General features: G+C 37.6%; 3 protein-coding genes across 6 annotated transcripts; 1 reads left to right on the top strand and 2 right to left on the bottom strand.

Annotated features, from left to right (window-relative positions):
- The first annotated feature begins 31,067 nt into the window (after positions 1 to 31,067).
- On the top strand, positions 31,068 to 36,984 carry LOC127132034 (protein STRUBBELIG-RECEPTOR FAMILY 7). 4 transcript variants are annotated; one of them, XM_051060903.1, is made up of 16 exons: positions 31,068 to 31,382; positions 31,482 to 31,611; positions 31,681 to 31,752; positions 31,836 to 31,892; positions 31,973 to 32,044; positions 32,124 to 32,195; positions 32,468 to 32,539; positions 32,627 to 32,692; positions 32,781 to 32,843; positions 32,938 to 33,254; positions 33,568 to 33,851; positions 34,235 to 34,506; positions 34,937 to 35,069; positions 36,038 to 36,174; positions 36,264 to 36,420; positions 36,516 to 36,984. In XM_051060903.1, exons 1-16 carry the CDS (start codon positions 31,166 to 31,168, stop codon positions 36,678 to 36,680), a joined length of 2,286 nt encoding a protein of 761 aa, XP_050916860.1. In that variant the 5' UTR covers positions 31,068 to 31,165; the 3' UTR covers positions 36,681 to 36,984. The 4 variants fall into 4 exon arrangements, with proteins under 4 accessions (XP_050916860.1, XP_050916859.1, XP_050916861.1 ...); XM_051060902.1 differs by having other exon boundaries at positions 31,827 to 31,892; XM_051060904.1 differs by lacking the exon at positions 31,681 to 31,752 and having other exon boundaries at positions 31,827 to 31,892.
- Positions 36,985 to 37,456: 472 nt separating this feature from the next.
- LOC127132035 (O-fucosyltransferase 5) lies at positions 37,457 to 39,463 on the bottom strand. The gene is made up of 3 exons (XM_051060906.1): positions 38,224 to 39,463; positions 37,883 to 38,135; positions 37,457 to 37,800 (listed from the first exon to the last, which is right to left on the bottom strand). The coding sequence occupies exons 1-3, from the start codon at positions 39,285 to 39,287 to the stop codon at positions 37,615 to 37,617; spliced, it is 1,503 nt and encodes a 500-aa protein (XP_050916863.1). The 5' UTR covers positions 39,288 to 39,463; the 3' UTR covers positions 37,457 to 37,614.
- Positions 39,464 to 45,819: 6,356 nt separating this feature from the next.
- On the bottom strand, positions 45,820 to 48,663 carry LOC127132033 (uncharacterized). Its single transcript, XM_051060900.1, has 7 exons — positions 48,489 to 48,663; positions 48,101 to 48,415; positions 47,973 to 48,025; positions 47,789 to 47,826; positions 47,377 to 47,695; positions 46,761 to 47,068; positions 45,820 to 46,560 (listed from the first exon to the last, which is right to left on the bottom strand). Exons 1-7 carry the CDS (start codon positions 48,499 to 48,501, stop codon positions 46,056 to 46,058), a joined length of 1,551 nt encoding a protein of 516 aa, XP_050916857.1. The 5' UTR covers positions 48,502 to 48,663; the 3' UTR covers positions 45,820 to 46,055.
- Between the last annotated feature and the right edge of the window lie 23,426 nt (positions 48,664 to 72,089).

Genomic DNA, 72,089 nt, shown 5'->3' with positions numbered 1-72,089 from the left:
CCAGCATCCAACTGCTTCTGCACTTCCTCTTTAATTTTCATGGCCATCTCGGGTCGAGTTCTGCGCAACTTCTGCTTCACTGGAGGACAATCTGCTCTCAACGGTAGCTTGTGCACAACAATATCGGTATCCAATCCTGGCATATCTTGATAAGACCAGGCAAAGATATCAACATATTCTTTCAACAATGCTACCATTCTGCCCTTGACACTCGCCTCCAAAGCGGCCCCAATTTTCACTTCTTTTCTAACCTCCTCGGTACCCAGATTCACAACCTCTACCTGTTCCTCGTGCGACTGAATCACCTTCTCCTCTTGTTTTAACAACCTGGCTAATTCCTCTGGCAGTTCACAATCTTCTCCGCCTTCTTCTTCGGCATGATAGATCGGATTTTCGAAGTCATATGAGGGTGTAACAGGATTGTTATCAATGAGATCCGGCGAGAAATCGCATCTGCATGAATGTTGATTCATGCATTGCTTTAGAACCGGAGCGAGACAAATTGAAAAGGAAAATGAAAACATTGCCATTTTTATTTTTGTTTTTAAACTGCAAAAATCAAGGAAAAACAGGGAACACCGCTTTTAATTGAAAAACATCCATTTATTTATGATGCAAATATTGCAAAATGAAACATGAGGTGGCCCTTACAATGAACCATTACGTTTCGGGCAAAACGTAAGGCTTCCATGCAAATAAAATTGAAAAACAGGAAATATTACTCTTCAAGTAGAGTGACAGTGATGATCTTTTCGGCCTTCCAATTCTGGACTTCCATCCCTGGTACGCACGGGTTTATCCATTGATCCATCTCACAGTCACTGTCGACCTCTTCACCCACCATACAGATGTGATCTGGATCCAGCATTCTAGCACTGGTGAACGTGACTGATGGACGACGTCCTCTACCTTGTCCAGACGAGCCTCGGCCCGGCTGATAACCCACTCCAAATCTATCCTTCTTAGCGGCGATGTCCATCATCTTTCCCCATCCTGGAGCTTCTCCACTCTTCACCACCTCAGCAACCTGCTTATACGAAGAAATGGACGGCTTCTCCTCCTCTTTGGCAAAAAGAGCATTCTCCACCTTGACAGTTTCGAATGCTTGACTCGGTGTTTCCCATATCTCACCATCCATTTCAACATACTTGAACGATGATAGGTGGCTGACGAAGATATCCTCCTCTCCACAGACTGTGACGACCTGCCCGTCCCAGATATACTTCAATTTCTGGTGCAACGTCGAAGTCACTGCCCCAGCAGCATGAATCCATGGTCTACCCAACAGGCAACTGTATGCCGGCTGAATATCCAAGACATAAAATACCGACTTGAACACCTCGGGCCCAATCTTCACCGGGAGCTCCACTTCCCCAAACACTGCCCTCTTCGAACCGTCGAAAGCTCTCACTATCAGGTCAGTGGGCGTCAAGATCAACCCTTCACAATTCAGTTTCGCCAAGGCTTTCTTTGGCAACACATTTAAAGAGGAGCCGGTATCAACCAACACGTGCGAGAGCACAGCTCCTTTACACTCCATAGCAATGCGTAAAGCCCGATTATGATTCCTCCCATCCACAGTTAGATCCAGATCAGTGAAACCCAACCCATGGCTGGCATTGACATTTGACACCACCGTCTCTAACTGATTAATTGTTATCTCCTGGGGAACATAGGCTCTCTTCAGAATCTTTAGCAAAGCCTCTCTATGCCCCTCGGAGCTTAGCAACAAGGACAAGATTGAGATCTTGGATGGAGTCTGCTGCAAATGGTCAACAAGCTTATATTCTGACTTCTTGATGATTCTCAGAAATTCTTCAGCTTCATCATCAAGTTCTCTCTCTGACCCACCAGGCGCCGGTGTCACCACAGGAGTACCTTCATTTACCACTTGTTTCCCTCTTGCCCTGGCTAAAGCCTCGGCCTTATCTTTCTTTTCTCTCTCTCCATCCCCATTCCTCAAGGCGTCCGGCGCAAACAACCTTCCACTACGAGTGAAACCACTAGGTCCGGCATTATCCACCTTTAAAATGGTGGTTTTATCTGCAGTCTGATCCTCCAACTTCTCCCCATTACAGTAGACTTCTCCACCATAATGCCACGGCACGACGTCATCTTTGTCATAAGGAATTGGCCCAGGTATCGTGATAGTAACTGGAGCCGCATCGGCCAGCGTTGACAAATCGACCGGGTCGAAGTAAATGGTTATGGTGGAGACATCTTCCTTCCCCGAATCCACTCTCTCAAATCGGAGGCTTCCCTCATCCATCAGTCTCTGGACAGCCTCCCTCAACGATACACACCCATCAGGAACAACAGTGCACACAGCACAACAGTTATCACAGCCCGGAAAGACCCCATTCTTCAACAGTTGTCTTTTGACCTCAGCCAACGGAGTCTTCAACTGATTCACACTCAACAGCCCGATTCTTCTACCATCTTCAGAAATTGCATTCACCCTCATTTGACCATGCGCGGGCATGGGATTAGCGTTCACATTTGGAGATGGAGCAAAGTTGATAGCTTTAGAATCCACCAAGTCGTGGACCACATGCTTAAAAGCTTTACAGTTTTCCACGTTATGTCCAGGGGCACCAGAGTGGAATTCACATTTAGCGTTCTCATCAAAACTGGGAGGTCTCTGATCAGGTCTCAACGGTGCCAACGTCCTCAGCTGGACCAACCCCAAGTCTTTTAACTTATTCAACAGGAATGAATAGGTTACAGGAGGTCTATCAAATTGACGATCATTCATTCGTCCTCTTACTTGATACCCAGCCCTCTGCGGTCTCTGTTGAAATGGTTGTCGTTGTTGTTGCGGTTGTTGCTGTTGCTGTTGTGTCGGCTGATTATCAGCAGGAATGGTTACCGCAGCAGTGTGCTGGTAGTAACGATCCCTACTCTGCCCTCTTTGGGTATACACAGCGCTGGTATCACCCTCCTTCTTACGTTGGCCATTCCCAAAGGGCTTCTTCGATCCAGACGACGAAGCACTACCCTGTATCTTCCCCAGCTTCAACCAACTTTCAATTCTTTCTCCAGCCACCACAATATTAGCAAAGTTGGTAACCGGGAAACCAACCATCCTTTCTGCAAAGGTCCCCTGCAGGGTACCCATAAACAGATCTGACATCTCTCGATCTACCAACGGAGGTTGGACTCTGGCAGCCAGCTCCCTCCACCTCTGGGCATATTCTTTAAACCCCTCATTAGGCTTCTGAGACATACCCTGCAGTTGGGTACGGCTAGGAGCCATATCAGCATTGAACTGGTATTGTTTAAAGAATGCATCACCAAGATCCTGCCAGCTTTTAATGTCAGAAGACTTCAGCTTGGTGTACCATTCCAGAGACCCTCCAGACAAACTGTCCTGGAAGAAGTACATCCACAGCTTTTGGTCCATTGTATAAGGAGAAATCTTACGGACAAAAGCCTGGAGGTGAGTTTCCGGGCAAGAACTCCCATTGTATTTGTCAAATACAGGCGCTTTAAACTTTTGTGGGATCATAATCCCCTCAACCAGCCCCATATTCGACATGTTGACAACCCCTGGAGTAGCATAGCTTTCAAGAGCCCTGATTTTCTCTGCCAGCACCTGAATCTCTTTATTTGGCGGTTGGACACCGTACTGCCCAAACTGTTCGTTTAACATGGAGAATTGATCTGCTTCTCTGTCTTCCTCCCTATCCTCTTCAGCCCCGAAGAAAGGAGGAAACAGGTTGTCCTTCATATTGTTACCCATCGGACCTGGTCTACCACTTGTGGCAGCACCAAAACCCCCAGCATTATTAGTCACTACACCAACAGTTGTTTTTTTTCCGAGATCTCCTCCATCCCTGGAACCACCAAGGCCATGGTTGGAGACCCCCTCTAAATTGACACCACTATTGGCAGCCGAAGCCCGCTCGAGCTTCTCCACTTTATCAGCAAGCGCTTTTTGCCCCACGGCAAACCCTTGCATGACATTGATCAATTCGTTCATTTTCTCCTTCAGCTCGAGAAAATCTGTATTGGGTAGATCCATCAGCCTTGGTGTGTTGCGTCTGGTAAAGTATCTGTGCGGTCGGGTTGTGTGCAAGGGAATGACTCTACGCGCACGAGCAATGATTCCTGAAACAACCAAGCACGTTAGAAACTGACACCTGTAAAATAGAAAACAAGTTATTATGATTCATGCATGAATGCAATGTCTATCCATATGAGGAACATTCTGTCTTTCGATCCTGGTTTCATCGAGACAGATAATAATCCGGCAGCAATATTCTGACATTCATCGAATGATTTCATCATACAGATCAGAGAATTATGAGTTAGCAAAGATATCACCCAACCATATGTGTGTGATGTGAGTGCATACAGGAAAGCAAATAAAGCTTGAAGATCGATCCCTGAATGAAAACAACCATGGCATATCAAAAGTGCACCATATGTGTGAGAGTCATACATCAAGTCTGATACAAATCACATACAATTCTCCAGAAACAGAAAGAAAATACAAATAAGTGAATTCCGTCAACAGGCCTGACGGTAATCCAACACATAATACCAAAAGTCTACACTGAAGAAGGCCCCACAGAAGGCTCCGCATCATTTACCATCTTGGTAAATTTCACAGCAAACCTAAGCTCAGTGTTCTCCTGCTGCAATCTCCCCATCTCCTTCTGGTAAATCTTCATCTGTCGGAAATAATGATCCCTCTCAGCAAGGTAATGATCTCTCTCAGCAATAATCTTCGCTTTCTCAGTTTCCCATTCTGTAGCAAGGACTTTGGCTCTGGCATCTCTCTGATCCCTCACAAGGATTTGTCTCCTCTTCTCATCTTCGATGACCTTCGAAGCTCTAGCCAACCTCTCCTTGGTGACGTCATGCTCCTTCGTGGATGACTCCAAAGCTTGACTGACCTTGCGGTAATAAGCGATGTCTATCTCGAAGCGCTTCACCACAAGAGCATGCCTCTTATCCTGATCTTCTATTCTCCCTTTGATCTCCTGATTAGCCATCTGAATTCTAGCAACACTCATCTCCAACTCAGTCTTCTCTGCTCGCAGTTGATCTCTGGCTTTCTTCATCTCAAGGAACTCTTCCATGCTGACAGAAGAACGTGGCCCCTCAATCAATGGACACCAAGGATCACCTCCAGGAAATGGTAGATGTGTGAGCTCAATCCTCTTCCTAAGCCAATCATCAAATGGAGGAAAAGACCTGCTGTTAACCTTGCCAAAAGGAACCTTGGCCTTCCTCTGAATGTCACGCCACTCATCAGACACTTGCCTCAACTTTGGCTGATTGCCCTCAATTGGGAAGTAGAAAGACTCCTAAATCTCTCGCCCGAGTGGAGGACCCTCCACAGCAAACCCCGTCTGTCTCCTAAGAAGCACCGGGTTGTAATTAATGCAACCTTGAACTCCTATAAGAGGCACATTGGGAAGACTCCCACAACTGTAAATGAAATCTTGTCCAGCCATACCATTATGAGTCCAAGCTATGTCCTTGGCCCGCAAACCCATTAACCTGAATGACCACTTGACAGTAGGATCAAGAACGACAAAGGCACCCCTGGAAGGCAAATACCCCATGAACCATTTGTACAACAGCTGAGCACAACATCTGATCAATCCACCACGCCGCTTCTCGTTCCGATTATGGACCGAGTAATACACATCCCCAACCAGGGTAGGAATAGGATTCCTCTGCATAAACAACCGGATGGCATTAATATCCACAAAGTTCTTCTGATTAGGAAACAGGATGGTCCCATAAATGCTCACAGCGATCAAAGCACACACGGTCCTCCAATTACCCACAACAGCATGTTCCTTGGCTTTAGCCTCCAAGAAACTCAGATGAAAACCAGGCAACTTTCCTTTATCCTTCAAACCCCCCTTGGTCACCTCCGGGCTCAAATAAAGAGCGCGAGAAATCTCCGCAACATCAGGCTCCCCCTTAGTGGCATAGAATGGAATTTGATCTCTGATCTGGATACCCAGGATGCTAGCATAGTCCTCCATCAAAGGTCCCAACAGGTAATCCGGGAACACGAAGCATCTCAAACCCGAGTCATAAAACTGGAGAAGAGTATGGATGGCGCTCCTATCACTGTCTGTGAGCCTGAAAACCAATTTCAGAATACCACCGTATGCCTCACGGAACATCCCCATATGGTCAGGTGTAATCAATGCTATCATATCCTTCAACACACCAATCTCTGGGTCAAAGAAGCTGTAGACGACATCATCTTTCAAACCGGTCCTCATGTCTGGAACAAAGAAGTCTCTCAACCAGGATCTCGATCAAGAATGTCCCCTGCATATGGATAAACATGTGTTAGATGCAGATAAATGCAAAATGTGAATGATGTTGATGTATGAATGCAATGCACTGTTCCATCCTCCGAGTCATCTGAACATCTACTGCACTGAATCACGGTCTCTGAACTGATCACAACCATCTGAAGGAATATGTAACCACAAATCCGGCTCAGGGTTCCGAAATAAACGGAACCGAAGGATACATCACCATCATCACTGGGAAATCACTGAACTGATAACCACAAAAACCTCTGAACCAGCCCAGGGAATCCTGAAATAAACGGATCCCCACCGATAAATACCACGGACAGAACTCCGGCGTCTCAGAAATAAATCCATAAATCCGACTTATAAATAGGACTCTGATCAACAGCTGAACCATTAGTCACCATCAAAGTCACCATCAGAACATGCATATGTAAGAATCAACCCTCCCCTCACAGGTGAATTCTAATCAGGTCATCCTAAGGCGGATAATGGTCTCGACAATCGGGCAAAGATACTCAACGGGTTTGCCCTTTCGGGTGTGCCGCTGCAGCTCTCATAAGACCGTCTAAACCAAAGATCCGGGAAAGATCGGTCACCGAAGTCAACAACTCAGATGAGGTGACTCAACCAAAGTGGATACTCCACAAAGGAAGAGCTCTCTCAAAAGAACCTCGTCCGGCTTGTGGTATGTCACGTCGCCAAAAACATGTTGACCTAACATGAGAGGCAACATGAGACCACACTAATCCTAGGTGTATACTCGGGCCTGGGTTTTAGCCCCACTCAGAACACCCACCCCAAATCAGAGGAACCACCTGTACAGAAGACAGCACAATGATAGTATGATGCATGCAAACATTTATGCAAATATATATTCAACATAATAATCATAAATGCAATAGAGCAGCACAAGCAACCTAAACTATCCTAGAGAGCGCTACGAGTGACTCGCTTAGGGAAGATGGACCAGCGAGAGGTCAACTTCTTAGTCCCCAGCAGAGTCGCCAGTTGTCGCATTACGCAAAAAACCGGCTGGAAAACGAAACAACAGAGCCGCCACCGTGCGTTATTTATCCCAAAAGAGGGAAAGGAAACGCTCGAAGTAAACCTGGAAAAGACATGGTCTCGCGACCGGAGAAAGATGGGATCGGGAGTCGGTTATGCGAAGGGAAGGTATTAGCACCCCTACGCATCCGTCGTACTCGACGGGATCCACGCACAAAAGAAAGGATAAGGTTGCTAGAAACTGATCACAAACTGCCCCCAAGGCTGGAAGGAACACACAGAAAGACAAGAGAAACAGGACTCGGCAGGATATCGCATCCTGGGCCTACGTAGTCTGTCAGGCACAGACATCAGAGTCGACGTAGTTCGGGACAGGGGGAAACGTGCTCGCTAGGATGTCGCATCCTACGCATACGTATCTTCTCTAACCGGAGAAGAATCAGAGCACTCGTAGCTCGGCTAACGCACGCCAAACAAAACACAAACAGGAAACCGACAGCCAATCGCTGGACTTACGTCAGACTCCACACAAACAGGCAAACATGGAAACCGAATGCCAATCGCTGGACTTACATCAGACTCCGAACCAACAAACACACACAGGAAACCAATTGCCAATCGCTGGACTTACGTCAGACTCCAACACACACAAAGGGTTGCGAAAGAAAAAGGGCGCCCGGAGAGATCAACTCATCTCCTGCCTACGTACCTCATCTGGTATGAGGATCAGGGCGACGTAGTTCCCCTTTACAGGGGAAGAACTTCTAACCTAACCAGAGACTGGGAAATGACAAACTAGAAGGGAGCCTGACTCGAGCCTAATAGTTATCATGCAATCCACAATGGTCCTAGGTTGAGGTTTCTATCTAACTTGCACAGGGAGCAAGCTATCCTAAACAGCACAGTCAAACAACACAAGCACAATAAACAATCACACACACTATATGCAATCAATTGGGCTCATACAAGGTTAGGCTGTGGAACACAAGCCAACTGGAATCGGGTGTAGTTAGCTCTTAACCCTAACATTGAGAGTTAGGGTGAAGCAGATGAAATGGGAAGTGAGGATAAGACCTCACAGCTCTTATCCCTGGCCTGGGAGAGCTTGACTCAGAATAGAAGATGTGGGAGTTCAGAATGTAGGAACTCTTCTCCACAGATGACTGACACAACAAAGATCTTGGGTTAATATCCACAATGCATCAACACAAGGTGTGTGAGCAAAGTGAATGACACACTGAGTAGCAGGAGATGGATTACACATCTCTTTTATCTTCCAATTGCCTCATAAGAGGACTTTTCCTGCTTGGCACAAATTTAAACATTCACAAGCATTGCCTCTTAAGGAGGGCTTCAGACAGGTGTCTGCCCACATAACAGGACAGGTCTTCCAGACTACATGAAGAAGAGAGGTTATACCTAAGTGGTTAAGCAACCAAGCAAAAGCAAGTTCAAATGAACTTAAGCAACTTATGTACCTGTGGAAACATCAAACAAATCAGTACAAAGTTCAGACAACCAAACAACAGTCAATAAGCAACAATCAATCCCAATGTACACAATGTGTAAGCCAAAAGGCCAACTCAAATGAGTTACCCTCAACCTACAAAAACACACAATGTTAGCCAACATCAACCAACTAATCAACTCAAATGAGTGAGCAACTCCAATCATGGCAATGTGCTTCTTAACCTGAAATCCACAATCCAAACAGTGAGTCCAGACCACTAGGTCAAAGCCTAGGGTCAAAGATGAATCAAAAATCCAAAACAGAACTTGAATTTTAACATGAATCAACCTTATCCAATCAAGAACGTAACTCAAAAGGTCCCATATCAATATCATTAACCAAAAGCATTTCATGAATCAAACATGGCAAGGTATGCAAATTGTGACCACATTGTGACATCAGAAGCAATAAATGCACATTAAATCAAAAATGATTCAAATAATCTTGGCCAAATTCATGAGTAAACAGGACATGCAACATGGTCACCACACAAAAAATTAGGAGCATTGGACATCATTAGGCATGGCAATCACATAGCATAAGTCAAGGCAAGCACAACAAGCACATGTGTGACACCAGTTGTCACACCAAATTAGCATAGGCATAAAACAGAGATGGTAATTGATAAAAACCTAAAACCAAAGCCAAAACAACACTCAACATGTCTAGAAATAGTGTGCAAAAATTCAGGAGCATTGGATCAAAGACCAGCATTTCACAAATCAAATGAAGTTCAAGGCAATTTAAAAGCTCAAATGTGACCAACCAGAATGAAAAATCTCAATTAAATCAGAAATGATCCCAAAAATTCCAACAAAACTCATGCTCATTCACAACATCTATAGCATGCATCATACAAAAAATCAAGGCAATTGGATATCATTTGGCATGGCAAACTCATCAATCAAGTTGAACATCACAAGGTGTGACACAAATTGTCACACCTAACTTAGCACATTCATAAAACAGCAATGGCACATGATAAAAATACCAAATCAACACCAAAATGTCCAGCAATGAATCTAGTTATAGCATGCAAAATTTCATGAGCATTGGTCAAGAATCAAGCATTTCACAAATGATATAGCAAGGCAATGTCAAGGATGGACACATGTTCAAACTCCTTAGACAAAATAATTTCCAGGCCAAGCACAATTTATGGAAAAATGATTAAAAAAATAGTAGACAGAATCAGGATCATGATGCAAAAAACCTCATAAATTTTGGATGAATTTTCAAATTGATGTGAATTTTGGAAGTTCATGAAAAATTAAAATCAAGAACATGAAGCATGGCATGAAATATGAAGAAATGGTAAAAAATACAAGGCAAATGGTAAAATGCGCTCAGCAGGATTCGAGCCGTGTGCAAATTCAAACTCAAACGCGCCAAAGCCAAAAACGATTGCGTTTCATCACTTAACCCTAACGCGCGCCAACATGCATTCAAAAAAATCCGCAGGTAACAACATGAACTCGTGGATGAATTCGCAGGAAAGCCAATGCGTTTTGCAAGAAAATTCGCAGGAAACCTGGACACACTATGAACACTATGAACACGATGAATATCTTCATCTGGAAATTTCCAGATCCAATGAACTGTTCCAGAAATTCACAAAACTCATACCAAACAACTTGCCATGCATCAAACAACAAGGATCAATGAATAATTCATGCTAAAACATCAAGATGAACACGGATCGAAGGAATCAAATATTCATATCAAAACTTAAATCACATGGATCTTCATGGATATAGCATTTTTTTACTCGATTCAAAGCTCAGATTACTCAGCATACAATGAACTACAAGAATATCACAACAATTTTGAGAATTAAGGAGGTCGAAAAAGTGACCTCTTGATGAGCAGCAACTGGATTCACGTGTTTCTAGGCTTGGTAATGCTTCAATCCTGCTCCAATATGCTTCTTATAGTGAATGATGATGAAATGGATGCTTGAATGTACACGAAGCTTGCTCAATCTTCACTTGCCATGGAAGCTTCACACCTTGAACATGAACAAAATAGCAACAATTTCCTCTGTTTCCACGTGCAAATGCTCTCAAATATGCTCCATGATGATGAATGAATCAAGAAAAAGTGCTTGTGTTTGAAGAATTTTGGAGAAAAAAGTGAGAGAAGATTTTGAGATTTTTGTGATTCTAGATCTAGAATTGGTAATTGTGAAAAACAGTTATGGTTTAAGGCTTTATAGTCCATGCTAATCATGTTTAGGGAAGGATTAGGCAAAATGCAAGTGTGATTAAGGACTTTGTGGTGTGAATGCAAAAAATGGATTTCCATGCTCCATGCACCCCATGCACGTGAACAGTGCATGTTCAAGGCTTAAAATGACTCAAAAATATTCCATGCATATGTTGGAATTGATTTGGCATGCATATGTTTAACCAAAATGAAGTTATGCATTTTCTTCCCAAAATCTTCATGAATGAACCAATGCCATGAAAATGAGATTTCATGCCAAATGATTCCATTCTTGGAAAATACATGTTACAAGGATCAAAGTGCAAAAAGAGCCACTCAAATTGGAGCTTTGGTTGAGAAGTTATGTCCATTTGAAGTCCAATGCATACTTTGTAAAGTTTTGATCATATCTTCTTAACCACACATGAGAAATTGATGATCTTGGACTTTTTGGAAATGGGAGAGAAAGATCTACAACTTTCATGTTCAACAAAATTTAATTTGAAGCTTTCTTGATGATGTAATCTTGAGTTGAAAACCTTTCCATTTTTGGCAAGTTTTGACTGGACCTCAAATTCTTCAAAGTTGATGTTTGAAATGTCAAATGAGACTTGTTTGAACATGAATGAAGTATTTCTACTCACTTCCCACCTCCAAATCTAACAGTTGACTTGGCAGTTGACTTTTGTAGTTGATAGATGACTTGGCCATGCACAGATGATTTTGAGCCTCAACCACTTGATGAAATAACTCCAAAATGAAACCCTAGCTTATACAAGCTCAAAAAAATCACATGATGATCCCTATTTCAATAAAGACCCCATCTCCTTGAAAAACCCTGACTGGTATAATGCAACTGATTAGGGTTGACCAGAGGTCAAAACCCTAATCCCAAGGAACCTGATCAGAAATAATGAATCATGATGATGATGATGATGTACCATTTCAACCAAGATAATACTCAACCTCCTTGAGGAACCAAAAACCCTAATTGAAGCACAAACCCCAGATGATTAGTGATCAATTCATGAGACCCTCAAGCTTGAATCTTTTAACCTCTCTATCTTCTGAGAAAGACCTAGGAGGATGACTTGCTTATTTCACATGATATGCAAAGATGTAATGCCTAAAGTCCTAAAAATGAGATGCAATATGCTAAGCTAGTCCCAAGAGAGGAGGGCAAATTTTGAGGTGTTACAGTCGGGTGCCATATCTAAGTTGTATTTGTACTTACGGGGAAATGCGTCAGCCAAATCCTCCCAACTTTGAATTCTCCCCTGTTCTAAACTCATATACCATCTCAGAGATGCTCCACTCAAACTGTCTTGGAAATAGTGTACAAGTAGTTTGTCATTTTCGGTATGAGCAGCCATTTTCCTGAAGTACATTACCAGATGGCTTCTTGGACAAGTCTATCCTTTGTATTTCTCGAAATCAAGAGTTTTAAATTTAGCCGGGATGACTAAATTCGATACCCAACACATGTTCATGGCAGAAGCACCGAAGATGTTGTTTCCTTCTATGGCTTTGATTTTCTTTTCCAGGGCACGGAGCCTATCTGCAGCAGGATCTGAAAGTATCTTAGGCTTTGGTTGATCAGGCATATAGAATGCATCATACTGGTCATCTCCAATTTCGGATCCATGATGAGTAGACGTATCAGAAGGTTCTGCACGGCCTCCATCTCCTTTGTCTCCTACTGGTATCTGAATCAATCTCTTCTTGGTGGGGACGTAACTTTCGTCTTGGGGATTCGGACCTGGTGTGCCATCATTCCTTCTTGCCCTAGCTTCTTCCTCCTCGCTCCTCTCTCTCTGAGCGATCGCAAGCATTGTCTCCAACAGCTGGCCCATCTTCTCCTGGATCGTATTGATGTTTGTCCTCATGGTAACTTGGTTGGCCCCAACTTGCTCTAATGTCATCTTGTATTTGCTTCGCGTCTCGTACCGGTGTTGATTAGTCAGTGTGGCTGGATAAAGGGTAAAAAGGTTGGGTAAGTTTTTTTGATTTTCATGAAGTGTAATGCATAATGGAGTGCTATCTTCTTTCAACTCTTCGACTGTGTCTCTCAACCTCCATGGCAATTTTTTAGCTGCCCAATTACAGAATCCTACTAGTCGATCGAGTTTTGCACGAAACTTATCCTTATCTCCTTGTAAGAAGTCTATGGTCTTCTTAAAGGATTCATAATCTTCAATCACATAGTCTCGCTCTTTCAACCATATGGAGTTGTCTTGGCGTAATGACTCTAGCTGGTTCTTCCAATAGCTTATAGACTCCCTGACATCTCTTACTTCTCGACACTTCTCTTCCCATATCATGGGTGACACCCTAGAAGCTTCAATGGCTATTTTCTTGAGTCGGCGCTCCTGATCTACTTCAGCTTTTGCATGACGAACATAATTGGTGAGTTCTTTTATCTGAGCCCCAAGTGTATCCCTTATCATCTTGTTTTCCTTTGTGGCTAGATGCCACCAACGCTCATTGTCTTGACATTCTTTCTGAGCTTGTCGTAGTTGACCCTTAAGAGTATCCAAACAATGATCAGCTTGTTCTAATCCCACTTTGATCTTCTTTCTCTTATGTTCCTCCTTGTTGAACTTTTCCACATGTGCTTGAAGTTGTGCCTCTTTTCTCTCAAGCTTCCACTTCATATTATTTTTCTCATTGATGGTTTGTTGGAGTTTTGTCTGCAGCTCTTCATTCTCTTTTTCTAGCTTTGCCATGGTGGTCTTGAGTTCTTCCATTTCTTCGATAGGGACATGGGTGAGCTTAGGCTCGGGAAGAGGTATAGGTGTCCGAATGACAAATGGCATTTTAATTATCTGCACCCTTTCCTTTACCCACTGAAAATATGGTTCTTTTGTAATCCCATTTGCTCTCCCTAACTCAGCTTTCCCTTTTCGATTGATATTCTTCCAAGCTTCTTTGATTCGCTGGAATAAGCTAGGATTCTCAACCCCAAAGTCAAGTAACAAGAAAGCTTCCAAAGAATTTTCCTCTGGAGGGCCTTCCATTGGGTAACCGAGTTGTCTGAGAGATAGAACTGGATTAGCATTCACACATCCTTGAGTTCCAATAAGCGGTAGATTTGGGAAATCTCCACAACTGAATATGATGTCTACGTTGATATATTCTTTGGAGTACCAAGAGAGATCTTCAGATCGGAGTGATCCCAATCTCTGAGGCCAACTAACATCTGTTTGTTCAACCCAAGCACCTGTCTTCGGAAGATGTTATAGAAACCACTAATACAATAAAGGAGCACAACAAGCAATCAATCCCTTCTTCTTAGTATACCTATGACTTATATGATAATAGACATCGGCTAACAAAGTGGGTACTGGGTTCCCAGTAAGGAAGACACAAATGGCAGTCATGTCTACGAAACCATCCATATTCGGGAACAAGACGATGCCATAGATGGCCAATGCAATAGCAGAGTAACAAGCATCCCAACTTTCTGCCTTCAACAGGGTATGAGCTCTTTCCAAAAGGAAACTTAGTGAAAACCCTTTGGTATTCCCTTTGGTCTCTAAGTTATCTTTTGCTTCCTTTTCATCCATGTGAAGCGCACTAGCAATGACCTCGAGGGGCAAAGATTCATCTGTCCCTTCAAATAGTGACTTGTCCTTCATAGGAATCCTAACACGACGCTCGAATTCTTCCAACGTTGGTGCTAGCTGGAAGTCTTGGAATGTGAAGCATCTTAAAGGTAAGTCATAAAATTGGGCTAAAGTGATCAAGGCTGTATGGTCCACTTGTTGATTGAGGATGCTGAGCAAATTGCCATAATTCTTTCCAAAGTTGATTCTGCATACAGGGTGCATCTGAGAGACCAGGTTACGTAAGTTCTTCAGATCGGGATCCTTGAATTTGAAAGAGTAAATGTTTCTTTTGCTTGATTCCATGCTTCTTGAATTCCTGCAACTCATGATACTCAGATTCCTTGGAAATAAAATAATATGAATGCTATGCTATGAATGATATTATGCGTGTCACATGTAGGTTGATATACAGGTCATGCGAGTGGGTATTCTTGGTTACTAAACAAAACCCTTTTGGTAGAATGCTAAAGGTAAGAAGTTCCCAAAGTCATCAATCAATATTTAAGAAAGTTATTGTCATGATGAAAACTCATATGCTAATAACATCCCTAAACAGAGTCTCATTTGGGTGAGGCCTTCGTATGATCCCAAAGAGGAAAACTCCTAGTGGGTCCATACTACACAACTCTCGAGTCCAAGGTTCTAATAAGGTTCTCAGAGTCATAGGTCGAGGTTGGGAATACCACTGTAAGGTAGTAATACGCCCAAGGGATCTCATCTGATTGGGGCTTTCGTATTAAACCAATAAGTCTGGGACTTTTCAGGTAGATACTACATAACCACCGGATATATAATGGGTTAAAAGGTCCCTAGAGTCATTGATCCAACTTGAGAATATTATCGTTGTGACGAAAACTCGTCGGGCAATAATATTTCAAGAGAACCTCCTCTAGTCGGGGTCTTCGTTTCTTCCCAACAAGGAAGACTCCTTGTGGGCGCCCACTACACAACCACCAACTTAATCTTATGGTTTTTCTCAGACTCGGGTGGAGAGCCTATCTCACAAAGTATCACCAACCATAGAACCCCAAATAAGACATAGTCAATAAATAATTATGACAACAGAATAAATAATAAACAAATAAACAAAATTAACACATAATATATCAATTGAACTAAATTAGGCTTAACTCTCTTTTGCTTGGAGCTAGTCCCCAGCAGAGTCGCCATCTGTCGCATCTCGAAAAATACGATTCCTCGCGATGGTCGCGGAAAAAATGTTGTTCGAACAGAGTCGCCACCGAACTTTATTTATCCTAATGAAAGGATAGGAAAATATCGATAAAACCTTTAGGAAATGGAAAATGGTCGTTACAACCATATTCGGGTTCGGGAGTGTATTACGTAAGGGGAACGTATTATCACCCCTTACGTCCGTTGTACTCAACGGGAACCTTTTAGCTCTAATGTGTGTTTTGAGTGTTAATTTATGTTTGTTTGTTATCTTTGGTTTATAAAAATAGAAATTGATGAGAACCTCAGAAAGGGAAAAGGGAGTTTTTTTTATTAGTGTGCTCGCGAAGATACAACAATCTCCTGCCTACGTATCCTTAAATAAGGAAATCAGAGCATTCGTAGTTTGGGAAACTACGGTTGGTTAGTGTTTTTTAAATGAAAAACTATTTAGATCGCATCCTAAAGGCTAAACGTTGGCTTGTCTACTCTCGGCGAAGGCTTAAGCATTAGTTTGTTGTGCGCATCAGAAAGGATTAAATAGTGTTCTTTTTAAAAAGAGTTTTGATCACATGAGGGTGACAAGTTGAATTAATATGTTGGGTGTTTTGTTTGATTGGTTATGATCGCACGAGGGAGAGAAAAGATAGGTTTGATGTGTTGAGATATTTTTGGTTGGATGACGATTACTCGGATAGTCGAGTAAGACTGTTGGTGTAAGCCCTAGAGGCCAATACTTTTGGTACTTGTATCGAATTATTTATTAATAATAAAAGGCTTTTTCTTTATTACGTTTGTTTAATAAAGTCCCTAGAATAGCTAGTCTGTTTAATGTATCAAGTATGACTTAATCATGAGATCACATTAAACATAAGGACATTATTCTTAAAGTATCCGTAGTCGAGCTTTATTGTGAAGTGGGATGACATTAAAGCATTAAGACTATTATGTATATAGACTGATGATCACATCTCATGGATCATGGATAAGGAGTTATCAAGTCTTAAACATAGGTATGAATATTAAGAGTAATATTTATACCGGATTGACCCGCTATGAGAATACTATATAGAAAGTTATGCAAAGTGTTATAAGTTATTCTCATGGTGATAATGGTGTATACCACTCTTCGACCTGAAACCACTATGGACCCTAGATGTAGAGTCGAGTGCTTTATTGCTGATCAAACATTGTCCGTAACTGGATAACCATAAAGACAGTTGATGGGTACTCCACGAAGCATGCTGAGGGACATGAGTGACCTAGATGGAATTTTCCCATCCTGCATAACAGGATAAATGTCTATCGGCCCAATATTGAACTGGACAAGGATGACACGGTCTATGCCTTGTGTTCAATATAGACATAAGGGCATAAGGGTAATTATACACATAAGTATTATCACAGAAGGAATTGTCAGATCACATGACATTTTCGTGTCTTGGGTAGCAGTGATGTGTTGCTAGATACCGCTCACTGTTTATTATGTTAAATACATGATTTAATATAATTGCCAATGCCGCGAAAACCTACAGGGTCACACACAAAGGACGGATTGATGAGAGATAGAGTAACTAAGGAACACCGTAAGGTACGGTGCCCTTAAGTGAATTGTAGAACATCGTAAAGGTACAGTGTACTTAAGTAGAATACGAAATATGGTAAGGTACCATGAGCTTAAGTGATTTTGGGCATATTATAAGATATGGGCCAAAATACACTTAAGTGGGCCTTTTAGCTTGAAGCCCACACAAGTGGTTCTATAAATAGAACCCTTGTGCAGAAGCATTGATTGCGGTTGCATTATTTTCGTTTTCTCTCTCTCTCTCTCTCTCCCTCACTCAAAGCCTTCATTCGTACCAGCTAGCACTGAGATTGAAGGATTCCGTTCGTGTGGACTGAGTAGAGACGTTGTCATCGTTCAACGTTCGTGATCGCTCCGTGGATCTGCATCAAAGATTTTGATCGTCACAAGAGATCTGCACCAAAGGTTTCAATCGTCACAAGAGGTAAATATTCTATCACTGATCATGACCATTCGTAAGGATCTCTAAAGGAGAAAATTTTAATTTCCGCTGCGTTTTGGATCGCAATTCTCCTTCAAAGACAACTCGTATCCTAATAACCGAGAAAGGGAATAGAAGACTCTAAACCACTCTCTGTTTCATCTGAGTATTTATGAAAATAAGGTTGTATAAGATTGACGTATTTTAGTATGAACAACAAATACTCGAATGACTGAGTAAAACAACTCATATCCAAGCATTTGAGGAGAGGAATCGAAGACTGAAGACCATCTCCCTTTTCGCATAATTTGTTATGAAGGTGGTTTGATTATGTTTGCGGAGAAATGACAATTGTTCGATTGACCGAGTAAGAGAACTTGTGTCAAAATAATCGAGGAGAAAAATTGAAGACTCAGAGTCATCTCCCTTTTCGTTTCTTATTTATAAAATGGTTCGATTTGTTTGTACTTAAATGGATTAGAAATGATGACCATTTGACTAACCGAGTAAGAAAACTCGTATTCAAATAATCGAGGAGAGGAGTTGAAAACTCAAAACCATCCCCCTTTTCATTTTCAAATGAAGTGTTGTTTAGATGTGATTAAGTATTTTAATTTAACTTTCGATGTCGGATCGAGGTTTTAAAATTTGCATTTTTGTGAATGAATTGAGTTTATTTAGTGAATAATCCATCTAATCGATTAATTAAAACCGAATAGGTCTCATTGTAAGAAGGTCTAAGAGTAAGCCATGTGAGGTTGATGGCGATGCTTTTACAAGCGATTGACTTACAGAGATGTTTTGAAAATGAGCTCGACTTTGAATCGAGAAGTATGTGATTTATTTTGAAATCGGCTCGGATTATTTTAAAGTCGATGAAAGCGACGTGATTTTGTCACAATTATAACATATCATTTCGTGTACACTCAAGGTTCGATATAAACAAATAGATAAAAAAATAATCATGCACATACACTCCTCAAGATAAATAAACATCTAAATTATGAAGGACACTTGTGATTCTATAATCAATTAATTAATTGAATGTTTAACGAATTATTTTATTTTAATTAAATAATAAATAGTAATAAAAAAATGAATATAACCAAATAATTAAATATTAATAATGATAACAACCATATAATTGTGTATTTACTTTTAAAAATTAATAATAATAATAGTAATATAATTAGATATTTACTATATATATATAAAAAATATTAACAATAGTATAATTATAATTTCGAAAATAAAATAAAATAATATTAACAATAGTATAATTATAATTTCGAAAATAAAATAAAATAATATTAACAATAGTATAATTATAATTTCGAAAATAAAATAAAATAATATTAACAATAGTATAATTATAATTTCGAAAATAAAATAAAATAATATTAACAATAGTATAATTATAATTTCGAAAATAAAATAAAATAATATTAACAATAGTATAATTATAATTTCGAAAATAAAATAAAATAATATTAACAATAGTATAATTATAATTTCAAAAATAAAATAAATAAATCAAAGCATTGTTCTATTCTAATGATCAAAGAATTTAGTGTAAATCAAAACATTATTCTATTCTAAACTGTGGGGGTGTGAACAGTCGAGGAACATGGGCCTAAGAGCAAAGGAAAACCCAGGAAGGGTCTGGTCAAACGTTGACCCAGAAGACTCATCCTTTGAACGGTGACAAGTGTCCAGGGTTGGTGACACTTGTCACCGCCATCTCACCAAACCAAACACGGTTATCTTAAAACAAAAGTAGGGAAAATAAATCATCATTTTTCAATTTCCATTCTCTCTCTTCAATTTCCAACCTTAAACAAAACGCTCTGCATAGAGCGTCTCTCTCTGCAAACCCTAAAATTCTTTCCTCCCAGAGAAGACGGCCGAAGGCGGCGGCTCACGGCGGAGCCTCCGCTCTTCTCCGGTCACCCTACCCCAAAACACCACCTAGCTTACTCAACACGACCTTCTGAGGTCGAATATGAACCCAAAATTCCCTAAACCAAGCTCAAACCTTCTAGATCTCTAAACCCTTACCGCGAAATCAAGGCTTTTGCATGCGGCGACTTAAGGAAAATAATGAGGATTCGTTCTACTTACCACGGCGAAGGAGGTGGAAAGACGATTTCAGGCGAAGAAGAGTGTTTTGATCCGAGTCCGTCGCCGGCAACCCGTCTCAGTTTCAGATAAGTTTTCTTCTCAATCTTTCTTCTCGTTTCCTTCTTCTTTCTCTGCTAACTTATTTCTGATGGTTATATGGATGCAAAGTTGTTTTAATTTCTTCTTACGATTTACTGGTTTTTTTAGTATTATGTGTTAAGTGTTCTTAACAAAACTTGTTTAGGTTACTCTCTGGGATTTTTGAGAATATTTCCTCTGTTTATTTTTAGGGTTTTTTTTAAGAAAATCCTGCTGTGTTTTTTTTGCTGTTAACTTCTGATGCCCTTTAATGATGAATTTTCTAAGCCTTAAAAAGACTCTCTTCTGTTACGCCTTTTCTCCTCCAGATTATGTGGGATGCGTTTTTTGCAAATTTGTTACTGTTTTAAATCGTTGTTGAAATGCTTTTTTGGATATTCATGTTAGTCTTCTGGATAAAGTTTTGAACCGAATGATTTATCAGTTATCTTTCAGTTCCTTAAGCGCTTCTGAAAAGGGCTTTTTAATTAAGTTGTTTTTCTCTCTGCAGGTTACAACTTGAAGTGACTTTGATGGAATGGAAGGTGGCTGCGTGAAGCTTCAAGAAAGCAAGTTTGGGGTGTACCAGTTCCAATGGTTTTTTTGGGAATTCGTTCCTATCTGTTGAAATTGCAATAACATTCTTATTAAATTAAGATGTAATTAATTAGTTTTTTAGGTTAACCGTATATTTTGGATTATTGGATTAAATTTTAACTATGTAATTACTTTTTAAGCATTCAAAACTTTTCTCAATATTTCTAGTTATGCTAATCAATTAAATCATTTTGAACTTTGTCCTCTTATTTCAATTGGCAACCTACTTGGGCCACATGAACATCCAACCAGAAATTTCCTCTAGCATGTTATTATTTAACAAAATATAACTATCACCAAAAATTTAAAATGAGGCATGTTAATACAATTTCAACTTTTTAAAAACAACACACTTTCAACTTAGGTACAAAGAAACCAAATATAGTGACTTAATTTAAAAACCACACAATTCTAACTTCAACACATGAATCTTAAATATAGTGACTTAATTTAAAAACAACACCATTCTAACTCAAAAAAATGCAAATTTAATTTAGGAACCTATGAAAGACTTAGAACTTGGCATAAATATTTGGGATGTGTAAATGGACTAATAAATAGTTATCATAGAAATAATAACATGGCTCTTAATACTTACTAATAAGAAAATAGATTTTGGATTATTAGCGTAAAAAGATTCAAACCACATTTTAGATTATGAACACGCTTATGCAAATGGGCCTTTGAAACAAAGAGATCTCATGGGTAAACCACAAATGGCCGGACAAAATTGGGGTATGACAGCTGCCCCTATTTAATTACCTCAAACCGGTAAATAACAATGACAGTAGTCTTTATGCATTCACGGTGGGAGATAATTAAATACAAGAAGACCCAAATTTTGTCCTAGGAAATGAAAGGAAGAAAATACAGGAACAAAATGCGGTGAGAAATGGCAAAAGACATTATCCCACTGTAAAATGGAACAGTCAAGACTTTCTGGGAGTCGTCAGAACATTATCTTGGACGTCATAGTCGAGATATGTTAGTAATGGAATGACATCCCTAGCTAAATCTCAAGATTTTTCAGGATGCTAGAGCAGTATAAAGAAAATCTGGCATGAGGCTCTTCATATCGATGAAGCAACATCTCAACAGTAAAAGTGAGATTCTCTGTATCGAGTCGAAGCAGCATCTTATATGATAGAATTAAGATGTTCCAGCAAGGGAAAGATACCTTAATTGAATCTAAGACTCTCCGAGGATATTAGAGCAGTATCTCTAAAAAAAATCTGGAATGAGACTCTTCATATTAATGAAGTAGTATCTCGAACAGTAAAAATGAGATTCTCTGTATCGAGTCGAAGCAGCATCTTATCTGATAGGATTAAGATATTCCAACAAGGGAAAGATACCTTAATTGAATTTAAGACTCTCCAAGAATATTAGAGCATTATCTCTAAAAAAATCTGAAAATGAGACTCTTCATATTGATGAAGCAGCATCTCAAACAGTAAAAATGAGATTCTCTGTATCGAGTCGAAGCAGCATCTTATATGATAGAATTAAGATGTTCCAACAAGGGAAATATACCTTAATTGAATCTAAGACTCCCCGAGGATATTAGAGCAGTATCTCTAAAAAATTTGAAAATGAAACTCTTCATATTGATGAAGCAGCATCTCAAACAGTAAAAATGAGATTCTCTGTATCAAGTTGAAGCAGCATCTTATATGATAGAATTAAGATGTTCCAGCAAGGGAAAGATACCTTAATTGAATCTAAGACTCTCCGAGGATATTAGAGCAGTATCTCTAAAAAAATCTGAAATGAGACTCTTCATATTGATGAAGCAGCATTTCAAACAGTAGAAGTGAGATTCTCTGTATCGAATCGAAACAACATCTTATATGATAGAATTAAGATATTCCAGCAAGGGAAAAATACCTTAATTGAATCTAAGACTCTTCGAGGATATTAGAGCAATATCTATAAAAAAAAATTTGAAATGAGACTCTTCATATTGATGAAGCAGCATCTCAAACAGTAGAAGTGAGATTCTCTGTATCGAATTGAAACAACATCTTATATGATAGAATTAAGATATTCCAGCAAGGGAAAAATACCTTAATTGAATCTAAGACTCTTCGAGGATATTAGAGCAATATCTCTAAAAAATCTGAAATGAGACTCTTCATATTGATGAAGCAGCATCTCAAACAGTAGAAGTGAGATTCTCTGTATCGAATCGAAATAGCATCTTATATGATAGAATTAAGATATTCCAGCAAGGGAAAAATATCTTAATTGAATCTAAGACTCTTCGAGGATATTAGAGCAGTATCTCTAAAAAAATCTGAAATGAGACTCTTCATATTGATGAAGCAACATCTCAAACAGTAGAAGTGAGATTCTCTGTATCGAATCGAAACAACATCTTATATGATAGAATTAAGATATTCCAGCAAGGGAAAAATACCTTAATTGAATCTAAGACTCTTCGAGGATACTTAGAGTAGTATCTCAAACATATAAATGAGATTCTTCAGATAAACGAAGCAGTATCTCAAACAGATAAATGAGATTCTTCAGATAAACGAAGCAGTATCTCGAATATTTGTCTGTTGGGGGAATTTTAAGAAAAGACTCCTTTTGAGAAAGATTTACTAGAAATGCTCTGCAGGGGGAAAAACTCATAAGAGACCTTTTTTAGGGTAACCTCTGCTTGGGGAGCAATGATTGTAAAGAAAAATGCTGGGAATATCATTATTAATCATAAAGTTTGAAAAATGATCTGCTGAGAAATAATCCCACGAGCATATGTCGGGTAATAACTTCATTTGGAAATGAGGAATGTCCAAGATATACATGAATGACCTTGGATCCTGATATTTTGGTGTGATTTTTGTGTGATGTCCCACTTTAGGCGGGAATTCCATGCATGGGATGATGCATGAGATACATGCAAGTATGCAATTTGCTGGGGGTATTTGGCTGTGCATGTAGGAATGCTAATGATTTTTATCTCATTGAAATTTTCGTTTTGGGGAAGTATTATGCATGAGTGTGTTGATGACTGGTACGACTGTGTTTGATGAATCTTCTTGTTTGGCAGGAAATTATGCATGAAATGATGCCTGTGATGCATGTAGGAATGCAACTGGGTAATTAGATATGCCCCGGTTAAGACATTTCGCTTTGAGGTATGATGCGAACAGTATGGATTTTTTATCATTGGGGCGATCAATGGAGATCAAATTTTAATGCCCCTGCTAGGTGGTTTTGGGAATATATTTGGGTTGTTCCGAGTCATTGAAAGGTTCAGACTTTTCAACACGCGATACTTCGTCCATGATTTATCAATGTTTCTATTGGAAATGTGATGGAGCCTTGCCCCGGTCTAGCTATACCATGAGTACATTTATGAGAGGTACGAATCAGTAGTTGAAAGGAACATAACCGTCTGCAATCAGTCTTACACCTTTATGAAAGACAAGAGTGAATCTTGGGAACTAAAGGATTCGTCCGCTTACTGTTTCAAAAGCAATTTTAACACTTTATTCAAACATGCGTTTTATTTTCTCCGATAGTTTTTAAAAGTGATGTTTATCAAAAATAAAAGGTGCTTTGTAAACAAACATATAAAATAAAAAATGATTTGGGCACACTTTGCAGACATCATGACGAAGGGAGTGCAGGTCGAAGTGTTCAGAAGACTAAGAGCTATGATGAATGCAGATAGCTTAGACACAATGAATTAGGTGGTGTGTTGAATTATAATTCCATGTGTCGAAGCAGGTTGCTCGACAGAAGTAAGGAAGTGTCGAATCACCTAGTATGTTGAGTTGTGTTAGTGTGTCGAAGTTTCGAAGCATGTTGCTTCACACATGATTTCGACTTATGTTTATTTTAGTAGTGTTGGCTATTTTGGATTTTTATAGTTTTGGGCTTTGACTTGAGGTCTAAGTTAACCTAAATCTATAAATAGAGGAAGTAACTCTTATTTTTGTAATTGAGTGAATAGAGTATTCATAACATTGTAATTCACGGTATTTTGCAGTTGCAAAGTGAATAAGAAGTTTTCCACCGTTTGTGGGCAGAGAGAAACTCTGCAAAATTTAATTCTTCTTCTCCTTTATCGTTATTTACTTTCTTTCTTTCTCCATTATTTTTTTTCCATTGTTATTGTATGTGATAAAAATCTTGTTCATCAAGATTGATTGAACTCAATAAATTTTGATGAATTTCCAACCTATTCTTCTATAATATTTATTGATCCTGTATTCTATCTGCTGATATCTTGAGTTTGTATCATGACTTGAATAGAGTCAAAGGGGTGAATCCGAGCTGTTTATTTTAGACCGGTGGATGTGGATGGTGACTTCTACATTGTTTTAGTAAAAAAAAACTTGGCACATTAATAAAACTACTATCAATATGTCATCATTCCTAATCTAAACACCGACACTTTCGAAACTATTGACCCCTCACTATCATTGCAAATTAGTTGTGTAAAAAAGCCATTAAAAACGGATGTCGTTGCCATTGCTTTAGTTTATTATACGCTTTTTTCTGTAACCCACTCTTCTAAACAATTTATTTTAAAAGATATTATCAACTAGTATTAATAAATCAAACACGAATATTATAGGTACATTTTAATTTTAATAGATTACGAATTTGTTTAAGTAAAAGTTTTACTTTTTTATTTATATTTGCATTACTTTTAATCATCTGAATATTTTCCGCTATCATTTCAATTCTTATACAAGCAAATCCATTAGAAGAACTTAAGAATGTTCCCAGCTCTTAAGGAAAATTTAAGAATGTTCCCTCGCTTTGTATCACTTATTTTTTTATTTATTATAAAATAATTATTAAAATAATGTAACTTTAACTATCATATTAAATAATGTTTTACTTATTTTTTTTTAAAATTTGGTTAGTGTTTTGAATCGGCCAAAAGCTCAATCCAGCCATATATAATTCAATTGAAATTGTTTAATATATATAATCACTACTGATGAGATTAAGACTCAATAATACATTAATACGCAGTGGAAAACTCCTCAATATGAGAGTAAAAATCACGGATCATCCATACCAAAGAAATAACTCCACAATAGTCAATCAAGGGTACAAGAGAGTCTTAAAATGATTCACAAACTAGTGCTAACAACCGCAAATCACAAAGCAAACTAGCTTACAAATAAGAATTAAAAAGCTGATTTTTTTTTTCAAATCTACAGCTTCAGTGCGAAGCAGATATATCTCACTTCAGACCCTATTTTGAAATTTTGAACGGTTACAAGTTAGATACATGTGTTATGAACTTGTCCTCCAAATTTGAGCTTGATTTGACGGTTAACAAATTGGAGATTGTCGATTTAGTGAGACTGATTTCAGAAAAATGAGAATAAGTTTCTCTCATTTCTCTCTCTTTTGAATCATTAATTCTCTCTTTCTCTCAAATCTAAATTGATCCTCTCCACTTAAATAAGTGATACAAATAGCCTAATCACATTTGAGTTTTTTTCCACGTAGAAAGGGAGGCCAAATCCACCAAATCTCCCCTCATAACTATGTGGAGGAAATCGCCAAACCGACGATATCACAACAAGCTTCAAATTTTCGTCATGGTAATGCTTTAGTCATCATATCATAATCATTATCATTTGTAAGAACTTTAGCTAACTCCAACAACTTAGCATCCAGAACATCATGTATTCAATGATATCTCACATCAATGTGTTTGGACCTATTATGAAAAGTCTGATTCTTACCAAGATGAATAGTGCTTTGACTATCAACAAATAACCCATATTTGTCTCGAACAAAATCAAGCTCTTGCAAAAACTTCTTCAACCATAGTAACTCTTTGTATGCTTCGGTGACTGCAATGAACTCAACCTTTGTAGTAGATAATGCTACACACTTTTGCAATTTGGACTACCAAGCCACAACTCCCCATGCAAATTTAATCATGTAGCCCGAAGTGGACTTTCTGGAATCGATGTCTCCAGCCATATCAAAGTTAGAGTACCCAGTAAAGTATGTTTATCTTCTCCAAAACAAAGCCTCGCAGAAGTAGTACCGTGAAGATACCTTAAAATCTATTTTACAATATTCCAATGCTTTCTACCTGGATTTGACAAAAATCTACTGACTACAACAACATGTGATATGTCTGGTATTGTACACATCATTGCATACATCAAATTGCCCACAACAGATGCATAAGGAACACGTTTCATATCAAACAGTTCATTTTCACTTGAAGGATTTAGATTGGAACTTAACTTGAAATAAGTAGCAAGAAGAGTGCTTACCGCCTTAGAAAGTTCCATTTTGAATATTTACAGTACTCTTTCGATATAATGTTCTTGTGACATCCAAAATTTCTTCTCTTTTCTGTCACGCATGATTCTAATGTCAAGAATCTATTTAGCTGCTCCCATGACTTTCATGCAAATGACTCTCCCAATTGCTCCTTTAACTTGTTAATGTTAGAAATACTTTTCCCTATAATAAGCATATCATCAACATATAACAACAGGATAATGAAGTCATCGTTAGAAAATTTTCTAACAAAGATGCAATGATCTGAAGTAGACTTCTGGTATCCTTGATCACACATAACAGACTCAAACTTCTTGTGCCACTACCTTGAAGCTTGCTTCAACTCATATCAACTTTTTTTATCAATCTACACACATGATCTTATTTGCCTTTAACTTGAAAACCATCAGGTTGTTTCATGTAGACCTCTTCCTCCAAATTTCCACCGAAATTTATTTATTCCAAAGAAGAAAAGGGAAAATATCAATAAAACCTTTAAAAGAAAAAAAAGAAAATGGTCGTCGCAACCAAATTCGGGTTCGGGAGTCGATTACGCAATGGAAATGTATTAGCACCTCTCACGTTTATTGTACTCAACGGGAAACTTTCTGTTAAACTTGCGATTGAATGTTAGTTATCGTTAATTGTTTTCTTCAAGTGATAAAAGATTGAAAAGGAAAATAAAAGGGGTCACAAAAATATTTTTATTAGGGTGTTTGACAAGATTGTGAGTCCCGCTCCTACGTATCCTCAGGTACAATGCGAAATTCAATACGATGTAGTTCTGGAAAGATAAAAGAATATTTATGGGTTTTTGTTATAGTGCTTGATGAGACGACGAATCTCACTCTTACGTATCTCCAGGTGTGATAGAGAACTAAAATCTACGTAGTTCTTGGTAGAAAATGAGTGTTGGTTGATTGGTTTTAGTGAAGAAGTGTTTGGATCATATTTTAACGGTTAAACCTTGGCTTGTTTGCTCGCGGTGAAGGCTTAAGTGCTAATTTGTATTCGTATTAGAATAGAATAAATAATATTCTTTCTGAAAAGGGTTTTGATCACACGGGGCGAGAAAAGATAGGTTTGATTGGTTTGAGTATGTTTTAGGCTTGAAAGAAAAGAATTTATGACTTACAAGTGATTACCACTTGGGCCTAATAATCGGGACTATGATTGGATATTTCACCCAAGTAGTATTTTTATTTCAATTTATTTTGCGAAAAGGTTTGAATAGTTACAAGTATTTTAAAAGAAAGACAAACACTTGAGGTTGCAATATATTAAAACATGGGCTTCGTGTTCGAGACTATGACTAGACCTTTCACCTAGGTAGTCTTTTTTTTTCAATTTATTGCAAAAAGGCGAAACATTGAAACTTTGGCGAAAGAAGAAGTATTTATGAATTACAAGCGATTACCACATGGGCCTAATACTCAGAGTTATGATTGAACCTTTCACCCAAGTAGCATTTTTCTTTCATTATTGTGTGAAATTGTCAAAGTATGAATTAGTCGTTTTGAGTTTGATTATGAAAAAAGATTATGTTGGGTCAAAGGTTTGGTCCGCGTTGCAGATGAACTATGAAAATTATTTGTGAAATGGTTTGAATCAATGGTGAATTTGGCTTGAATGAGAATTATGGTTAAATGAGAAAGAGATTTGAATTTGACTTGAAAAAAAGGCTCGACATTGGATCGAGCGTGTTTTTGTTCTTTTTAAAAAATGGTTGATTTTGCGCTAATCTTGAATTAATTGTGAAATAAGAATGGTTGGATCAAGTATGTTTGTGTTCTCTTTTAAGAATGGTTGATTGTAAGAATGGTTCGGATATGAGATCACAATGGTGGTTTGCGGTGATTCGTGGTTGGAATTAGAATGAAAATATAGGGTGTTAAAGGGAGGAAGAAGATTCAAGGTTGATGGATGCTTTGTGGTGTACGATCGGAGATCATAGTGGTTTTATGCAACGAAGGTGGGAGATGTAGGAGGTTGGGGTTTAGACCGCGTGTGATGATGGTGGTTTGTTGAGGCTTTGTGATGAGGTTTTGTTGTGAGGCGGAGGTGATACCGGTGAAAGATGGGGTTAAGTTTATGAGAACTAGGATTTTCATGGTTGGTTTGGAGGTTTGAGGTTGACGGAAAAGTATGGAGGATTTGTAGTGTTTGGAGAGGTGAAAAGTTAGTGTATATCTGTTGGACAATGAATAGTGGAAAATGGAGGGGAAAAAGAAAATGAGTTAGATGGAAAGGAGAGTAATGAGGAAAGTTGAAAATGATGAAACAATTTTCTCAAATTGGTAGTGGTCTTCTCCTTTTTTTTCTTCTAGTTTTTGGGCTTTTGAAAAATGAGGAAATTGTCATCAGCCGTGTGGAGTAACTTGTGTCTCAAAGTGAGAGTGAATGAAGATTTTCTGTTAGCTGTTATTGGTGAGAGAAAAGTGGATTTTTTTACTTTTTATGAAGATAGTGGATCTTTTTTTGTGTGTAAGTGTGTACGTTAGTTATCGGAGGAATTTTGAGTTTTTTTTTTTCATGAAATTGAGAGGGGCCAATGATAAAGTGTCGCGTGGCTAATCCTGGATGGAGGGAGTTTTCAATGTTGATTTCCTCTACCTCTTTGATCTTATCCTCTTTTTTATTTAATTTAATTTTGATTGTGGACCATGATTAACTTGATTAGAAGATCAGGATTGAAACAAAGAAACACAAATCGCCAAATAATTTAAAATATCGACAATGCCCATTCTAGATACTTTAAGAGATTAAAATTAATTTAAACTAATTAACACAAATAGAATTCATACATTTTTAAATACACACAGTAAAATCAAAATGAAAAGATAAATAATAATATTAAAATTTTCCGAACAATTTAATAAAAGAATAAGAATAAAAGGACTTAAAATGAATAAAATCGATCATCAAAATGCTTGGAAAATAAAAACGGATGCACTAAAATGATCAGTGTGAAATGAACTTATGGAAAACATATATGTTTTGATCAAATTTTGCAGTAAAAAATGCATAGTTCAAAAGGCTCAGTCTGATCCAAATGCGACCGCAAAATGAGTCGAAAAAATAAAACGAGCATGCTAGGTTAAACTACACGAATCGTAAATTAATAAAACTGACATTTGCAAGTTCGACCTTTAAATTTTTTGCTAGAAATTTTTCGCCAAATAAATTTATGCACATTTGAAGATAGATTCAACTATTGTGTTTATATAATCAAAAATTTATTTTAAGCAAAACTATATGAAGTTGAATGTATGAAAATTTGATGTACGGATAAAATTGGGGTATGACAATGAGAAGCAGGGTCGGCCCTGTGGGGGTGCGAGGAGTGTTACTGCACAGGGCTTCTGACTTTTTAGGGTCCCGTATTTGATAGATAGGGTCAGTATAAATATAAGAGTAACGAATATATATCACTAATTCCATTTTAGTATATAATTGTAGTGTAGTCTAGCGGTGACCATACTATTTTGGTAGTAATACAACCTGAGTTAAATTATCTAAATAAATTATATTTAAATTTATTTAAAATTTAACATCGCAATTAACCTAATTAATTTTTTTTCTGATTGGGACGACCCTGATGAGAAGTAGTGAAGATGAAAAATAAAGAATAGAAGAAAGAAAAGATTAGAGAAGAGGTCCTATAAAAACAAATTTGGAAGAGAGAATAATCGTGAAAAAGAAAGAATATTAGAGTGTAGAGATTGGAGAAAAAGATTGAAGATATCAGATGTATATGACGAAGAATGCACGGTAATATTACGAGAGATTTGAAAATATTGAAATTGAAATTCTAAATATGAAGAAGAGAATATCATTCATAATCCAAGGATGTTTAAGTTTGAATTGAATGTACATTAAATAAAATTTGAATTATAATATAATATAATTTTATTGGATTTGCAAAAGACAAACCGCACCACAATTTTGTTAAAATAAATGTGTTTTTTTTTTTCAATTTTCAATTTAGTTAAATTGATTTTCAGTTTTGTATTGATTTGGTTTAATATTAAACATTGTTATGTATTAGAATGAAAAGAAGAAGCGGCACGAATTTTGAATTGGTGAAATTGTAAATAAAAAAAAGTAAAAGAAAATAAAGCGCAGATATTTAAGAATAAAATGGTGAAAAGCGTGCGATTGATTGGGCGTCCGTGTAGTTAAATTAAGAAGGAAAATGAAATCTACAAGACTGTAGAGTGTGGGCAATAGTAATAGTAGTAGTATTCTAAATAATAAATAAATGCAGGGAAGAATAATAACGTTGGTATGTGTGGCTTTGGATTCTTGTGTGAATTGGTGCTGCTCGCTCAGCATAAACCCCACTTTCACCCAACCCCATCAATTACAAAATTAGCAATTTTGACTACACACGAATATCCTTTCTGGGTTCTGGTTCCTGTGATGGTCATGCTGAAGCCCTTGCTGTTCATCGCTACCTGCATTCTTCTTTTCAATTCTAACACTGCCACAGATCCAACTGATGGTTCCTTTCTTTCTTTCCTTCTTTTAGGATTATTACTATTTTTACCTAATTTTACTCCTACTCACTCAACTCAATCCATAACCTTTTTCTATTTTGCAGTTGCTTCTGTAAAGGCTATCTTTCAAAGCATGAATTCACCGCCCCAACTAGGCTGGCCTGCTAACGGTGATGATCCCTGTGGACAGTCCTGGAAAGGCATTACTTGTTCCGACACTCGCGTTACACAAATGTATATACTTTCAATCTATGCTATTACCTCTTTGCTTTATCACTGCTTTCTCATAACTATTCTTTTCAGCAATTTGTCCAATCTTGCTCTAACCGGAACATTGGCTTACGGATTAGACCGTTTGACATCTCTCACCAATCTGTAAGATTATTTACCCCCATCCAACACATATCCTTTTTTTTCTTATCTTCATTCTTCCTTCTCACCTTTTGCAGAGACATCAGTAACAACAATCTTATTGGAACCATACCATACCAACTTCCTCCAAATCTCCAAATTTTGTATGTCTTCAATACACAATCTTGTATTTATTTTATCTCTCCTATTATTCTTTTTAACAATCTTCTTCCTTTCTATGCAGAAATTTTGCTCACAATAACTTGACCGGGACACTCCCTTACTCTATCTCTAACCTCACCTCTCTTACTCACCTGTATGTAATTCTCTTCTGCCAAACTTATCCTATTTCTAAACCTATTCATTCCCTCATAATTGTTTTTTTGTCAATGTAGGAATCTCAATCACAATCAGCTCCAGCAACCACTGAATCTCAACTTTCAAAATCTTTCTATGCTCTCCAAATTGTGAGATTTTCTCCTACCATTCAACTGCATGAAAAACTAGTCAAGTTATGCTTTATCCATTTGAATGATTTATTTTATTCGCTTGCCATTTTCTGCGAGCAATGTAAAATTGCACAATATTGTTTTTCATTTCATGTTACCATGTTTTATATACATTTTGCACTATCTCATGCCATATACTTTTGCTAGTTTCATAATTTACACGCTCTTTGTTTGCAACTGGACCTATTTTTGGGTTTTCATAATGAATTCAAATATTTTTCTTGTTGCAGAGACCTCTCTTTCAATTCTTTGACAGGCGACCTCCCTCAGACTATGAGCTCACTTTCAGCCATTACCACCATGTAGATATCCAAATCATTCACATTTTGTGCTAATTCTTTTGCATTTTATTGATTTCATTCTAAGTTGATATGTATACGTTTGTGCAGGTATCTGCAAAACAACCAGTTTACAGGCACTATTGACATTCTTGCTAATCTGCCTCTCAATAGTCTGTGCGTCTCTATTGTATCGTAGAATCAATATCCTTTACTATGTTTCCATAAGAAACCAGTTGAGTTTGTTTTCTCAAATTATTCACAGGAATGTAGAAAACAATAATTTCACAGGTTGGATACCGGAGCGGTTGAAAAACATAGACCTTCAGTAAGCATTGCCATTATCAGCAATTTGGTAACTAGGAATCTAATTTTCGCCATAAATTTCTCCAACCATAAAAATGGGACAAATGTAATGACAGGACGGGTGGTAATGCGTGGAGCTCAGGACTTGCACCACCCCCTCCTCCTGGGACGCCTCCAATACCTAAAAGCAAACAACACCATAAATCAGGTGGGGGAACTACCACTGGCCAAGATGCTGGCAGTGGCACAAAAGATGAGGACAAAAAATCTGGAATAGGAGGTGGTGTTATAGCTGGAATTGTGATCTCCATCATTGTTGTTGTGGCAATAGTAGCATTCTTTCTGGTGAAGAGAAAATCGAAAAAGTCATCTTCTGATTTGGAAAAGTCGGGCAATCAATCCACTGCTCCCCCTCCTTCAAATGAAGCACATGGTATCCATCTTGCATTCAATTCACATATATTTATTATTTTTCACGACGAGTTCATCATTATTCTATGTTGCTCATTTTTATTATAATAAGAACATTTTCCATATTTTTACTCTATATGATTTGCATTTCATAAGTTAGTTATATTTTGAGAAACCACCTCTCTCTTGATTGTTTTTATACAAGATTCTGCTTTTTGATAAATGAGGTCTACATTTCTTGTTAGTAATCTTGCTTTACTTACATTCAAGTTCAACAATTAGGTTTTGTTTCAACTTTGTTGTCCAAATTAACATATTTTTATGTCATAATGCAGAAGTTACATCTGTGCAGACTTCTTCCGTACATGACTTGAAGAAGTTTGACACTTCTGCCTCAATAAATCTAAAACCTCCACCTATTGATCGCCATAAATCGTTTGATAACAACGAAGTCTCAATCAACTCCCCTATTGTCAAGAAGACTGTGACACCTCCTGCAGATGTGCAATCATATTCTATAGCTGATCTTCAGATTACTACTGGCAGCTTCAGTATGGATCATCTCGTTGGTGAGGGGTCTTTCGGGCGTGTGTACCGTGCTCAATTTGATGATGGAAAGGTATTTCTTAACCGTTATGCATGCAATTCTACTCCATGTTTGATTCCAATAGCAAAGATTTGTATTTCCAGAATTGTATCAAGATATTATGTAAATTTTCCGGGAAGGGATCAAATCTTAACAATATCATTAAACATACACGTGGATGCATGCATGTTTTTATACAAATAAAGTTCTTTGTTTTAGTATCATTCTATTCTCTTGATTCCGGGGATATAAAAGCAAAGAATCATGGAAATCCATGCAGACATATTGACATCGCTGACACAGCTAATATGATGCCGATATATTCAATGAACTCTTCTACTGTTGACAAGACTTGAATCATTGCATGTGCTTAAAAATTATTAATGGTTTTAACTTTGTTTTTTAAAATGTTGTAGGTACTTGCAGTGAAGAAAATAGACTCATCTGTCCTTCCCAATGATTTTACAGAAGATTTTTTAGAAATAGTGTCAAACATCTCCCATTTACACCATCCAAATGTAACAGAGCTTGTAGGTTATTGCTCAGAGCATGGACAACACCTCTTAGTTTACGAGTTTCATAAAAATGGATCACTGCATGACTTCCTTCACGTGTCTGATGAATTCAGTAAACCATTGATATGGAATTCCCGTGTCAAGATAGCTTTGGGAACTGCACGCGCTTTAGAGTAAGTTAGTTATGAACTAATGTGATATGAAGATCCTATCTAATGGAGAATTTTGTCATCATTCCATAATTATTATTTTAATCTTGTAAATCCAGGTTTTCCATCAATTTATTAACTCATTCCTATATCTCTTCCCCCTTTTTATATTTCACTAGCATCTTACATAACTTACATGGGGACTTTTATGGCTTGACTGGTTTGATATTTATCTCCTGTGTAACTTGCTCTGTTTTCCTAATTAAAAATGCTGTATGGGTTATTACTATAGCTAGTACTCAAATTTGTGAATGTAAAAGCAGGAAGAATAGTTTGGATTGTTACAATTGATTTTAGATATGTGCCAACATATGGTTGGACATAAAGCACTGATTTATGTTTTGCTTGAGAGCTGAGACTTCGGACTGGACTTATCCACAAATTTTTGTTCTAGGTACCTGCATGAAGTTTGTTCTCCATCAGTTGTGCATAAGAATATTAAATCAGCCAATATATTACTCGATGCAGAGCTTAATCCTCATCTTTCAGACTGTGGATTGGCAAGCTATATTCCAAATGCAGAGCAGGTGATTTTATAGTTTATGGAACTTTATGTTGTGAATTAATAGTATTATAATTGGTTGAGATTGTGTTTGACCTTGCTAGTTTCTGCGTATTGGTAGGCTTTGTTGAGCATATCAGTTGGTTAATCTCAATTGTTGTTAATCTCTTTGAACTCTTGTACATCATGTATGCTGCCTAAAATGCTGAGTTATGCCCGATTTTCAAAAACCCATCTAGGGATCGAAGTATGGTTCACATTCACAGTTCTTAGTCAAATGTAATTTTAAGTGGCTAAACTAGTAATGATAACAAAAAATCAAGATATGTAAAATTAATAGCAATAGACTAAATGATAGTCATCTATAAGTAAACTTATACATATGTATTTTTGTGTTGCAATGTTTTAGATAAATTAAAAAATGGGAAAAAAATTGGTATTAGTTTTTTTATTGATTTTAGATTGATTCAACTGCCATCTGCTTTGCTTTTTAATTTTTTTGGATTTTTTGGATTCTAGTGACTTGACTGGTTCAACCTAACAGTCCAACTTTTTTTTGTCATTTGTTGTAACATTTACTTAAGTATACAAAGGTTTTAGTTGAGCATCTAATATATTTTATGAATGGAAAATTGCTCTAGTTGATTTCTCAAGTTATGAGTAGCTTAGACAAACTTGGGCTATAACATTTTTTAAGAGTCTTGATAATCATATGAATGCAGAAAATTTTCTTATTATGAGTGATAAGAAAAGTGTGCTAGTCGGGTTCTTGATTGGGAAAAGTCATTTTACGAGCTAATTTTAAAATCTAACAAGGTAAACTGTGTATTACCCTAGGATTCTAACAAAGTTACCAAAGAAAAAGAACTGCATGCCTTGAATTCCAAGGATGTATATTTTTGTTTTGCACTGTAGTTGGAATGTTGATCATGCTGTCTATCCAGTGTTATTAAGTTTAGTGAATTGTTGAATTAATAACTTTGTTACGTTCAGATACTAAACCATAATGTTGGATCTGGATATGATGCCCCTGAAGTTGCATTGTCTGGTCAGTATACCTTTAAAAGTGATATCTACAGCTTTGGGGTTGTCATGTTGGAGCTTCTCAGTGGCCGCAAACCATTTGATAGGTAAGAATTAAAATATCGATCCTGCAGAGGTTGAAGTTACAGATAATACAATATTATGGGTTGATGATTGTTAAATCATTTTGTAACAGCTCGAGAGCAAGACCGGACCAGTCTTTGGTTCGATGGGCAACGCCCCAGCTTCACGATATTGATGCATTGGCTAAAATGGTTGATCCTGCCCTGAAAGGGTTGTATCCTGTTAAATCTCTGTCACGTTTTGCTGATGTTATTGCCCTATGCGTACAGGTATTGTTTGATATCTCCATTAATATGAGTGTGTCCGAGGATAGAAAGTATCTGTCTGTGTTAATCCATTCTAATTTACATATTTTTTGGGACAGCCGGAGCCTGAATTCCGACCACCAATGTCAGAGGTGGTTCAAGCACTTGTACGATTAGTGCAGCGAGCTAACATGAGCAGGCGGACAACATTTGGAAGTGATCATGGAGGATCCCTACGAGGAAGTGATGATCCAGCTATACGGGACGTCCAAATCGGATCATAATCCTTCTCTTGTATTACTACAATGTCCCCAAAGCTAATGTTGTACTCACATTTTTTCTCTCTTTCTGTTTTTCTAACCCCTCAATCTATACGTCTTTCTAAGTTAGATTGATTGCACCATTTATTAAGCAATCTAGACAAAGGGTGTTGCATGATATTTGAGTAACTACTTTTATTTTTGTAATTTTGTAATATAAAGTCAAGGTTGCATTCACCAAAAAAAGAGTCAAGGTTGCAAAGTTGAAACTCAATTTAGGTTGATGTTACTATATTCTGTTTATGATAACTAATCATCTTTGGTTTCATTCTTTATCTTTTAACTTTTTTATTAAGTTGGACCTTTATGTATAAAAAAGGGTATTTGCTTTTCTACCAAAAAAAAAAACTGTACACATTTTATAACTTAAAAATTCATCTGATCAAAGTAAAAAGGGGTTTAATTAGTACAAGTAAACAATTTAAATTTGTGATTAATATACTTTAAGAATGCAAAAATATACTTGACCAACTAAATTTGGTGATTTCACTTGCAACAATTTAAATGGTCAACATAGTTTAAGTATGTGATTAGTAGTATTTAGTATTGGTATATCTTCTCTCAAAACTCATTTATGACTGTCAAAGTTTTATTAACCATGAATTTGATCATTGATTTTTCAAGTGTTCAAATGTACACTTAGTACCTGGAAATAGAGTAGTGTTTTAGAGATTTATAAAATTTGTTGGGGGAAAAACTGTCCGAAAAGTTGAAGTGCTAGAAGTTTCAATGGGATCAAATTCAGGATAAACCATGTAACATGTTGATCATGCAAACTATAGTTAGAGTATGTTACAAAATATACATAACAAGCAACGGTTAAGATCCAAACAGCTAATTCTATTATCACACAATATTGACAAATTTCAGTCAAAGCTATGAAAGTAGAAAGAATCCTCTAACTAACTAATTCATTTTCTGTAACAACATTTGGCTCCTCATCTTTGCAAAGATACTGATCGCACAGTGATGCTGATCCCCAATCCTTTCTTAGCTGTTGGATGTCTCGAGTGAAAGTTGATCTGGAAGCTCCGATGAACACACTAGACATGGCACATATAGTCTTCTCCAACATACCTTGCACCTTAAGCATAACAAATACTCATATTCAATACAATACACAAAATGCAGTGGCCAAAGCACCCAATAATGCAACGTGAGCTCACCTGAGGATCTCCATCAATATGATGTCTGTATAACAAAGCATCCCATTTTTCTGCTGAATTACGAGGGGGGCGCTTAACAAGCGGAACAGACCTACCATTTACCACAATCAGCGACTGAAGCAGACGGATATCGGATTCTGCAGCATCTGTGGAAAGATAAATGACAGGTGCATTGGCTCTTTCTACCACACGCGATATGCAATCTGCTGCTTGAGGAATCGGATAAAAACAAGTCGATTGGTTCGCATCATTACTGTCAACATACATGAATATAGAGCATTCATTCTCATTAGAGGCAAATAACTTATAGTTTCACTTTTAAAATTGAAGGAGGAACACACCAGAATTTCAAAAATCGGTTTCTTGGAAAATGCAATGCAACAAAGTTTCTCCCTAGGAAAGTTTGAATAAAACGCTGAGCAGTGAGCAGAATTAGGCGTGTGGGTTGAATGAGATAGTTGCAATGGTGAGCGACAGGACCACTCATCCACTCCATGTTAGCATAGTAAACATCCCCGATAGCGACAACAGGTTCGTCGCTTGAAAACTTAGACACAACATCTTCAACAGTTCTTTTTGTAGGTTTCTTTGTATCTTCTTCAGCCCAAACCACCTCTGGTTTACTCATAGACAAACCCAGCAGTTTCATCTTCTTCCTCAAGCGTTCTCCGTCTACAAAACAGGGTTGGGGCAGTGCAAAATAACAAAGGAGCTTAACTGATCTATCGGTAAGATGGTGATGATGATGGTTATTATTCTTGGAAAATTCTTGTTCAAAGGGGATCACTACCTTCGTTCCCATGCATTGATTGATGTGATCAATATCCAACACTCTGTCGTACTCGTAATCAACCAGTTTCGAATTCGGAATGATCAAAACCCGGTTTAGAAGAGCCGCGATAAACATGTGCTTCTGCAAGCAAATGAGATGCTCCGATACGCATAAGGCAAGCAAATACTTATTAGCTTTGGGCTTCCACTTTATGCTTCTTCTATGCGATACATTCTGTCCCACTGTTCTGCATCTATCATCAAAATCTTCAATTCCATGGGGGTTTAGTAGAACCTGTTGAATTTGCGAGTTGAGAGAAATCTGGTGGATCAAGGCCGATTTGAGATTGTCCAATTCCGGCGAAGTGGAGTTTAAAGTGCGGAGAAGTAGTAAATTCTGTTGGCGGAGGAGGGAAAGGGCTCGCAATTGTGAATGGTTGGATTGATGGAGAGAGGAGAAGGTGAGGGAGAAGACGGAGTGGGGATCGGGGGCGAAGTAGAAGAAGACGATGATGGAGAGAGGAAGAATGGCGAAGAGGTACCTCTTTTGAAACTTGAAAAAGGGAGGGGGCTTCCACTGGTTGTGTTGCTGGATAAGTTGGTGTTCTTCTTCTTCGTCGGAATCTCTCTGCATTTCTTCTTCGTCGTCGTCAAAAGATATTCTGAGTCTTAAATGAGTTGACGAAAAGGACTGGTTACCAGTTCATCTCATAGTGCAGATTCCAACAACCGGCTGTTAAATAGGCCCAACTACTTCCACCCCCTTATTTTAGGGTGGTATAATCATCACACACCCTATCAAAATTCTAAATGGTCCATACACATTATTTGGAGATTCAAATTCAACAACAAATCATTTTATTAGAGACACCTTTATTTTTGCCAAATTTTTTTTTATGGATTTCAATTTCCTAACAAACCTATAGAGTTGTCTGTACGTATTCTTTAGACCGATTAACAATGGAGTCAATTCAAATTTCAAAATTCATATAAATCCAATGACAGTATTTACACCTTTTGACAGTGACTTCAAAGAAATTTTCGTAATAATAAATCATACATTATAAGTAATTATAAATCATTCTCATAATAAATCATACACATTAGTTTAATGAGATAATTTTACTGGATCATATAAGAAGGAAGTCCCAATAGTACATGATACAAACTTAAGTCCCAATAGTACATGATACAAACTCATTGCCTCAACAGTGGTCAGGCGCTCAAGGCATGGTGATAACCCGCACAATACGGGGCATGAGGCCGCCCTATTAGGTTTGAGACTCTTGAATTAACTCCCGCTATCCATTTCCTCAACAAACGTGGGTGATGATATGTCCAATTAGTGATTGATTAGAGAGAGAATAAATGGAAAACTATATCCCCATAATTCAAGGGAGAACATGTCCCCTTTCCTCCATATCTCTAATAAGGGAGTTAGAGTAAATGCTCTCTAACCCAAGTCCAAGAAACCTTCTATATATACCTCATTATCAAAATGGGAAAATGAATCAAATCTCATGAAAAAATCAAACACAAAGATTCTCATTACAATACGTGAACTAACCCTAAACACATTTAAATATCTAAACCAACAAACAACCCTCCACCGCAAGGGATTGTCTGTCATTGTACTTTTTAGCAAGTACAATTATCTTCCACTTCGAGATCCGGTAAAACTGACTTAAATTGCCTCAATTATCTTCTCCCGCATGTTGGCAAAACGAGGTGCCACAACACCTATCAACACTAATGTAACGGGCTGTAACGACGGGTTGAATTGATTGACATATAAAATATAAGATGGCTGGTATGATATAATGTCCCGCAAAATAACGAAATCTATGTGCTGTGACAATGCACCCAAAGTAGAGAGTGCTTTTCTTTTGATGATTGAGAGAGATAAGCACTATCCACTTAGCCTCATTTCAACATGCTAATGTCTGGCACTATACTGTAAGGTCTCAAATCAATTTCTTATAATATTCCTAACTAATGTTTTTAATAATGTTCCAATTAGTTTCCAAATCAGTGATCAACGTGACATTTTCTTTCTCTATTAGGAAGTGGATAGATGACACTGCAGGAGAAAAGTATTTGCTAATATTTGTGTCCATGGTATCTATAGAAAAAAAAAAACTAACAAAAGAAGAAGTAATAATTAATAGAAACACTACAGAAATTTTAGTGATGTGTATGCTTCCCTAAATATATTAGGTTTGAATATTCTGGATACCACTTATTTTTATATTAAAGAAGTTCGTTCAAAATAAAGTGATGATTTTAAATGACTGTCACTATAATAATATATAAAAAGAATATTTTATTTTAGTATAGTTTTTTTTTCTATCAATTTTGTCCTTAATTTATTTATTAATTTTTACTGAAATCATTATTAATTAATTTTTGTCTAATTTTTTCTATTAATTATGAGTGAAATTCTTATTGGATATGAGAAATTATAAGAAAAATTGTTATTGGGACAAACTAACATTGTTGGATCTCTATTACTTAAAATGTTGTTGGTCAACGTTCATTTTCACTTGATAAATTTTGGATCTCATTCTAAGTTTCATTTCACATTTCTTCAAGTTTGTGTGAAACCTTGCTTTTCAAGTTATGGAACATGTTTTTGATGATGGTAACTATTAAAGATGAACACGCCTTTGATAATGACAACAAGACTTTGATGATAACCAAAAAACGGTTAAAGATGAAACCATATCATTAGGGTTTAATGGAATTGACACTCTAATTATGGCAACCAAATGGAATATAACTTAAGCCTCATCTCAAGCTCAAGCAAGTGTCTACAAGAATACAACATCTGACAATAAACTTATTATTCTAAAGAAAACATTTCTAAAAATGCCTTGAATTCGTGCAAGACAAGTTAGGAACGGTCATAAAAGATATGTGCATGTTTTTGCTCTTGCCAATTGATTGACACCCTGTGGCAATCGATTGGAGAAGTTCAAAAATACCCCCTAATCGATTAGAATAGCGCCTTAATGATTGGTCACGACTAAATATCCTTTCTTACCTTTTTGAGCTTATTAATCAATTAATTCAAGCATACCAATCGACTTGTGCATGATGCCAATCGATTGACACATCAATTATGATCATAAAACTTTTCCTTTTTCGTTCCAACCTCTAGCCTATAAATAGAGGTCCCTTTCCAGTGGAATATTTGAAAGAAGAAAAGGAGAAGAGACATCAACCTCGGGGAGAAACATAAAAGAATCTTACTCCAACGAAGAAGATAAAATTTACTTAAAGACATCCTACGAGGAAGATATTGTTCAGGTAATTAAACCATCTTACAAACAATTGTTTAGAATGAGTACTGAGTTGGTTTAAAAAAATAAACTTAGAGAATGCAACTTAGCTCTTAAGAAGTCTTTAAAATCTCTTGTAGAAGTCAATAAATCGTTCAAGAAAGAAACAACTAAAATAGAAACTCAGGAGAAACTTGTGAGATTTATGTCTCTTTGAAGGGGAGAGTAATTGAATTGCATGAAACCCATGTAAGTTTACCCAAGGGAAAGAAAAGCTTGACCCGATCCTATCAAGTCAAAGGTCTTCTTTAAATAAGAACGGATTAGGATTCAAAAAGGATAAACAACCTAGTAAAAGTGTATATCACAAGAAAAAGAATCATCCAATTTATAAATGCACACATTGCAAAAGAGTCGATCATTTAAAGTATTTTTGTTTTGACAAATTGAAAAAATCTAAAGGTAATAACCTTAGATCATCTAGAACCAATGCACCCAGACCCAAGAAGATTTGGGTACCAAAGATGAAACCTTAGTGTTTTGCAGGTATGCTTTGCAGCTCGAAGCTTTAATGATAATCAATGGAGTTGTACAAAGCAAAAGGTATATTTCTAAGTATATAGTATGCATGAAGCATCTGATCTAAGAATGGACGATAATGGCGAATATTAATCACAGTGATAAAATCAAGTGTTTTGAGAATATCTCAAGATTTATGATCCTCAGTTATCAGTTGAGTGGATATGTAAAGACTAACTCACAAAATTCAAAGTTGTCAATTGATTGGTACAACCTTCCAATCGTTTAGACATAAACTATAAATAGAGGTAACTTTCTCATTCTTCCCATCTCATCCTACTTTCACTTATGCATTTCTTTAAAAATACTTTATCTCTCTTAATCATCCTTCATCATCTCTAATGGCATAAAAAAGAACTTGATCCTCCAAACCTTCATCATCCTACTCCTCTTAAGATTTCTCCACTCAAGCTCAAGAGAACAACTTCAATATGTACTATATTTTATGCAAATCTCACTTACAAAAATGGTATCATAAATTATGAATTCAAGAAACACCCCATCACTCTGTCCTTTGAGATTTTGCAAGAGTTTGCAATCTGCCTCACATGAACCAAATTATGATCAAACTGATCTTGAAGGTAATGAATTCAACTTTGACATTTATGCTCACACTCTTCTCATTGACCCTTCTTCTAGAATCTCATATTCTTTCATTGTCTGCCTCATATGCCTTGACAATAGAGTGATTCATTATATAATAAATCATGTGTTTTTCCCAAGGAAAATTAGTTTTAACACCATCCAAAAATCAGACGTTACTACAATTTGTTTTTCTAAAAACCAAGTTGAAAAACTTTGGTCAGATGTCGTACTTCACCACATGCTAGATAGTAAAAAGAAAAACACCACTCTACCCTATAAGGAACTAATCACATTTTTTTTACCTATATCGGTTATGATTTTGGAGAGGAAGAACCAGAATTCATGCATACAAAGATAACAAAGGGGTTGTAAGCAAAATGAGATATGTTATTCAAGGACGAGAACTTGTTCCACTACCGCCAAGAAGAGCAAGGAAGTGAAGAAGAAATGACCTTTCTCCATCCTCCTCAAACACCATCAATGACATATGTGATGAGCAAAGGACAGTGAATTCAAAGATTAACAAGCTCATTGAAAGAATGGAGAGAAGAAACCTCATTAATCCAATATCTTCAAGCGAGGATGATGATGATAAGATTAACTTATCGTTTCTTACTTGCTTATGTTGCTTACTCCATTTGTTTGTAGTTTCCCTGAATTAAATAAATGATGTCTTTTCCCCCTCCTAAATGCTTATTTGCCTATATTTACATATTTAAATTATTAAAATGCATCTTTATCCACCTTTTTGATTTCGACAAAGGGAGAAAAGTATACTCTTCGAATGAGTAGAGTATATTTTATACTTAATTGAGAGGGAGTTTGATTACTCCAAATATATATGTCTGTTTTTTTTGCCACCTCCCTAAGCGATGCGTTGTTATCATAAGAAAAAAAGAATATGAAATCTTGTGTTTTGGGATCATTTGGTCTTTTTGATTTTTGTTGTTCTTGTTCAGTGTCTCTTGTTTATACTTACGTGGTAGTTGTTTAATGTGTGTTGTTTCTTCTTTTTGTTCTTATTTTGTCTTTTTTTTTTACAATTATCTTTTATTTGAATTGTTGGAGTTGCTGGAATATACAAGTATATTCTTAACGATGAGATATTAGAGTTGTGTTCAATTGAACAAGGTAATGCAACTACATCCATGTTTTGAATAAATTAAAGTGAAACTATAAATGTTAACAGTTCTGCATTAGATAATAAATGACATGAACATGTGCTTATAAGTGGGGGTAATACTCGTCCTATAAGTCGATTGTAGAAATGAATTATGCCAAATCACATTTCTTAATATGATATAAAGAGTCTCGTTTAAAATTTGATGGACCACCTGCTATAGGTTTTCGCTATCGGATCACCCATAATTTATTTTCACTATAAAAATTCAATCTTAAGTGTGAATTAAGAATCTCACATTGAATAATATATACCATAGATATATGTTTCAAGTGAAGAAAATCTTCTTCCTACCATTATACATTTACGAAATTTCACCTTAATTTCATCCTAACTAACCTACACTTAACTTTTTTTCAATTACACTTAACTTTTTTTCAATTACTCAAACACTTATTCGCATATTTGTACAAATAATTATTTATAGGCAAAAGTACAAATATTATATTTTTTTTAAATACAGTTGTACTAATATCTTAGTGTTTTATTTATTTTCTTATTTATATTAAAAAAATGTACGTTGTTAAACAAATTTGTTTATAAATAAATAGTTATAATTTGTTATAGGTGCTAAAATTGAATGGGTTAATATTAAAAGATATATAATGATTGATTGATTTTTGAGCTTAATAGATCGAGACAAAACTTTAGAGTCACATTTATAATGTGTTTATCTCTGTCATGATATATTTTTTTTTATAGATTTTTATAAACACAAACAATTATATATAATTTTAAAATCCTAAAAGATTCAATACCTACGATTCACTCATCAAAATTTTAGATTTGCATCTCCAAATAAATTCGATCCGTTCAATTTTTCAGACTTTTACAAAGCCAGCTTAAATAGGGTTTTGCCACCCTAGTTGGTTCTAGAGTGGTAGAATAGAGACACGTAATAACGGTACATTAATGCCACGTTGAAAGTTGGAAGAGTCCAGAGGATACTGGTGTGGTGAGATTAGATTTGAGAATCCAAATAAACACGTACTAGTACTAAGGGGAAATTTACAATTGATCCAGCAACTAATTTACATGGAGATGACAAGACACATATTATCAGTTGGCAGAAAGTGGAGGTGGTTAAGTAGCAATTACAGAAACAACACCAGTGTTGGAATTGGTGTTCCACATTCCATGTCTGTCACAACAAAGACCTCCGACCGAGCTGCTGTTCATGGTGTTAAGCCACCTCTTCCTGATATCCTCCACGTACCTTATTCATATCCTAACCATTTTCTTTATTAATTTATGTATCTTGATCATGACAAACATCTGATGAGTGTTAAATTATGTGCAGAAGGAGCAAGTAAAAAAAGATATCGAGAAAGCCAAACAAGACAAAGAAGCCAAGAGGATACATATTGAAAAGACTATACACTCCTACTTAACCAAATATGATTCACCTTAATCATAGACTACTATGTCATTCATTGTCCCTAAAATGTTTTTTCATTTCCACTTCATTATTTTGTAAAACCTTCAATTGCTCAAATAAAATTATGAAACCAAACCGTGCCTTTCTAGAATAATAACCGCTATAAATGTAACATAATAATATGATTAATTAATTCATAGTTTAATGTAACAAGATCAAATGAAGTAGATGATTCTATAAACTAACTTAAGTACATTCTCTCTTTAGCTATAATGCTATTTTACTCTCCATCTCTCTATCTGCCTACACTTGGTTGGCTGATAAATCATTTGGTTTTGGTTGATCACTCTGTTAAACAAGGACAATTGGGGTGATCTATATAACATGTTTGAAAACATTTTACTGTTTCTCTTCACTCACTTCAACAAGCCTTCCGCGAACCCACTTTTTTGTTGCTATAGTTGATCTTGATTGTGTTTCATCTTCCGTTGGAGAATCATCTGTTTCCTTTTCCTGATTGGATGACCTATATTGGTTTATCTGGCTATTCAAACTGAAAGGTAAGAAGGCACAACCATTGGTTAGGTGAAGTTCTGGATCACCATTCACTGGCCTCCCCAGAGAAAGATAACCAAAATCTTCAGCCAACTTGTAAACTGTTGTGTGTCCGTTTACACGACTCATTTGTGAATGGTTTCCAACTTCAAATGTTGATTCGTTTTCCTTATTGACCTCCAAAGGGACATTACAGTCGTCTGTCTTTTGTGTATCAATAGATTCAAGTGATTCAATAGCTTCAGCTATAAGCTTTCTTGTTTCTATTAGAGAAGACCGAGCAATAGGACTTGTTGCCGCAGCAACCTCAAGTGCCTTGGCAGCTTTCTCAGCTTCAGCAATCAATAGTCTGCGCATCAGTGCATCCGATCATAGAAACAAAAGAGGTTGTTAACATTTTCTCAAAAGAAAAGAAAATATGCTTCGAAAGAAGTCCCTCATATACAGAATTTCAATTTTCAGTGTATGTACATAAAAGTTTTAAAGAAATTAATCAAAATAGAAGGAAATGATATCGCTGATCCGTGTTAGTAAAAAAAAAGGTTCTACCTTGCTTGTTGAATGGCCTGAGTTTGTCTGGTATCCACGGAAGCTCTCTGCGCTCTAATGTTCTTTATCATCTCAAGCTTGGAATTCACCAAAGGATCCTTATAGGCAGGGGATTTTGTTTTTCTCAACTTGATCGGCTGAACAATTTTGGAGGAACTCTTTACAAGAATGCTATTATCAGAATCTTTTTTTGCAATGGGTTTCTTCTTCCTGGGGGTTTGTGCACTATAAATTGGCCTTGCTCTAGGTTTCTTTTCAGCAGAAAGATGATACTTGGCCAATGCAGAGACAACTCTTTCACGGTAATCCTGATATAACAGGAAAAAAGTTGTTTTCACCATTGTTTTACAGAGCTTGAAAACAGGAATAATAAGAAAACCTTAATACATATGTTATTATCGGTACATAACAAATTTAAACGAAATACTTCCTTTAGAGACAAAATTGATAATGCTATCTAACTAACTGTGAATAATTTCAATTGATAATGCTATCTAACTAACTGTGAATAATTTCAATTGATAATGCTATCTAACTAACTGTGAATAATTTCCAGACATTAAACATTGAAGATGCGTCAACAAACTAAATAGGCGATGCTAAGATAAAGACTTACGGGATCGGCCCATTTTGCAGCAATGGCTTGTGCAATTTTCTTTTTCTGTTCAGGGGACTTGGGTGCTCTGTTGCATGGTGGTCCCCTTGCCATTAGTTTCCTCTGTTCAAGAGTCTGGAACCAGTCCCGCTTAAGCTGATCATCCAACGTTTCATAGGAATTCCATTGCAGCTCTTCCTGACCAATAAAGCCTTGCCTGGATGCTTCTGCAATTAAATTTTGCCACTCAAAGCAGCAAGTCGCCTGTGCCATCTTCCATCCACGCCTCTTTTCCCATAGCTTTCTGACTCCAAGACCAATCTTGAGTCTTGTTTCTTTACTGTGTAAATCAATGAAGAAGGTAAAAGGAATAATAAAGAAAGAAGCCGCATTGAAAAATAAGAAATGTATTGATGGAAAGGGTTCTAGTTACGTTTGCGCATGTCCAAGATTAGTTAACTTCATTTTGATCTGCATTGCCAAATTATATTAAGGAATTAGTTAGGAAGAGAAAGAAAAGAATTCCAAAATTTTATTGAATAATTGTTATTAATCTATTTCTAGTCTGGTTACTATGCCTAAAGTGAATGTTAAAAAATATGCTTACATGACATCACCTTAGGATTCTGCATTGCGATGCGTGTTCTTTCCTTGATCTTGTGCAAAGTTTCTGGTGGAATATGAAAAAGGAAAAAGGGTAAGGTTTTGAATAGTGAGTAAATGAAGAGAGAATAGTTATAGTTACCGGGAGAATGTTTTCTTCCTTTGTTCCATGGAGTGTTTCCTTTATTAGCTTTAGAAATCCTCGATCTTCTCAACTTCTCCCTCTCGTCGACTGGTTTTTCAGATAAATCGAGCATAATTCCGGGTTGGTGATTGTGCGGTTGAACAATGGTGGTGGCGGCGGCGGCGACGGCTTTGATGAGGAAGGGTAACCTAGGGCGTGGAACGTTGAACTTGTGTTTTCGAAATAAATTCCAATTCCAGCCGGAAATTTGAGAGTGTTTGACATGATAGTAATATGGCAATGGAGCCGTCAGTAAATGTGCATTTCTTATCTCTGCAAACAAAAAAAACAATCATAAACTGATATGCATAATTCTAACACAGAATTAAAGAAAATAGAATCGTACCAATCAAAGGCATGGGGAGAATGAAATTAGAAAAAGGAAGCAGAAAGCAGCAGCAGCATCTGAGAATATATCATATGTATGTGTGTTTGCGCGTTTGGTAATGGTGGGATATAGGAAGGAAACCACAGAGAAGAGAAAGAGGATAACGTTGTGAATGCTCAATGGAATAGAATCAGTATCTTTCTCCTTTTCTACTCACATCACTCATGGGCCTCTAACTACTCTTCTTTCTTTCATCACCTCCATCTTTTACTAATACACCTCTATACTCTCTAATTAAACACTTACAACTTCATTTCATATATTCTTAAGTGTAAAATCTGAATTTCATTGTGTGTATTCTGCTTATTTAATAACAATTTTGTAAACACAAATCTTGTATTTAATAGTTGTTAAATTCCTTGAGGGACTAGGGTATAGTCAGAGCCTCAAGAAGTCATTGATGATTAGTCTTTGAGTTGAAATTCCTTACAGGACTAAGTTTAGTCATAATCTTTAAGAAGTCATTAACAGATAGTTTTTGAGATTGCAATCAGTTTAATTGTTGGATTAAGTTCTGTTGAGAAGGAAAAATCACTCTGGTAAGTGGACTGGATTAACCTCGTTAATGGTGAACCAGGATAAAAATATCTTGTCATTTTGATCATTGTTGTTATCGTTTTTTGGATAACGAAAAATTGTCATATTTGAAACCCAATTTAATTCCCCCCTTTTTGTGTTCTTAAACCTTCAATTGGCATCAGAGCTTTAGTTCTTATATTGACTACTTTGTGTCAAACACTTAACTATGTTAGATAGAGATCCATATTTTAAAACATAAAATGGCACATGCAAACAATGATAAATATCATTATTCTGCAAAACTTCTAATCTTTGATGGAGAAAAGTTCGAATATTGGAAAGATAAAATCGAAATTTTCTTCATATGTTGTGATACAGATCTATGGGATATGGTAATAGATGGTTACTATTACATCTAAAAAATACGATCCTTCGCGGGGTGTTTGTGCGTTTGCAAAAAAAATGATTCGAATAGAGTCGCCACATAACTTTATTTATTTTTAGGAAGGAAAGGTAAAATATCGATAAAACCCTTAAGAGAAAGAGAAAATGGTCGCCGCAACCATATTCACGTTCGATTATGGATTACGCAAGAGGAATGTATTATCACCTTTCACGTCTGTTGTACTCAATGGGAACCTTTTATATAAACTTGGGATTGAATGTTAGTTATTGTTAATTGTTTTCTTCGAATGGTAAAAGAGTAAAAAAGGAAAATAAATGGGTCACAAAAAAAGGTTTTTATTAGGGTGCTTGGCGAGATTGCGGATCTCGCTCTTATGTATCCTCAGGTACAATGAGGAATTCAAAGCTACGTAGTTATGTTTAGAAAACTAGGTGTTGTTTGATTGCTTTTAAAGAGTTTTGCTTTAGACATTTCGAGTGATTAAACTTTTGCTTGTTGCTCGCTCTTGGAGACTGAAGTCTTTGTTTTTGTCACGTCGGAATGGATAAATCATACTCGTTTCTAAAAATAAATTTTTGATCGCACGAGGCGAGATAATAGGTTTGATTTGTTTGGGTATGTTTTACGGTTTGGAAGACGAATATTTATGACTTACAAGCGATTACCACTTCGGTCTAAAACTCGGGACTATGACTGAACCTTTCACCAAGGTAGCTTTTTTTTTTCAATTTGTTTGCGAAAAGGTTTGAATATTTATAAGTGTTTTAAATGAAAGACAAACACTTGAGCTTGCAAGCTATTATAACTTAGGCTTAATGTTCGGGACTATGACTAGACCTTTCACCCAAATAGTCTTTTTCGTTCAATTTGTTTATGAAAAGGTTCAAATATTTATAAATATTTTGAATGAAAGACAAACACCTGAGCTTGCAAGATATTACAAATTAGGCTTAGTGTTCGGGACTATGATTGGACCTTTCACCAGGGCAGTCTTTTTCTTTCATTTTTTATTTGCAGAAAGGTTTGAATTTATAAGTGTTTTGGATGACTGAAGGAGAAGGGCGATCCAAAACGCAACGGAATTTAAAATTTCTCCTTTAGTGATCCTTACAAATGGGCATGATCAGTGATAGAATTGTTACCTCTTGTGGCGATTGTAACCTTGGATGCAGATCTACGGAGCGATCACGAATGTTGAACGATGACAACGCCTCTACTCAGTCCACACGAACGGATTCCTTCAATCTCAGTGCTAGCTGCTACGAATGAAGGCTTTGAGTGAGAGAGAGAGAGAGAAACGAAATTGCAATTGCACAAATGCTTCTACACAAGGGTTCTATTTATAGAACCACTTGTGGGCTGCAAGCTAAAAAGCCCACTCAAGTGTATGTGGCCCATATCTTATAATATGCCAAAATCACTTAAGCGTGTGGTACCTTACCATATTTCGTATTCTACTTAAGTACACCGTACCTTACGATGTTCTACAATTCACTTAAGGGCACCGTACATTACGTTATTCCTTAGTTACTTTATCTCTCATCAATCCGTCCTTTTGTGTGTGACCCTGTAGGTTTTCGCGGCATTGACAATTATATTAAATCACGTATTTAACATAATAAACAGTGAGCGGTATCTAGCAACACATCACTGCTACCCAAGACACGAAAATGTCATATGATCTGACAAATCCTTTTGTGATAATACTTATATGTACAATTACCCTTTTGCCCTTATGTCTATATTGAACACAAGGCATAGATCGTGTCATCCTTGTCCAGTTCAATATTGGGCCATAGACATTTATCATGTTATGCAGGATGGGCAAATTCCATCTAGGTCAATCATGTCCCTTAGCATGCTTCGTAGAGTACCCATCAATTGTCTTTATGGTCATCCAGTTACGGACAATGTTTGATCAGCAATAAGGCACTCGACTCTATATCTAGGGTCCATAGTGGTTTCAGGTCGAAGGGTGGTATACACCATTATCACCATGAGAATAACTTATGACACTTTGCATAACATTCTATATAGTACTCTCATAGCGGGTCAATCCAATATAAATATTACTCTTAATATTCATACCTATGTTTAAGACTTGATAACTCCTTATCCATGATCCATGATGTAACACCCCTTTTTCTACCCCAAATTATTTAGCAGATAATCAGAGTAAATAAGCACGCATATAAAGAAAAGGGCGTCACATCGACGTTTTCGAAACTTAAAACTTTCAAAAACCAACAATACACCTGGCCATTTGAGTAACACATTTCATCATGAATATTCAAGCAATGTGCGTTCGCAGCGGAAAATAAAGAATACTCATGTATTTCATAATATGATCCATGTCCCATACCATGATCATGTCTCAATAATCACTTCCAATAAAATAAAACAATTAATGACATAAAGCATATCAAAATAATATATGAGTTCAATACCACTAATCTACCCAGTGTTACATGACCAGAGCATTGACTCATTACCTAATTTCAAACTAAATACGGAAACTATCCAGCTAATCTTGAGCGAGCTATCGTCCACCTACTCCAGCAATACTACTCTGTAGTATCTGCACGATATCCATGTAAAGGTAACATTCAAACAGAAAGGGTGAGAATTCAAATCATTATGAAATAGCATAATAAGGCACAATGAATTAAAACACAATTTAAGAATTCATCACATCACGTCAATCATATTAACCAACAATCATCTCACACATTTCAAACGTACATCGCATCCACATCAATACATGCATCCAATGATCACATAACTATAGACGACTCAATGCAAGACAATGTGACTCTATGCATGTGGTACCTCAATGTGAACTCAAAGTTTCACCGCTTTCCGATTCAATATCTAGAATCCAAGCCACGCTTCCGATCCGGACAAGACCAAAGCCCTACGTCTGTTTCCAATGAAGGATCACCGCTTAATACTACGCCTAGTCCCAATTAAGGATTAACGTCTGCTACGTCTGTTTCCAATGAAGGATCACCGCTTAATACTACGCCTAATCCCAATTAAGGATTAACGTCTGCTACGTCTGTTTCCAATTAAGGATCACCGCTTGACCACTTCCACCATGAAGTCAACTATGCTATGAATGAATGCACACATACCAACACACATGCAATTAAGACCATCTATATACTGTCTTAACATCCCACATATCACCATGACTCACAATTGGTACATATACACATCCATAACAACACATCAATTACGATTACATATACACATCCATAACCATAAATCATTCACAATTCAATAATGGTATACATACACATTCATACAATATATTATTCACCAATATAGGCCAATCATCAAATATATACACATAGATTTCATTCCAAAACACACACAACATTTAAATATCAATTTTTCACTTTTCAAACAGTGTTAACCGGTTAACGCCCTGGGTTAATCGGTTAACGCAAAACAGAATGCGCTTCTTGGCAATTTTTAACAGTGTTAACCGGTTAACGCCCTGGGTTAACCGGTTAACGCAAGACAGAATGTAATTTTTTTAATATCGTAACAGTGTTAACCGGTTAACGCCCTGGGTTAACCGGTTAACGCAAAACAGAATGCTGTTCCTGCGCTAACACGAAACAGAATGCAGATTTCCCCACACTTTTCATCGTTGGAGGACTTCCGGACCTCCGATTTCGATTCCGTAAAAAGCTACACGTTCAGAAAATTATGACTCATCCAATTATATATTCATTCACAGTTTTAGCATAATTTAATCATCACAATTCAAGAGTATTTATCAAGACCTAATAATTCCAAACCATGCCAATTAAGGATTTCAACCTAAAACATGTTCCTACCCATTGACCCAATCATACTAACCCACAATGATAAGGATTTCCCCCCTTACCTTGTCAATTTGATGGAAACCTTGACTCCTCTCGCTTTTCCTCTCCTCTTTCTCTATTGCCTTCAGTGCTCAAGTGAATTCTAATTTTCACTTCCTTCACTCTTACTATTTATAATAGTATTCTAGTTGGGCTTAAATCATCTAATTTAATCACTAGGTCCAATAATACCTAATATTTAAATACCTCTATTTAAATTTAATTATTAACCACTCACTATGCAACCAAGTTAATTAATTAATTCAATTATTTAATTATTTCTCATATCCACTAGATAATGAATTAATACACCAATTAATTAATTAACACTCCACATAATTAAATTAAAATTATAATAATAATAGTATAATAATTCAATACTAAAAAAAATGGGTTGTTACACATGAGATGTGATCATCAGTCTATATACATAATAGTCTTAATGCTTTAATGTTATCTCACTTCACAATAAAGCTCGACTATGGATACTTTAAGAATAATGTCCTTATGTTTAATGTGATCTCATGATTAAGTCACACTTGATACATTAAACGGACTATCTATTCTAGGGACATTATTAGACAAACATAATAAAGAAAAAGCCTTTTATTATTAATAAACAATTCGATACAAGTACCAAAAGTATTGGCCTCTAGGGCTTACACCAACAATCTCCCACTAGCACTAGAGCCAATCAGGCATACCCCTAATGCCCATAGATCTAGTATGGCCATCATGCTTCTGCTGCGCAAGAGGCTTTGCCAGCGGGTCAGCAATATTGTCAAGTGTAGGTACTCTGCATATTTTCACATCTCCTCTATCTATTATCTCTCGAATGAGGTGATAACGCCTAAGTATGTGTTTGGATCGTTGGTGAGATCTAGGCTCCTTAGCTTGTGCGATGGCACCATTGTTATCACAATAGAGACCAATGGGATCCACAATGATAGGAACTATGCCAAGTTCACTAATGAACTTTTTGATCCAAACAACTTCCTTTGCTGCACTTGAGGCAGCAATATACTCGGCCTCGATTGTAGAATCAACAACTGTGTCTTACTTTGAACTTTTCCAACTCACAGCGCCACCGTTTAAGCAAAACACATAACCAGATTGCGATCTAAAGTCATCCTTATCTGTCTGGAAACTAGCATCGGTGTATCCAATTATAGCCAACTCTTCCTGACCTCCATATATGAAGAATGAGTCCTTAGTCCTTCTCATAAACTTAAGGATATTCTTGACAGCTACCCAATGAGCATCACCAGGATCAGATTGGTACCTACTCGTTGCACTTAAAGCATACGAGACATCTGGTCGAGTACATGACATGGCATACATGATAGATCCTATTACAGATGCATATGGAATCTTATTTATGCGATCCCTTTCTTCCTTAGTTGAAGGGGATTGTGTTTTTGATAGACACATGCCATGTTGCATAGGTATGAATCCTTTCTTGGAATCATGCATATTAAAGCGTCTCAACACTTTGTCTATGTACGTACTCTAACTTAGGCCAAGCAGTTTTTGTGATCTACCTCTATAGATTCTGATTCCTAATATATAGGCTGCTTCACCGAGGTCCTTCATAGAAAAGCATTTCCCCAACCAAGACTTTACTTGTTGCGGGGTAGGGACATCGTTTCCAATGAGTAATATGTCATCTACATATAATACCAGGAAAACGATCATGCTCCCACCAACCTTCTTGTAGACAGAAGGCTCATCTTCGTTCTTGATGAATCCATATGAACCATATGAACAATATGAACAAGATAGAAAGTGTTCTTAAGAACCATATGAACAACTTTCATGTTCATGAAAAATCTATTTGAAACTTGGAAGGTCATCATTCATTTCAAAACATTATAGGTCATTTAGATTGAAACCCTAATTTTGGGTCAACTTCCCAAAGACCTAACTTCCTTAATTTTTATGATTTTGAGGTGAGACCAAATGCATTGGAAATCTTAAGATGTATAATTCAAATGTTATGTTGGACAAAATTTCATAATCCCAAAATAAATACATGTGATAATACAAAACATTATAGGCCACTTTGGACCTAAGTCATTGAATTTGAAAAATGCCCAACTTCAAATGCCCATACCTTTCTCATGAAAAATCCAAATGATGCAAAATTTGAGTCTAAATTGATTATATTAAAAAGATATACAACTTTTATGTTGGAAGTTTTTTCATTTGAAGCTTGCATCATTAAAACAGAAGGGCTTGAAGAGGCTTGATTTTGGTGAAAATTTTCAAAGGTGACTTAGACATGTTTTGTACCCAAACTTTCACAGCCAGTTTTCATTAAGTTCCAAACTCCAAATGAATTTTTGCCCAACATGACTTTTGTTCCTTATTTCAAGGGCTTTCCAACCATTACTCACATTAATTTTTTGGACTTTCCATGTGTGAGTTTCGAAGAGCTTTCTATCTATGTTCATTTTTGCATTTCCATGTTAAAACTTCATGTGCAAGCTAATGCCACTCCAATTGCATGTCCAACTCATTCATTTCCAGATGGTCTCAACAAGGATTTGCACCCATCATTGGGCCTTACATGCGCCTGTACAGGCCTATGCAAGAGGAATTCAAATTCCATGCACACGAGGGAACCATGCTTGCCAATCCATTTCAGCTATAAATAAGTGTGCATTCTCATTCAATTGGCAACCAAGTGGAGATCTGAATTGCTGCTGAATTGAAATCCAAACCCTCACTAAAGGAATTTTCAGTTTTCTTTCTCTTTTTCAAGCTTGAATTTCATCATCATTAGTTGATTTTAAAAGCTCAATTCCTTAACCTATCATCACCATCACACTTTCAGAGCAAAAGTAGATCAAGAGCTTGAAGGATTCGTGTTGTTTGAAGCTTCATTTCAGAGGTAGAACCTCAAACTTTTTTGATCTAGATCTTGCAATACAATGTGATTTTCTTTGGTTTGTGTTGTTTTCTGAAGCCCTCTCACTTGAGGCAGGGCAGTGGTGGTCTTAATTTTGCAAATCGTGCCATTTCAGTTCATACACCATAATTTTCAAGCTCACATTTCTCTCTAAATAGGAATGATGAGGATGATCTATGGTTACAGTGGTGATGTACATCACCTCAGCTTCATTTTGATGCCTTCATTTTTCATTTTCATTGCAATTTATTTTTCTGCGTGTGGTGGCCGGAAATGGTTGGATCACCGGAGAAGATGGTGGTTTCCACCACCATCACCACGTGGTATGCTTTAGAGCCATTGGATCATGATTCCACGTTATAATCTCATCCATCCAATGCGTTTACTTATTTTAATGCAATGTGTTACGCGCTTGACTCACGTGTATATTGTGTCTGTGCCTCAGAGCCCTTGATGCCTTGCCACATCAATTAATGAATTGATCTGAGGGCGCTGGATTTTTCTATTTTTTCTTATTTTCTTTTAATTTCAGTTAATTCCTTTTATTTTCAAAAATTCATAAATATTTTATTTGAAATCACAAAAATATGAGACCAATGCCAAAGTTTTTTTTGAAAAGTCTAGTTTCATATTTTGATTTTTAATTATTTTTGTGACTTCATTTAATATTTTTTGTGAATTATTTGGTTTTTAATAGTTCTAATTCATTTTTAATTACTTTCTGATATTTGAAAAATCCAAAAATATTTTCCTAACACCTATGGATCATGATAAGTCAATGAAAAATAGTCTCATCAATTTCTTATTTGATTTGAGATTTATTTGAGATTTTAATTCATATTGTGTTATTTTTTATTGTTTTTAATTGTAAAAAAATAGTTTCTGATTTCAAAAATTGTTGAGAAAATTTGTCAAAGCTTGTTTGACCATGTTAGACCTATGAGAATTTAATTGGACTTGTTGAAGTTGATTTGAATTAAATTTGAGGTTTGACCATATTTTGTTTATTTTATTTTGCATTTATTTTTAATTCAAAAAAATACCAAAAAATTATGGTTGACTTGTTGACTTGTAATCTTCATTTCTTTTTTGTTTGGCATTGATTGATGATGACTTGGTTCACATTTGATCAATTGAGTTTGATACTTGATTTCTCTTTCCATCCATTTCATCTTCATCCCATTCTTTTTTTATTTTTGGCCAATGAGTTAATGTCTTATGGTTGGTCTTGACAAATGAGAGGTTTAACCTTCTTTGATCCAAAATAAACTCAACTTGATCCAAGATCAAGTGAGTTGTTTTGTGTCCAAGATAGGTTGCTTCTTGGTCAAGCAAAAAACCTAAAGTCCATACAAGGCCCTTCCTCTTTTCTTTTGGCATGGAAAGTTTGTGGAGCTTGGCTTACTAGTCATGATCTCTAACTTGTGTTTATTTGCCTATAGTTTTATTGACTGGCATCAGATAGGTGTGACTACTACATTAGTCCACTTACGATTGCTTAACATAGCGCCAAATTGTCTTATGATAGACTAACATAACCATACTAATTACTAACTTTAATTTGAGCATTTAATTTCTTGCCCTTTACTTTAATGCACTTTATTTCTTGCTCATTTATTCATATTGCTTTTCATTTTGCTCACTTGAGCATATATTTTATGATTATGTCATTTTCTTTTGCTCATTTGAGCTCATTATTGTATATAAATATATTGTTGTCTTGTGATTGTTTTGTGTGAATCTAATGCAAAAAGGAGAAAAAACTTAGAATTAGGACTTACCTATGCTTAAAGAAGTTCAAGAGCAACTAGGCGCATGCCTTTAGAATGCTAAACTTGTTGAAGAGCAACTAGGCCTCATGCCTTTAGAATGCTAAATTTCAAAGTTGACTTTAAAAGGATTTCTCATCTAAACCTATTCTTTGTCCATTCCTCTTATTGTGTTGTGAACTTTTTGATGTTTGCTCTTGTGTGATAGGGATCCCATCTTGGGATAGCAAAAAGGACCATTGCCATGAATAGCCAAATTAAGTGAGACAATCCAAATGGAGATCCTAGGAGCTTGAATCTAAAATTGTTTGATTGCTTGGGTGTTTGCTAAGTCCAAAGGAAAGGAGCATCTTGAATCATCTCTATGATTTCAAGAAAAAGGACTCCAAGGGTTTTATCTTTTCTCTCTTATCTTTGTATGCTTTAGGACTAACCCTTCTCTTATTCTCCCCACTCTAACCCAAGCCAAAAATATTTTCTTTCAAACTTTGACATTGTTTCAAATTAGAAACCTAAGCCTTATGCCTTTGACTTTTCATGATCTTTTCATTAATACTCATTGTGAATGAATCTTAATTCAACTTTGACTTCATTTTGTAAATAAATCTAACTTATAAATATAACTCACTTCAAGTTGTTTTTGTGGTTCCAATGGCCACCTTATTAAAACATTTTCATAAACATTAGTCATAGGTTTGAGTTATCATAGTGGTTGATGTAAATCTCACCTCATCCTTAGTGATTGATTATAAGTCTTCCATACTTATTATAGGGTTAACCCCTCACTAGTATGTTGAAGCTCTCCTCACATGGTGGATTGTTGGTTTAGGTTGACTTTTCTCCCTTTGATAACAAAAGACCTTAAGGCTTTTGATCAAATCAATTCACCAATCTTTGAGATTTTTACCCCCGAACTACGAGGTTTTGATCCTACCTTTGTGATGGTACGTAGGCAATGGGTTCATCCATTCAAACAACAAAATTGTAAATATAATATATTCTTTTCTCATCTCCCCAATCTTTTGCACATATTTTCATAAATACCAACCTACAACACATGTTTGCAAAAAGAGGTTCCCTTAGAGTACTAAGGATGTTTTGGGTGCGTAAAACCTTCCCATTTCATAACCAACCCCCTTACCTAGATCTCTGACATTTTTATTAGTTTTTTATTTGATAAAACTTCTTACTTGGCTTTTGTTCGCTTTTTAGCCTTTCCTTTGGACAAATAAAAGTGAGGTGGCGACTCAAATTATATGTTTACTTTTGGTTTAGTCAATAAACCTAAAGGTAACGAAAACCCCGCTACAGAAAAGTGGCGACTCTGTTGGGGAGAAGCTCTTCTCTAGTGGGTTTAGCCTACTTTTTGTTTATGTGTGTTGTATGTTTATATTTATTGGTGACATATTTTTTTGAAAATTTGGGATAACTGTATTGATTGTAATGTATGAATTGCTTGATATATTAATTGCTTGTATGCTTGGTGGTTTCTTGTGAGATGAGTTCTATACCCGAACTCGAGTGCACTTATGATAGGAGAATGGCATAGTCTCGTTGACTTGTGTGGAGTTATTCCTTAGCAAGTTGACTTGCAAGCCCATTCACTTGGTGAAGGTCTTATTGGGATCAATAATGTCACACGAGTAGTCGTGGTTAGGCATTACTCTTTCCAATATAAACCTTGGAAGCCAAGGACTTTAGATACCTAGCCCATCTTGGCCTATTTTAGGACGTAGTGCAAAGGTCGTTCAAGTGTAAGATTTGATACGATTGTTACGCGATACTACACTCTTAAGAGTCTCTCTTGAGAATATTTTTGGAATACGAGTAGTCGTTTTATCCGATAATATCCGAAAGATGAGATGATGACTATGGGGACCCTTTTTAGAACATGATTGTCAGGTTTAACCATAGTACACTCCCATTGGGTGGTTCTTAACTGAGACTCCATGCTCGTGACTCACAACAAACCCTTGATTCGTGGTTGATTCGTTCTCGTACATTTACAATATCAATGGAACTTGGGTGTTGATAAGGTGTAAACCATAATCCACCAAAATGGATGATTGATATTGACAATGACTTGAGCCATCCCGTGACCTTTGTATGGTGTGACTTGCTTGATCCTTGAGTGTGATTGTTGCATCCACGCATTCATGCACTTCATATGAATCAATATCATCAACATTAAAAGTTTTCAAGGAACTTAAGAGGTTTATTTGCAAATTTTTAGACATGGATAAGCAAAGAAGGAATACGAAGAAGTAAAGTTTCAGACAACCCGACTTGAAAGAGTTAAGGAGTTTGACATCTTATGTATTAGAGCCCTTGAAGTTTAAAGCTCGCCATGGGAAGCTCCTGTCTATTTTTTCTACTAAGGTGGATGAAGGTCTGATGAGTGTGTTGGTGCAGTTCTACGATCCTTTGTATCGATGCTTCACTTTCCCGGATTTCCAGCTTTTGCCTACACTTGAGGAGTATGCCTATCATGTGGGTATACCTATTCTTGATCAGTTATCGTTCAGTGGCTTGGAGAAGATTCCGTCTTCTCAAGAGATTGCTGATATGCTTCATGTGGATGTAGCTGACATTGTTGCTCATATGACTACCAAAGGTGTAATTCAAGGTCTCCCATCTGATTTTCTCTTTGCCCACGCTACTTTGTTTGGGAAGGCCATGAGTGAGGATGCTTTTGAAGCCATATTTGTACTACTCGTCTATGAGCTAGTGTTATTTCCCAACATCGACAATTTCATGGATGTGAACGCTATTAGGATTTTCTCTTCTCTTAATCCCGTTCCGACTCTGTTGGGTGACACTTATTTCTCTTTGCATATGAGGAATGCAAAGGGTGGTGGTTCCATTGTGTGTTGTTTGCCTCTGTTGTACAAGTGGTTTATTTCTCACTTGCCTCAGACACTTGCCTTCAAGGAAAACAAGGGATATCTATGGTGGTCTGCGAGACTTATGTCTCTCACTAATGATGATATCTCTTGGTATAATCGTGTTTATTATGGCGTTCAGATTATTGATTCTTGTGGTGAGTTCTCCAATGTGCCTCTTCTTGGTACATGTGGTGGAATTAACTACAACCCTGTTTTGGCTCGTCGTCAGCTTGGGTTCCCCTTAAAGGATAAACCTAACAACATTTTGTTGGAAGGATTGTTCTTTCAAGAGGGTAAAGATCCCCAGAAATTGAAGGGTAGGATGGTTCGCGCCTGGCACAAAGTTCATAGGAAAGGGAGGAATGAGCTTGGTCCGAAGAATTGTATTGCTTTGGAACCCTACACCGCTTGGGTGAGGAAGAGAGCTCTTCAGTACCGCATGTCGTACGATTATCCAAGACCTACCCCTATGGTTATGGTTGGGCCTTCAACTCTCCCTAACCAAGGAGTAGAGGAGTTGAGAGATGAAGACCGGTCGCGTACATGGGTTCGTGAGCGTGAGGAACTTCTTCAGCAACTCAAAGATAAGGATGCAGTGATAGAATTTCTAGAGCATCAGGTTATTGATGAGCCTGATGACGTGGTTACTTCTCTTCTTCCTCACTCATCTAGGTTTTGGAAGAGGAAGTATGATCAACTTTCCAAGGAGAAGGCCGATATGGAAGCAGCTTATGAGAGAGAGGTGAAGAAGCTTCGTGCAACTTATCTTCCGATCTCGAAGGCTTTGGACGATTGTTTCTAGGGCTCCATAGGATGTTCATTCTCCTTTTCTCTTGTATTGTATTTGGTTACCAAAAATGTACTACTTCTTTGGTGTAAAAAGTTTCCAAATATTATTTCTATGAGTATTCCATATATGTCTTAAAAGTTGAATATTTTCAAATGTTTGAAAATAGATCTCTAAAAAGTTCCTCTGATTAAAAACAAATCATATGCACAAACATTGCATGCATCATATGCATATGCAGGTTTTGTTCTGAGCTCTTTAACAATGGTCTAACTCTTTGCTCTTCATTTATTTTGAAGACAAGCTGACGCGCCGGTACAATACTAGGGCCAATCATCCGAAGATAATGGAGCATCTAGAGCAAGAGAACAGGGACTTCAAAGAAGAGATTTCTAGGATGACTGCCATGATGGAGTCAGTCCTGGTCGCACAAAGCCAAGTTTCACCAACTCCTGCAACTCCTCCCGCGAGGACGGTCATTTCTGAGATAACGACTTCAACAGTGCCTACTGCAGTAACCCACTTTACTCCGTCTATGCCAGCTGGGTTCCCTTGGGGAATGCCTGCTAATTTCATACCAGAGGGTTTCGCTCCTACTCTCGCTTCTTTGTCGGCATCTAGCCCGGTCATGTCTGTGCCACCTCCTGTTGTGCACACTCTTCCCCGCGTTGAAGATACCGTCTATCATTCCGAGCCATCTGAGGGCCCGGACGTATATGAAAAGATGGATGAAATGAAAGATCAATTCCTTGAGTTGCGCAAGGAAATGAAGACTTTGAGGGGTAAGAACCTCTTTGGAAAAAGTGCTGCTGAGTTGTGCCTGGTGTACACCCCAAAATTTGCCCTCCTCATTCATGCATTCATTTTTAGGTCATTTAACATTTCATATCGCATTTCATCATGTCAATCATAATCAGATCCAAGAAGCTTGAACATCATCCATTCCGAATGCTAATCCTGAAGGAGCAAGAATCTGTTCCTGAGTTGTCATGCTCGCTAGGCGAGCATAATGGTTCGCCTAGCGAATTTGAACTGTCATGCTCGTTAAGCGAGCAGATCCTTCGCTAGGCGAAGCGCACGCGTTTTCAGAATATAACAGAAAGTCATGGGCTTGAGTTGCTCTCATTTGAGCCCACCAAGCCACGGAAATCAGGTTATAAATACTAGAGTCTCAGTAGAACAAAACCCTAGAGAGAAAAAGGAAGAAAGAAAAAGGAGAAGGGAGACCTACGAACTAATCTGCAGCAGCCTCTAGACAGCTCTGAAAAGTTCACTCTGACCCACACACTTTTTCACCTCTATCTCACGCAAACCCTAACATTGCTTTGCAAACCCAACCGTGTCACTCGACTTTAATCGATCTCTCCAATCAGGTTTGCCTTATTCCTATCACTTTATGCTTCTAATTTGAATACTCTGAATGTATGAGGTATTATCGTGAGGTTTTGCATGCGGGTTTAGATATGCATGAATGTGTAAAATAATGCTTTGAATGTCTGATCACTTGATTTCTGAAAGGGATACCATAGGGTTTGGAGTCCCTAAAACCGTACTGTTATCAGTGGGAAATCAAGAACCTGTAGGCGTTCGCTAGCACCATCGCTAGGCGAGCCTGCCGCGAAACTTCGCTAAGCCCTCGCTAGGCGAAGCAGCAGCAATCGCGACAGTAGTTGCTTTTCTGTCTGCTCTAATCTGTTTTGTGTTTGGCATGTGTAACACCTCAAAATTTGCCCTCCTCTCTTGGGACTAGCATTAACATATTTGCATTTTATTTTAGGACATTAGGCATTTCATGTTGCATATCATGTGGTTACATTGTGCAAGCCATCTTTCCAAGTCTTGATCAGGAGATGAGGAAGTCAAGTGCAAGCCTAGGGTTTATTGACTGATCATGGCCATCTGAGGATTGGGCTGTGAATTAGGGTTTTATGATTCTCAAGGGTATTGGTCTTCATATTGATTGGACTGATACATCATCATCATCATGGTTTGATATCATCAGAAGATGCAAGAGATTGAAGCAGATTCCTTGAGATTAGGGTTTTGACCACTGGTCAACCCTAATCAGTTGTATTGGGCCAATCAGGGCATAGTCAGGAGATGGGGTTCATGATGGTTATGGGGTTCATTTTGTGATTATATTGTGCTCATTGAGGCTAGGGTGTCACCCTTGAGCCATTTCAGTTAGAGATTGAGGTTCAGATTGATCTATGCATTGCCTGATTCATCTGTCAGATGAAAAGTCAACTGTGGTCAACTGTACATGATCTGATGAATTTGGAGGTGGAAATGAGTTGGATACACTGCATTCATGTTGGAACAAGTGTTATTTGACATCTCAAAGCTTAAGAATGAAGAAAATCAAGTCAGGACAAAAGCTGCCAAAAATAGAAAGTGACTTGTAATTGAAGTTTCCAAAAATGGAAAGTTTTGGACCTCAAAGCCACGTGTCCAAGGAAGCTTCAAATGAAAAATTGTTCAACATGAAAGTTGTAGATCTTGTTCTCACCTTTCCAAAAAGTCCAAGAACTTGAAAATCCAATGTATGGTTGGAAAGTTATGGCTCAGTGAAATTCAAAAATGACCCATAATCAGGAGGCCATAATTTCCACATGCTTTGTCCAAATTGCAAGTTCTTTATATGCACAAACTCCATTTAACATGTACTTTGAGGGTGCATAATTGGATTTTCCCAAAAGTGGCCAAGGCAAAAAGTCACTTTTCAACTGGACAGTTGAATTGGACCAGGGGCAAAATTGTCCAACTCTTAAAATAATTGGAATTTGGAGATGGGACTTTTTTCTACACCTCATAAATGGAATTTAGAGTGTGTTGGAATCATCATTTCTTGCATAGGCCTTGTAAATTGAGATTTGGCTTGAAAAATGCAATGGTTAAAAATGGACAAATGCATCCACATGGTGATTTTGAGATTTACACAACCAATGAGCATGAGGCAAGTTTTTACAGCTCACATATGATAATTGGAAGGTGTATGTGCTGTCAAAACAGGTGGCATGAGCTGTCATAGTGGAATTACATTTTTGCCCTTTCTTACAAATTACCATTTACACTAACAATGCTTTTGGCTAATTAAGTGGATTAAGGGATAATTAAGCTCATGTATATAAACCTAAACACTTGTTAATCATAACAGAAAATCACAGTTACCAAAGTTGGATCTCAAAACCTCTCATTCTCTCAAAATTTCATCAAGAACTCAACACCTTCAATTCCAAGATTCATCATCAATTCTACACCAAATCTCGAAATTCCTTTTGATCTGAACTCCTTGCATCATCCTCTAAAACTGTTTGTGGTATTTGGAGTGGAAGAGGCATTGAATCGCGACTGCATCTTCAAGAGTCATCAATGGTGAAAGTTGATTTGGAGCAATAGGAGCAAGATCAAGTGAATCCAAGCTTTGCCTCGCCTTTCCTCATGCTCGTGCTGTAGCTGTTTCACCAAATCGCGCGCCAACTCGTCCCGTTTCACTGCTGCCATTTCCAGGTTGGTGTAATTTCGATTTTCACCGAATGCTTCGTGCTTATGTGCGTTAGGAAGAGCATGTTATGTAGATCGTAGTGGTGCTTGTAGTTTAGCAAATGATGAACCATAGGAGGAGAAATCTAAGTTCGAAATTATGAACATAAACCCTAATCTCTTCGATCCGCTCGATTTAGGAACAATTAGGTTTAGATAAGTTGATATTTGGATTGTAGAGGTTGAGACGGTTCGAATGACTATAGCCTTGTCCATTTCCATGAAAGTTTGTTGTTCTTCGAATTTTGTAGATTTCTGGAAAAGTTTGTGTTGAAGACGATGTGAAATGCTTGTTTGATCCAGAAAATCATTTGAAAATTCGAAAAAACATGTTTCCCGCTGGCGCCTGTTTTAATTACAAAAATGCCATTATGAATTTAATTAAATTTTAATTAATTCACCAAAATTCACCATGCCTTAAAAAATGCATAAAAAATAGTAAAAAAATCAGAAAATTGTGAAAATTTTTATGTTGACTTTGTTGACTTGTGTAGAATTTTTTTGACCTATTGGTCAAAGTTGTGCTTAGTAGAAATTCCATTTGACTTAGGGTTTTCTCACATGTGCTACCTTTTGCTACATTTTGCCAATTGATTCATGAAATGCACATAATGTTAAAGAAATTCTTGCCGATTTTTGTGATGAATGTTGACTGAATGAGGTTTATTTCCATGTAAATTTCATGAGTTTTTGATACCTGGCCATGAAGTTATGAATTTTGGAACTTGGGTGTGACAATTTGTGTCACACCTCTTGATGTCAACTTGAGTGATTTAATTGAGTGACCTATACTTGTTAGAATGAAATGAAATTTTGCATGGTGAATCATTAACATGTTGAGATGTTGTATGAATTTTTGTGGAATTTTTCATTGTATTTTCAAATTGATTTTGATTTTTCATTTCTGTTGACCAATTGTGCAAGTCCATGTGACACATGTTGGTAGATTGATTGAGAAATGCTCACATTGTATTGTATGATCATGAAATCTGGCATGCTTGTAATAGACACATGTTAGGACCTCCCTGTTTTGGTCTCATCCATTTCTTTATTGTTTTCATTGAGTTATGAATTTTTGAAGTGGATGTATGCATTGATGTTGTGGTTTGAAGCATGAAATTGTGACTGTTTTTGTTGATTTTCATTGACATGGTTCCATTTGCCCAATTGAGCTTAAATTTGACATGGTAGACCTTGAATATCCCCTGTTTAGGTGTAATTAATTTGAGAATTTTTGGATTTGTTTTGATGTGGATTTGAATGCAATAGTTCTGTTTGTATGCTTGGTGCTTCATTTGAACTAGTTTGCCTTATTTTGTGCATAACATGAGCATGATGAATGATATAAACATGAGACCAATGATGTTTGCTCTTGTTTGACTTTAATTTGAGATTGGTTTGTGAATGCCTTGCTGTTTAAGGATTTTTTCTTGTTTTGGACCCTAGGCTTGGCCTAGTGGTCTAGTTGCTAATGTTTGCTTGATTTTTCAGGATCAAAAGCATAATGCACATGGAGAATGAATCAAGTTAAATTTAATTGATGTTGTTGATGTTTGTACACTAACATAACATTGTTTTGTAGGTGGTGAAGCTTAGGCTTGGGCTTTGAGCTTGCTTTATTGTGCATTGCTTTGTATAGTTTGATTGATTGAACACTTGCTGTTTGGTTTTGTCTGTCTGAGTACTAACTGTGTTGGATTGTTTCCAGGTACTTTAGTTGCTCAGTTCCTTGTGAACTTTTGCTTTGCGTTGCTTAAGCAACTCGCATTGAGGTAAGTCCTCTTGACTTCATGTAGTCTGGAGACCCGGCTGTTACCGGGCCGGGCAAATAAATGTCTGAAGTCCTCCTTAAGAGGCAATGATTGTGGTTGTTTATTTTTAAGCCCAAGCAGGTGAAAGTCCTTTAAATAAGGCAATTGGTGGAAGGTAGGGGTATGCAGTCTACCCCCCACTATTCAGTTGAGTCTTCTCCTTGCTCCCATTACATGGTTGAAGCATTGAGATCCTAACCCAAGATCCTGTGCAGTGCACATTGAGTCAGAGTCTCCGAGTATAGAAGGGTCCCCCCATTCTGGACCCATGCTCATTTGTCAGACGCTCTCCCTGGTTAGGGATATGAGCTGTGAGGTCTGATCCTCACTTCACCTCTTCATCTGCTTCACCTTAGCCTCGTAATGGCAAGGTTAAGAGCAAATCAAAACCATGTACAGACGACTCGCTTCGGCGGTCAAACCCCTTTGATTGAGCCTCTTGTTTGGTTATAGCGTGTGCTCTGTGAATCTCTGATTGACATGCTTGTTTAAGATGCCTGTTCTCATTTGATATATGATGTATGCTTGTATGCTTTCTTCTTTCCTGGTTAGGATTAGATCGCACTGATGCGAGTAGGTAGAAACCTGAACTTAGGGTGACTTTGCATGACAACATTAGGCTCGAGTCTCAGCTCCCTAGTGTCGTGTTTTCCCCTCGGTTTCTGGTTAGCAATTCAGTCCCTTTCAGGGGAACTACATCGCCCTGATCCTCGTTCCAGACGAGGTATGTAGGCAGGGGGTCGTGCGAGACCTCTCCGGGCAAACTTTTTTCTTTTTGTTTGTATGTTTGTTATCTGATTGATTGCTTTGGCTCGGATACCGACGTAAGTCCAGTAAGTGGCTGTCGGGCTCCACGTTTGCCGTTTTGTGCGTGTTTTGGTTCGGATGCCGACGTAATTCCATCAATTGGTTGTCGGGCTCCATGTTTGCCACTCTTGTTTGTTTGTGCGTTTTGTGTTGTTTGGCGTGCGTAAGCCGAACTACAGTGGCTCTGATTCTTGTTCCAGACAAGATATGTAGGCATAAGGTGCGATACCTTATCGAGCTCGTTCCTCTTAACCCCACCTACGTTCCCCGTGTGTGTGTGATGTTTAGCAACCTATTCTTTATTCTAGGACGTGGATCCCGTCGAGTACGACGGACGTGAGGGGTGCTAATACCTTCCCCTTGCGTAACCGACTCCCTTACCCTGTCTCTTTGGTCGCGAGACCATGTTCTTTCCAGGTTTCTCTGAGCGTTTCCTTTCCCTATTTTGGGATAAATAACGCGCAGTGGCGGCTCTCTGTGTGTTTTATTTTGAGTCTCGCCGGTTGTTTTTTCGCAGGATGCGACAGCTGGCGACTCTGCTGGGGATCATATGTAGACCTATGCTGGTCCATCGTCCCTAAGCGAGTCTTTCCTAGCGTTTTAGGATTGGTTTGGGTTGCTTATTGTGTGTTATTTATTGCATTTATTATTCTAACCAGTGTGTATATATATTTGCATTAATGTCTGCATGCATCATACTATCATGTTGTTGCCGTCCTCTATACAGGTGGTTCCTCTGTTTTGGGGTGGGAGTTACTCGAGGTAAAAGGCCCAATACCCAGGCTATGAGTGAAATCTAGGAAACCTAGGAATAGAGTGATTCATGGGAAGCGGGTGGTATGGCGCCACTTAGCGGAACATTGATATCACGAGCAGTTCAGACCCTGGTGGGATATTATCGTTACATACTTCGGGTGTGTATATGATGGTATTCTGCGAAAGGTTATTTATGCTGCGTTTCTTTCGACTTTACCCTGGCCTAGATGACACCCGTGAGTGGGGAGGGAATGATCATTTTAACAGGTACAGATGGTGACTGTTGGTGATTGATGGTGACTCAGATGGTGAATTTTTGTTCCGTGGATCCGAGTCATATTTATAAGTCGGATTTATGGCCGTTTATTTTTGAGACGCCGGAGTGCTGTCCGTGGCATTTATCAGTGGGAATCCGTTTATTTCAGGATTCCCCGGGCCGAGATATTTATCAGTGGGGATCCGTTTATTTCAGGATTCCCCGGGCCGATTCAGATGGTTGTGAGTGTCTGCTCAGAGACTGATGATGATGATGATGATGATGTATCTTTCTTCCGTTTATTTCGGAACCCGTGGGTCTGATTGATGATTGTACACTCCTCAGATGGTTATGATCAGTTCAGAAATCAGGGCTGTGATTCAGAGCAACAGATGATTAGATGACTTGGAGGATGGCCCAGTGCATTGCATACATCTGCATCATTCTCATTTTGCATTCATCTGCACCAAATCTACGTCTAGCCATATGGGGAGTATGATGGATTGAGAATCTGGTTGAGAGACATCTGAATGTCAAAACGTTATTGGTGAAATATTATCTGTCTCGATGAAACCAGAATCAAAAGACAGAATCTTCCTCATATGGATAGACGTTGCATTCATGCATATTAACCTGTTTGCTGTTTTGCAGGAATCATTGCTCGCGCTCGTAGAACTGTACCTTTGCACTCAACCCGACCTCATAGATATTACACCAGACGCAATACGCCCAGACTCATGGAACTTCCCAGTGCAGATATTCTCGAGCTGAAAGAGAGGATGGGAGAACTGATCAGTGTCATGCAAGAGTTCGCCTTAGAGCAGAAAGTAATTGCCGAAAAGGTGAGGAGGATTGAAGACTAGCTGAAGATGGGGAACATGCAAGGAAACGCTTCGTTGTCTGGACCGAAGAAATTCTTTGGTAATGACCAGTGCAAGGATGAGGGTGGATCGAGTGCTGGGTACGCCCAGAGAGGACACGGTAGGGGTCGTTACTACCAGCACACCGCTGCGGTAACTATTCCTGCTGGCAATCAGCCTACACAGCAGCAACAGCAGCGTCAGCCATTCCAGCAAAGGTCTCAGAGGGTAGAATATCCAGTCAGGAGGAGAATGAGTGATCGGCATTTTGACAGGCCGCCTGTGACATACTCTTTCCTATTGAAGAAGTTGAAAGATATGGGGCTGGTACAGTTGAGGACTTTGGCGCCTATGAGACCTGATCAAAGGCCGGCTAATTTTGATGAAAATGTCAAATGTGAATTCCATTCGGGTGCTCCCGGGCACGGTGTAGAGGACTGCAAAGCTTTTAAGCACGTAGTCCAAGACCTGGTGGATTCAAAAGCAATCAACTTCGCTCCATCTCCCAACGTTAATGCCAATCCCATGCCGGCACATGGTCAGGCGATGGTGAGTGCAATTGTTGAAGATTCGGATCACGCATGTGAAGTAGGTGGAGAGACTGACAATGACTGCAAGTTCAGTGGTTGGGTAAAGCCGTGCGTACCAGGAGGCTGGAAGGCTTAACAGATCATCACGGTCACTCTACTTGAAGAGTAATGATTTCTGTTTTGATTTTATCTGCATGAAAGCCATACGTTTTGCCCGAAACGTAATGGTCCATTGTAAGGGCCACCTCATGTTTAAATTTGCATTTCTGCATCATTAATAAATGGATGTTTTTCAGTCAAAAAACGGTGTTCCCTGTTTTTCCTTTATTTTTGCAGTTTAAAAAAACAAATAAAAATGGCAATGTTTATTTTCATTTTTCATCTTTTTGTTTTGTCTCGTTCCGACTTCAAAAATAATTCTCCGGATCTCGTTGATAACAACTTGGTTACACCTCATATGACTTCGACAATCCGAGCAATCAGGCTGAAGAAGAAGGCGAAGAAGACTGTGGTCTGCTGGCATTAACCAGGATGTTAAAACCAGAGGAGAAGGTGATTCAGCCGCACGCGGAGCGGATTGAGATTGTGAATCCAAGCACCGCCGAGGTCAGGAAGGAAATAGGAAAATGAGGCCGCTTCAGAGGCAAGTCGAGAGCAGAATGGTAGCCTTGTTAAAGGAACATGTGAATACCTTCACCTGGTCATGTCAGGGTATGCCAGGGTCGGATACCGGTGTCGCTGTGCACAAGCTACCATGGAAAGGAGACTGTCCTCTAGAGAGGCGGAACGCCGGTGCCTGTATCAGAGAGCCCTGGTGACTTTGTTGCATGATATGATTCATCATGAAATTGAATGCTATGTTGAGGACATGATAGCAAAGTCCCAAACAGGAGAGGGGCATCTGGCAGATCTGGCCTAGTTATTTGACAGGAGAAGATAATTCAAACTGAGGTTGAATTCGAATCAGTGCACTATCAGAGTGTGGGGCCGGTAAATCGTTGGGGTTCATTATAAGTGTCCGAGAGGAATCGAGGTTGATCCTGCAAAAAAAAAAAAAAAAAAAAAAAAAAACGCCCGAACCGAGGAAGAACATGAAAAAGAGGTTCGTGGTTTCCTAGAAAGATTGAACTACCTGTCATGGTTCACATCTCCTCTAACAGCCACGTGTGAACCCATGTTCAAGATGTTGAAAAAAAGATCAAACGGTCAGGTGAAATAATGATTGCCAAGGGGCATTGAAGAATAAAAAAGAATAAGTTGCAGGAACCTCTGATTCCGATGTCTCCTGTGGAAGGAACAATTGTTAATCTGTATTTTGACAGCCTTCGAGGGGTCTACGAGGTGAAGTGGGTCAGCATGACGAGTCTTGTCGAAAAGAGCATGCAATTTACCTAAGCAAAAAGTTTACCGACGGTGAAACAATACATTCACTGCTCGGGAAATTTGATGTACTTTGGCATAGGCTGCTCGCCGACTGAGACAGTATATGCTGATTCATACCACTTTGCGGATTTCCGAGATGGATCCGATCGAGTATGGGTTTGAGGAGCCAACATTGACCGGACGGGTTGCAAGAAGGCGAAAGAATGTTGACTGATTTGTGACACTCTCGGAAAGCAATCGGGGAGTGTACTGTCTGATTACCTTGCCCAACAACCCTTGGAGGATTATCAACCGATGAAGTTTGAGTTCCCTGATGAGGACATCTCGAGGTGCTCTAATCGGAAGATTGAGAGTAACCGATCCCGGAGGAGGGGCCTGACCCAAATCCGAACGGATTCTGATGTCTGATGGGGAGGTTAAGGTGAAGGAGCTTTTGTTGCCCAGATAACATTCGAATGCAC

Source organism: Lathyrus oleraceus, chromosome 3, assembly GCF_024323335.1.
Source record: "Lathyrus oleraceus cultivar Zhongwan6 chromosome 3, CAAS_Psat_ZW6_1.0, whole genome shotgun sequence".
Classification (NCBI taxonomy): Eukaryota; Viridiplantae; Streptophyta; class Magnoliopsida; order Fabales; family Fabaceae; genus Lathyrus; species Lathyrus oleraceus.
The sequence above is the reverse complement of the archived record's forward strand: the minus strand, read 5'-3'. Positions and strand labels throughout refer to the sequence as shown.

Excerpts from the sequence above, each read along its gene's own strand:
- LOC127132035 (XM_051060906.1), bottom strand. The coding sequence starts at position 39,287 with ATGCAGAGAGATTCCGACGAAGAAGAAGAACACCAACTTATCCAGCAA. Across the intron at positions 38,136-38,223 it reads AACCGATTTTTGAAATTCTG|TAATGATGCGAACCAATCGA; the intron begins GTGTGTTCCTCC and ends GTATGTTGACAG. Across the intron at positions 37,801-37,882 it reads ATATTGATGGAGATCCTCAG|GTGCAAGGTATGTTGGAGAA; the intron begins GTGAGCTCACGT and ends GTTATGCTTAAG.
- LOC127132033 (XM_051060900.1), bottom strand. Across the intron at positions 48,026-48,100 it reads AGGAAGAAAACATTCTCCCG|AAACTTTGCACAAGATCAAG; the intron begins GTAACTATAACT and ends ATATTCCACCAG. Across the intron at positions 47,696-47,788 it reads AATCTTGGACATGCGCAAAC|TAAAGAAACAAGACTCAAGA; the intron begins GTAACTAGAACC and ends TGATTTACACAG.
- LOC127132034 (XM_051060902.1), top strand. The coding sequence starts at position 31,166 with ATGTGTGGCTTTGGATTCTTGTGTGAATTGGTGCTGCTCGCTCAGCAT. Across the intron at positions 36,175-36,263 it reads GGCCGCAAACCATTTGATAG|CTCGAGAGCAAGACCGGACC; the intron begins GTAAGAATTAAA and ends ATTTTGTAACAG. Across the intron at positions 36,421-36,515 it reads TTATTGCCCTATGCGTACAG|CCGGAGCCTGAATTCCGACC; the intron begins GTATTGTTTGAT and ends TTTTTGGGACAG.